The sequence below is a fragment of the Silene latifolia genome, chromosome 5 (genome assembly GCF_048544455.1).
Source record: "Silene latifolia isolate original U9 population chromosome 5, ASM4854445v1, whole genome shotgun sequence".
Taxonomy (NCBI): Eukaryota; Viridiplantae; Streptophyta; class Magnoliopsida; order Caryophyllales; family Caryophyllaceae; genus Silene; species Silene latifolia.
Genome location: NC_133530.1, coordinates 66,447,292 through 66,511,465, shown reverse-complemented (window position 1 = coordinate 66,511,465; position 64,174 = coordinate 66,447,292). Strand labels below are relative to the sequence as shown.

The window sequence follows — 64,174 nt, the reverse complement described above, 5'->3', positions numbered from 1 at the left end:
TATTGATGTTTATGGCCTAGGAAGCTCTATAGACCTCAGAATTTAAGTAGTTTACTAACATAATTGTGTCAAATCTAATTAGCATAAGGCATGGCAATACGGTTAAGACTTGAATTATGAGCTTTGTTTCCATGAATAACGGGTCAAAACAGTATACATGTGTGGACAACGCCCGCGGGAGCTGCGTCCGCGGGATCCACAAGGGCATTATCGACTCGAGGTTCCTTCGAATAGAATTAAGACAAATTAGAGTCGCCACCAAGTTTTATGGGAACTTGGAACCGTTCAAGTTAACTTTACACCTTTCATCGAAAAGCATAAAGCCAATCGACTACGAGTGATTAAAGATAAAGACTTGTACCCTATATCACTTGATTTGAATGACTCTTATAATCCAATGGTATTTAGACGGATCCACAAACCATAGATCTTGAGTAAGGGGTGAGGGTACGTGTTTGGAAGCCCATAAGGACACCTAACCCCGCCCGTCAACGACGACCTCTACTAAGTCAAGTATTGGATTTCAAACAAGGTCGTAGATACTACGATATATGATATGCAAACATCGTTTTAAAACCCTAACATGTGACAACAATTTCTATGTCGTTTAATGCATGAATACTAACTTTGTCAAAGTTGTTTTAGCATGTTGGTTGATTTGAAATAAAAGATGCGCAAACACGACTTAGGAGGAATGGGGGAGCCATTGGGATCTATCCTATTACAACCCAGGCATTTCATGCCGACACAACGAAAAATAAATTATAACTCGATCTAATTACAACAACTATCGGAATTACTTTGACTCATATTGAAATAAAAACTATATACATGATAAAAATTACAATACAAACTAACAAAATACAACTTAACAAATGAAACAAATGTAAACTAAAAGCTAAAGCTAAGTTAGATTGATTAATGATGTTAGCCGAATTATTAGTTAATAAACAAATTAGATTAGAATTAAACTAATTAAATTAAAATGAATAAATACAAAGGCTTGAAATAAATTAGGTACAACTTATTAATTAAATTGAACTCAACTCATTAAAATTATTCAGCAATCCATATTTATTAAAATAGGATTAGTAAACAATTAAAGAAACAAAAGAAGAAAAGAAATCAAAACTGGCAAACCCGTGCAGTGCACGGATCAGAAGTCAGACAGACCCATGCAGTGCACGGTTTTTGTAGAAAAACAAAGTTAATTACGTTTTAATTCGAAATCAGTAAAATAAATTACGAAAAAAAATTCACTAAATTAAAATTACAGATTTTGAACCATAAAAAATAATAAAAACCGTTTTACAATATCAAAAATAAATAAAACAAATTAAAGGTTAATTAATTACAAATTGAATTAAATAATTACGAACTAGGTTAAATGCAATTCTAATTTGTCAACGAGGGCAAATGGAAAGGTGTTAAGCATGCACTTCCATGCTAGCGAGAAAATTAGTTAAAGGGAAGATGAATTCAATTAAAAAATTAGAAGGTTGCAAATTTCATTTACAATAATGTTATTTTAATCCTAAGATGCCTAATGAATTAACGAACTAATTTGAGGCTTTAATTTAGTCGAAAGAATTGTGTAAAACGTGGCCTATTATTACGATGAAATAAAAGTTTGAAGTTAAAACAATGATACAAACGACATACTACGTCAATTAGATCGATTTAATTCTGTCCGATTCCAAATACGAGGATATGTAAATGAGAAGGGGATACGACCGACCATTCTGGCGGATTTCTTTCCCAACTCAAGTCAACGCGGGTATTCGGAATGGCACATTAACTCATACTCATACTATACTAATGTTTCATAGTTAACGATGTTAGACGATGTATAATATATAAAATAAGCGATAAAAAAAACAAATAAAAAACGAAATAAAAAGGGAAAGAAGGAGGATTTGATGCACCCTCAACCTACATGTATCGTTGACACCGTCTTGGTTTGTAATCGATCGTATATTTTATCTCGAGGGGCCGTCGTCGACGAAGACAATTGAAATTGAATTTTGAAATCACGAAATAACACGTTCAAAAGGCAGACTTGAGCAGCGATTTTCAATCACTCACCACGACTTCGTTTCTCAACAATTTTTCAATCCGAAAGACGTTTTGGAAACTAGAAAGACTGAGTTTTGTGAATATGGAAATAAACCAGAAGGTTTAATAGGATTTGAGTACTATAATCAAGGCCAAAGGCCACGACAGAAACTCAAAAACAAGATTTGTGTCCCTGTTTTCAAGCGGCTGTCACGCTTTAGTTTAGGGTTTTTTGGACGATTTATTTCTTTGATATTCTGGGTAGTTGGTCCCTGTTACTAAGGGGTGTTACTAGCTGAGGTAGGAGTGTATTTATAGGGGGTTTCGAAGGGTAGAAGTAGGGTATACCGAGGAGGTGGCAGCTCGGGCTTCAGTGTTTGTGTTGGAGTTTGGTTGTGGTTTCGTAGGGAAAAAGCTAGGGTTTTAAGAGGGTTGGATACTAGGTTACTTGGAGGTTAAGGTAAGGATGAATGTATTCTAGGTTTGAATCTAAAGGGGAAGCAAAGGGAGTGAGCTTGGAGGCGGCACGAACTCGAAATCGTGATCTGTTTTGGGCGCTGCTGTCACGGGTTCTTGGGGCAGGTTTAGTGAGGTTTTAGGGCTCGGTTTGTTAACGGGCAAGGCACTATCAAGTAATATAGTATGCGGGTATGGGTATGGATGTGGGTATGGTAGTAAGCGGGTTTGGATGAGTTTGACAAGGGTTTGGGGCTTGGTAATGCTGAACACGGGAAAGGATATGGACTGGTTGTGTGGGCTATTTATGTCGTGTTTGGGTTTGTTTTTGTGCATGACTTTGGACGTGGTTATGCATGAGACATGGGTCTTGGAAATGGGGCTAGGAAGGGTAAGAGATTGGGTCGAAAGTGCGTCGAAAATCGAGCCCAAATCAAGTAGGAAACAAGCTCAAAATCGTGTATAAAATCGTCGTAAAAAATCAATTCTTCAAATACGAGTTATAAAACGATTTAAATTGATTTTTCAAATCAAGTAACTTAAGAATGATTTTTCAAATCAAATAACTATTTTATTTTCAATAAAATAAATTCGAATTAAAACAATAAAGTGAATTAACTTTAAAAAAAAAACATTAACTTAAATATCATTTAAATTAATAAAATACTTCATCGACGACGCCCATTCTACATCGTAAAACGGGCTCCAAATAATGACAATGACAACTAAATAATACATGTCGTTCTATCATCATCGGGTGTTTGTCGGGTTTTCTATAAATTCCAATATCGACGGATACGGGTATCTACAACATGGACAACCTAATGGGATTCAAATGCAAAAACAATGCAATTTAACATCATTGTTATTAAATTTACCAAGACTCGACCTAAAACAAAGGAAAAACATGTTTCTGTATTTTGAAATTTTTAATTTTTATGGAATTTTGATATAAAAGCACACAACATAAATAAAGCACACAACATAAATAAAGACTCCTCCCCCAAACCTAAATGTCACAGTGTCCTCATTGTGACGCCTACAACATAGCAATCACACAAAAATTTCCAGCAACCTAAAGGACACACCTAACAAGAGGAATTGGAAATAAATAGATAATACAATAAAAGAAGGCACAAGGGAAGAGAATACCGGGTAAGAGCGTTTGAATTCCCCCAAACCAGCTGCAAAAATAGGGGAGAAAGATCAACCATGCTATTCCCATCATCGCCTGGCTATGAATCAAACCCAAAGAGCAAGGTTACTCGATCGAGCCTCCCAGCACTCGATCGAGGAACCATCTGGCGAGCAATTTTTTCTGCATTTAGAACAAATGGGCACACAAATCACAATCAATACAACTTAAAGATCGTAACAGTAAATCAAAAAGTAGCGCATGTGCTACACACAAGCATAAGTAGCACCAATAAATAGTCCAAGAGAAAATAAATGACAAATAAAGTTCGTGCTCATCAAACTCAAAGTCTATTGTAAAATATGAGCAATGTTCATCGTTCTTCAAGTCATCATCACTTAGTAGGAGATAGGGCACTTCATCCGTCATAGGAGCTTCATCAAAAACTTTGACTGGCAACTCTCTGAAAATTTTAGCATCCAACTCGGCTTCTATGACAATACTCTCATCATAGTTGTAAACCATCTCAGGTGGAGGTTTATCTCCATATATCAATTTCTCTATCTCATCAACTTCCTTGTTCCATGGATATGACGCAACAGCAGGGGCGTCAGGTGGATTCCTGTCAAAACATAAAGCAAAGGAATCATGAATTGGATCAAGAGCATTAATCATATGACAAGAAGCTTTTAAATCAGGAGGACGTGATGCTTTGTCAAGACCAAAAGTGATAGTATCATCTCCAATGTTGAACGTAAGACTCCCATGCCTAACATCTATAACCGCCCCTGTTGTATGCAAGAATGGTCGTCCTAGAATAATAGGAACAAGAGAATCTTCAGCTATATCTATCACTACAAAGTCGACTGGAATGAAAATTTTCCCTATCTTAACTGGCACATCCTCTAAGATACTCATAGGGTGCTTAATGGACCTGTCAGCCAATTAAATAGTCATGTTAGTACATTTAAGCTTAGCCATATTTAATTGATTGCAAATTTTATATGGCATGACACTAACGCTCGCTCCTAAATCACATAAAGCATTGTCAATAGTTAAAGTGCCTATAGTACAAGGAATAGAAAAACTCCCTGAATCCTTAAGCTTAGGTGGAGAATTGGCTTGTAATGCGGTGTAGCATTCATGAGTGAATGCGACAGTCTCCACTTCATCAAAAGACCGCTTCTTTGACAAAATTTCTCTCAAAAACTTAGCATAAGCCGACACTTGAGTTACCAATTCAGTAAATGGCACTGTCACTTGAAGATTCTTTACTACCTCCATGAACCTTCCAAACTATTGTTCAAGTTTGGATTTCTGCAATCTTTGAGGAAAAGGAGTTGAATTTTAATCGGTTCGGCTTCTTTAGCTTTAGATGTACATTTGGAAGCATCATCGTCAGTTCCAGAGGTGACTCGATCGAGTCCAGTAGTCACTCAATCGAGGAACCTATTTTTTTCCAATGTCGTAGCTGAAACACACGAAAAATCACCATCAGGGGGGGTCCTCGATCGAGCTCGAGGTGAACTCGATCGAGCATGGTGGTTCCTCGATCGAGCCTCGTCCTACTCGATCGAGGATCTTCTGCAATCCCGTCTTTTTTGCTTTTCTCTCTTTTCTTCAAATCCCGTGTTTCAGTTTCATCAATTTCCTTTTCATCGTCACTTAGCTCCAAATTACCCAATCCCTTAGGATGCATGTAGGGAACTTCATCATCATTAATGGGCATATCCGGACCGTTATAAGAAGTACCGCTCCTCAAGGAAATAGCATTAACTTGTTCATGCGCTTGTTTACCTTGAGGAGGAAGACCGGACTGTTTTGAAGGATTGTGTGCCGCCATTTGAGCAACTAGAGTATCCAACATCTTATTGTGAGCCATGAGTTTGGAAATCTGAGGCGTTTGCTTTTGTTGCATTGACAAAGTTTGTTGTAAGAGAGCTCTCAACTCTGCCATCTCATTATTTGGAGCTTGAGGAGGAGGTTGAATTTGTTGAAAACCTCCTTGATTTTGCCGAACAAAGCTTCCTTGTGGTTGGTTACCACGATTTGGAGGAATAATATAAGTATTTTGCAGCGGGGCTTGAGCATAGGCATTCTGAATCCTTTCAGGGAAGAAGTTAGAATAAGGAGTACCTTGCATAAAATATTGGAAGGCATGGACTTGCTCAATGGTACTCATACACTTGGCCGCAGTGTGGCCATCGATCCCACATCTCTCGCAGGATACTTCTTGTTGAACCATATGAACCGTCTCTTGCTAATTACTCAAAGACTGAGTAGTCTTCAACTTGGCTATTTGAGCCGTTAAAGCCTCCAATTTGTGCGAGAATAGCATTATCCAACCACTTCCTCTCTTACTTCCTCAGGGGTTACCATACTCGGCGGTGTAGCTATCTGATCAATCAACTTCCAAGAATTACCGTCATTAGTATTATCTTGGAATCTTCCATTAGTAGCTGAGTCAAGCAAGGCTCTATGATCGTCATACAACCCGTTGTAAAACTGGTTGCAAAGAAACCAAATCTGAAAACCATGGCGAGGGACGGACCGAACTATTCGTTTGAAACGAACCCAATTAGCTTCATTAAAATCTTCAGTAGGACCTTGTTTAAAACTTGTAATCTGACTTATAAGAGCATTAGTTTTCTGTGGTGGAAAATATCTCTTGTAGAATGCAAGAGCAAATAAAGTCCAGTTAGTAATTGCGTCGGCCTCCATATCTAAGTCTCGTAACCATTATGCTACATCATCTCTCAGAGAGAAAGGAAAGAGAGTATGTTTCACTTGATCTTGAGTCACCGCAGCTGTTAAAGGAATAGAACAGCAATATGTAACAAATTTCTCCATATGCTTTGCGGGGTCCTCTCCAGATTTTCCTCCAAATAAATTCCTCTAAACTAGGCTTATGTAAGAAGGCTTGATCTCAAAAGTCCCTTTATCAGTGGTAGGGAGCTTGAAGCCTATAGGATTAGAATCAACCGTGGGTTCGGAGTGACTGGATAATGTCGGCATCTTTGATGTTGTAGAAACCACAGGTGCAGAAATAAGTGTGTCCTCTTCTAAGGACGAATCTTCTGCAAAAGTATACCGCTCGTAGTCAAGTGTACTCAAGTCTTCCACCTGACTTACTTCTCTTTGAAATTTTCGTCTCTAGCGAAAAGCCTTTTCTCGCTCGGGATCAAAAGGTATAATCTCTAACCTGTTAGACCTGGGCATACTTGAAAACAACAAGAAATGATAAAATTGTCTCAAGGAACTGATGCTCCCTAAGACAAAAGACAAAAATAAACAAAAACAAACAAGAAAATTGTTGCCTCCCCGGCAACGGCGCCAAATTTGATAAGGTTATTTTCAGTCGTTCGGCCTTAATCAAAGTAAACCTAAATTACTACTAACAAATAGCTAACGGTAAGTAGGGTATCGTATCCACAGGGAGGCGGTAATAATCTATTTGCTAATGTCTAAGTCCGTCTTAAAGTAACCAATTTTATGGGGGTTTTGGATGTTTGATTTCTATCAACTAATAACGAGTGAAATAAAGATGGATAACAATAATATTAAAGAGTTTAGGGATTAGGGATTAGGTTTGCTAGGTAGTTATTCGGAGGTGAGTCTTAACTTATTGATAGAGCTAATTATGTTGTTTAAGGTTATATGATTGGTCGATTCAATATTCCTTTAGATCTAATTTAACATGCAATCGCTATCATTAAATTATCTCTATTCAGTTATCGCAACCTATATTGATTCTAACCCAGTCGGTGAAAGTCTCAATTCGCTATACTAGCCAATTAACCCTGGCCAGTAATTAACTAACTAGATGAAGAACAATAAACTGAACAACAACGAATAAGCAATTTTAACTATCAATTCATTAATTAATTCCCCCTTCTAACAACCTAGATCCCCATTCACCCTAGATAAGAGAATTAGCTACGCATATTAAAGGGAAGAACAATAATAAGAATAATATGAAACATGATGAACAATAATAAAAGATGAATAACAATTCAATAATAATAATAACTGAGGAAAGATTAAAGAGTACCGTAATTAAAGGCAACAGATCCGAAGCGAATAATAAATAAACTAAACTAAGAGTATTCTAAGAGAGTTTTTAGAGAAGTTCTACGAAACTACGGAAAATAAAGCGTAAATAAACTAGGGTACGATTTTAGGTATTTATAGAAAAACATAACCGACTTAAGGAAAATTGCGGAAAATATGGAACCAAGTGGTTCCTCGATCGAGCCCCAATGTACTCGATCGAGTCACCAAGTTCCTCGATCGAGCCCAGCTCCAGTTGATCGAGGCACTAACTTATTTCAGCCTTTTTCTTCGTGTTGTCTTCTTAACTTCTCTTCCTTTATTCTTATGGATTCCCGTGCCATGCTTCGTGTATTCCTTCATGCGTACTCCGCGATTCCCATTTCATTCCTTTGCTCCTCAAATGCATCATTCCTGCATTAAACATCAAAAACCGGAAGTATCAACGTTCTAACATAAAAGGCATGTAAATAATATAATTTAGCACGAAAACCGTATCAAAAGCAATTAAGGGGAGGCATAAATATGTATATAATTATGACTCATCACGGTTCAAACCTTGTGTTTGTAGGGGGGATAACGGGTTTTAATTATTGTATAATGGGTATGAGTCGGGATTTGACCCATGTGGTTGGCGAGTAATTGAGATGGGATTTAAATAGCTTAAGACCGGTTTTTATTTAATTAATTGAATTCGTAGTTAATTAGATTAGATTAGTTAGTAATTAATTATATTTAATTATTATATTTAGGTGACGGTTTTTGTGGAAGATTATTATTATTCGGATTGCTTATGGAGATTTGCTAAAAGATAGGTTTATCCTACTCAGTTTCATTATTGTGTCTATTTGTTAAATGAGTCATTTGTCATTAATTGCATTGAGTCAGTAATTGGCATCTTGTGTGAGATATTGTATTTATTGTGTTGTCTTGTATGTCGGAGGACATGGAGGTTTGATTGGTTACTTGTTATATGGAGACGGAAGGCGGTTGAGAGACCATCTTCCGCTTGAGTCGCCTCTTGGAGCTTCCCACTCCAAGAGAGATATGCACATTAATGGCTTAAGTTACGGAGGGACTCGTGTGGTTGAGACACGACGTCTGGCAGGGGATCCGGTTGGCTTCCGAACCCGGTACGTCTGGGCGTGTCCCGGTACCTATTTGTGGTTGTTGGTATGTCTGGGCGTGTCCCGATACCAGTGTGGTTGTCGATATGTCTGGGCGTGTCCCGTACTGTGGTGGTTGTGGGTACGTATGGGCGTGTTGTACCGGTGTGGTGGTTGTTTGATAGCGTCTCATTCATATTATAGTCATGTTGCATACTCACACACTTTATTTATTGAAACTGACTTTTATGTGTCTGTGTAATTGTCACCTATTTTCGGGGTGGCCAGTGTCGATCCATATGATATTTCCGATCATATGGGGAGCAGGTTAAGTAAAGGTTTTGCTTGTTGACGTGATCGGGATTTGGGTCGCGCCTTGAACTCGGAGTCGAGTAGCATATCATAGATGACATAGATGGTAGTCGACTTGTAATTTGTATAATTCACTTTATTCATTAGTTTATGTTTGTAATAACTAAACTTGTTATTTATTTAAAGAGGTTTCTTAATTGTAATTCCGATTTCACTGCCTCAGGAAACCATGATGGTAACATCTCCCAATTACCTTAGCCGGGTAAGAAGGGGGTGTTACACAACTGGTGAAATATAATGTGTTTATACCTTCGGGAGAGTCAGTGTCATGTTCTAAGTTGTATAGGGATGTGTCCATGGTGGTGAGGGAAGTAGACTTACCGGTGAACTTGTTAGAGTTTCCTATGGATGGGTTTGAGGTCATCGTCGGGATGGACTGGTTGGGCAAGTATGATGCTAAGATAGATTGTCGACAAAAGAGGGTGTCTTTAAAGGGACCTAAGGGAGTCAAGGTATCATATAGGGGGTTCGTAGTAAAACCTAAGGTGAAGTTGATCGCGGTAATGACTTTAAAGTCATGTTTGAGAAAAAAAAAATGTCCTTTAATCCTTTGCCATGTGAGGGATATGCGTATGGAGCAAATTTGAGATACCATGGTTGCGGTGTTTGGTGATGTTTTTCTAGATGAGATACCGGGGTTACCTCCTAAGAGAGACATCGACTTGATGTTGAGCTCAAACCGGGACGGACTTATATATAAAGCACCGTATCGGATGGGACCTAAAGAGTTAGAAGAGTTGAAGAAGCAGCTGGATGAGTTGTTAGACAAGGGGTACATTCGACCTAGTGTATCACCTTGGGGTGCACCAATTTTATTTGTGAAAAAGAAAGACGGGAGTATGAGGCTATGCATCGACTATAGAGAGTTGAACCATGTCACCGTGAAGAACAGGTATCCTTTGCCAAGGATTGATAATCTTTTTGACCAGCTGAGTGGCGCAGGAGTGTTTTCTAAGATCGATTTGAGATCGTGATATCATCGGTTGAGGATAGTAGATGAGGATATTCCAAAGACAGCTTTTCGGTCGCGATAGGATCACTATGAGTACATGCCTTTTGGGTTAACTAATGCACCCAGTTTCATGGATCTTATGAATCGGATTTTTAGCCCATTCTTGGACAGGTTTATGGTCGTCTTTATTGATGACATTTTAGTCTACTCTAAGACTAAGGAGGAGCACGATGAGTACTTGAGGTTAGTACTACAGACTTTGCGAGACAATCAGTTGTATGCCAAGTTATCTAAGTGCGAGTTTTGGTTGGAGAAAGTGGCTTTTCTGGGCCATGTGATATCAAAAGAGGGTGTGTCGGTGGATCCTAGTAAGATTGAGGCAGTGACCAAGTGGGAAGCACCGAAGAATGTAGCTGAGATTTGGAGTTTCTTGGGTTTATCTGGCTACTACAGGAGGTTCGTGAAAGACACTTCTAAGATCGCTCGACCTATGACAACTTTGATGAGGAAAGAGACCAGATTTCGTTGGGATGAGAGTTGTGAAACGGCGTTCTAACCCTTGAAGGAGCGTTTGACCACAGCTCTTGTTCTAGCTCTACCTGAGGGATGTGAGAACTTTGAAGTTGTGTGTTGATGCAGAATGGGAAGGTTATCGGGTATGCGTCGAGGCAGCTGAAACTGTATGAGGAGAACTATCCTACTCACGATTTGGAACTGGGCGCAGTTGTTTTTGCTTTAAAGATTTGGAGGCACTATCTTTATGGGGCGACCTTTAAGGTGTTTTCGGATCATAAGAGCTTAAAGTACATCTATACACATAAAGAGCTGAACATGCGACAGAGACGGTGGATGGAGTTGATTGGGGATTATGACATGGAGATCATCTACCACGAGGGTAAAGTTAATGTGGTGGCAGATGCTTTGAGTAGGAAGAGTGTACATTCGTTGTGCACAGCTATGTCTTTGATGAAGCTGAGGGATGAGATGACCAATATGGGGATCCATATGATTCGAAAAGGCGATGCCATCGGGGACTTGACTATCGAACCAGATTTGTATGATGACATAAAGAGGAAATAGGAACTTGATCCCAAGATTCAAGAGTGGAAGTCAAGGGTAGAGGGTGGCACAGTTTCAAGGTTTTCTATCCACACAGATGGCAGTGTTCGTTTTGATAGAAGATGGTGTGTACCTAGTGATGCAAACTTGAAGAAGTTGATCATGACGAAGGCTCATTGCACTCCTTATTAAGTTCATTCGGATGGTGACAAGCTCTACACGGACTTAAAGAAAACATTTTGGTGGCCTAACATGAAGAAATATGTGGCGGAGTTTGTGACTAAGTGTTTAACTTGTCAAAGAGTAAAGGGAGAACAACGAAGACCATAAGGTAAGATTCAGTCACTTGAGGTACCGGAGTGGAAATGGGAGTCAATCTCTATGGACTTCATCGTGGGGTTACCAAGGACTTAGCAGGGTAACAATATGATTTGGGTGATCGTCGACCGTTTAATAAAGTCAGCTCACTTTATCCCGATGAAATATACTTGGACTAAGATGCAGCTAGCTTTGGGATATAGGAAGCGTGTGGTTCGGTTACATAGGGGTACCAAAGGATATAGTATCAGATCGAGATGCAAGGTTCATATCACGGTTTTGGCAAGAGTTGCAGGACTTGATGGGAATTACCTTGAAGATGAGTACGGCCTTCCATCATGCGACAGATGGTCAGACTGAGAGGACTATCAAGACTTTAGAGGATATGTTGAGGGTTTGTGCCTTGGAGTTTGGTGGAAGTTGGAAAGATAGGCTGGACTTGATCGAGTTTTCATACAACAACAGCTACCACACCAGCATAGGGATGGCACCTTTTGAGGCTTTTGTACGGGGAGAAAGTGCACGAGTCCATGTTTGGGATGATAGTCTTTGAGGCTGTGGTTTTGGGGCCACGGATGGTGCAGGATATGATTGAGCAATTTCACATGATTCGCCAAAAGATGAAAGCAGCTCAAGATCGCCAGAAGAGTTACACGGATTTGCACAGCAGGGACATCGAATTCGTGGTAGGTGACAAGGTCCTTTTGAAAGTGTCACCTATGTGAGGGGTGATGAGATTTGGCAAGAAAGGGAAGTTGAGTCAAAAGTTCATCGGTCGTTATGAGATCCTAAACCGCGTAGGTGAAGTTGCTTATAGGCTTGCTTTACCACCATCGCTTGATCGGGTCCACAACGTGTTTCATGTTTCGCAGCTCCGGAAGTATGTGAGTGATTCATCACATGTGCTTGAGGTGGAAAACATAGAGGTAGACGAGTCTCTAACTTATGCCGAAGTTTCTAAGGAAATCTTAGACCGTAAGGTGCGCAAGACAAGGAATGGTGAGACCGTCTTACTTAAGGTACTTTGGTCTAATCAAAATGTGGAAGAGGCCACATGGGAGCCAGAGGAGTGTATGATAAAGCGTTTTCCTCACCTTTTTGATCAGGTATGTTTGGTTACGAAGACGTAACCGTTGTCTTTTAAGGGGGGTAGGAGATGGTCGTATGCTTGTTTTGGTTAGTTTGAGGTCAACATGGTTGTGTTGTTGGTATCTTTGTGCTTGAGACGAGTTGTTTTGTTAAGTATAGTTGGTGTTGTTGGTACCTTTGCGTAGTTGTGGTTGTTGTCGTTTAGTAGTTAGTGTTGTGTTGCGTTGTTTTGTTTTGGGTATGGTATGAACTTCGGGGACGAAGTTCGTTTTGAGGAGGGAAGACTGTATTACCACGGTTTTCTGGGAATAGGGCTAACTCGGCCGAGTAGTGTGTCGTGTGTTTTCTGGTCAAGCTACTGTCTAGGAACACTCGGACTCGGACTCGGACTTTGACTCGGTCTTAGATCCGGACTCGTAATCATCGGCCCATGCTTGAACATTTACTCTTCTAGTAACTGGCTTCGGCATCTGGCTTTGAGCATCCATCCATTTGAGCACCACGTCCTCATCATTGGGAATACTAGAAGAATAACGGTCAAAAAAGGTTTCCTTATAAGTGGCATATCCATGAGGATTGCCTAAGTTGCCTTGTGGGCTAAAGGTTGAGAGGGACAACTTCCCGCTTTCGATCATATCCTGAATGACATGTTTTAATTTGAAACATTTCTCTGTATCATGCCCTTTGCCTCTATGATACTGGCAATGGGCATTACTATCCCATAATCTAGACTTCTTTTCTGGATCTGGTGTAGGACCGATTGGCTTCAACATTCGTCACCCCATGAGCCTCTGAAGGGCATCGTTGTATGTAATACCAATGTTGGTAAATTTCCTAGGAGGCGTATCCTTCTTCTCGGAAGCCTTTGTGAATGACCTTGAAGAGTTTTTAGGTTTCTTTGACGAAGGCTCCATGAGGTTGTCTTTGTTGATTTTGGTTCCCGGATGAGAAGAACTAGGAATAGATTGCTCACTTTTTGCTTTCTCTTTAGGACTGTCAGGTTGAGGGTTTGTCTAGACACTTTTCATTTTGAGAGGTTGGGCATCAAGCTTCTTATCCATTTCAGCAAACTGGTTCTCCATGTTGGAAAGCCGAGAGTTTAGGCTATCAATAACTCCCTCTATTTTGGAAAATTTGCTGTTGAAGGCAATGGAAAGCATGAGCATTCCATTTTAATTTGGATATCGCCGTCTTCAAGCACATTGATATCTCCGTCGTCATAAGGATCGAGTAGATGAGAATAGTCTAGAGACGATTCATGGTCATGTTTAATGATACTAAACCCAAGAGGGTTGATTTTCTCGAATTGCTCAACAGAAAGTGGCACTGGAAGCTTGCCCCCTTCAATCATACTGGAGGCTTCTCTAGGTGGCGTGTTCCTTTCCACCATCCCATTTTCAAGGGTGAGGACGTGAATGCTCAAATTTTCCACTGTAGCTTGAACTCGCAGGACCATGGTATAAATGTCTTGGAGAGACACGATGATTGTGGCTTGAGCTGCTTCGTGGCCTTGCTGATTGACGGAACTTGCTGGATTCATGTTCGACAGAAATGACGTGCATTACAACTCGATTCGACATGGGATTACGCATACTAAGGCAAAATACAAAGGAAGGGACAAGATGACAAATCTAGACTTGACTTGTAAATTCGTGAAATGTCGTGAGCGACTTCTCGTGTTTGAATTCACGGTGCTTGACTGTAATTTTAGACTCGAGTGTTAACTTTGACGGAGTGACCCTCATATGATTAACCTTATTGACGGGATTGATGACACATGTTGATTCTAGACTCGAGGTTTGCTTATAGGTGTTAAGAAGACTGTTGTAGTTTAGACTCAAATATGAGGCCCATTGAGACTCGTGTGTTGAGCCTCGAAACGTGTGACTCGAGTGTTTAGATCCTAACTGAATTGGGGTAGGGGGTCCAAAATGACGGCGTGACGCCTTAGGACTTGACTTGAATTTTGAAAAGACCCAAAATGTAAAGGAAGACGGGTTCATGACTCGACAGAGTTTCGACTAGGACATAGTCGGTTTGAATTTTGACTCTAACTTAACCCAATTGAATTTACATATTTACATTTACATGGTTGGAAAATATTTTGATTAAAACGTTTTTTTTTTGCTTTTTTTTTTTTTTGCTTCTTTTTTTTTACGTTTTTTTTTTTTTTGCTTTTTTTTTTTTTGTTATTTTTTGTACTGGTTTTGAAATGGGTATTAGCCCCGAAGTTTGACTCGACATTTGGACAGAGTTTCGGCTTATTTTGCGCTACTTTGAGAATGTTTACATTTTGAAAAGGATTTTTAATTTTACAGAAATTTCGTCATGGTTTTGTTTACAAAATGGTGATCACATATGATACAAGCATTCATACAGGCATTATAACGGTATGCTGAGTGCATTTAAAAGGGTTTTGGTTTAAAGGGTGGGTTGCCATACCGAGCAATCAAACCCGGGGTCTGTGGAGAGGCTCGTACCAAACAGGAGTAAGGCTGATTCCTAGTCCATTCCCTCGAGTAGTGAAAGCCCTTGATACAAACAGGAGTAAGCATCATGGTATGGTTGACGTCAATCGCTATCCATCCTTAGGCCCAGATAAGAATTTGGACCGTCCAGACGGGACGATTGGTCGAATGGGTTGGGTTGGGCCAAGGAAGGCCGAATAAAACGATCTAGGAAGACCGAGTTATGAAAACCGACAACTGTCTCGTATAAACACCATTCCCTAACCTTGTTCAAGTTTCACCCTTGGCAACACGTAAGTGTATTACTCCCCAGCGGAGTCGCCAAACTGTGGACACGGGGGGCCCACGGGGTCGCTTGGGAAACAAGCGTTTGCATTTGTGGAGTCGCCGCCAATTTATTGTGGAAAATTGGAAACCGTTTGAATACCTCGCGTCATGTCAAGACACAAAGTAGTGACATAGACACCAAGAACTCGTTACCCTTAGCATTCTATGTCTAGAATGACTCTCGTGGATGCCAATGAACACGGATGTTCACAGAGATCTGGAGTAAGGGGTGAGGGTACGTATTAGGAAGCTCTTTTGATCGAACACCTAATCCCGTCCGCCTCGATAGCGGCCTCTACTAATGATTAGGGAAAATCATCTATACTCGATATGTTGTCGATTATATGCATGCAATGCAACATCCAATAAATTAATCCTAGCATGTGAGAATTAACTAAGTCGGTGGGCATGTAATTTAGCATACAATTAGGTCGAAGTAGGGATTTAAGGTTGATTACATGTGAAAACATACAAACAAACGATAATAAAGAATACAATGAAATACAATAATTACATTGGTTTGATTGATCTACGTCGAAAATACATTTAAAACGGATGTTTTGGGAAAAGGAAAGGAAAATAAATTAAGGTTTAGAAAACGGATAGATTAATAGTGATATTACGATTAATAGTCAATTAATATGTAAACTAACGAATTAGGTCAAAGCAATAACGGAAGTTCAGAAACAGAAATCAACTCGGAACAGGCGCAGCAGAGCTGCGTCCCTTGGAAGAGGAGTAGTGGTCACTGCGTCTGTTCCTGAGGTGAGTTCTGGCTGTGAAGCCGGAACTGCATGTTGTTAATATTCATTGATTAATTAAATGCTCGATTATTGATATTTGACTCGGATAGAAGTGGTTTAATAAATTATTTACATGTGAATTGGTCATAAAAAACGATAAAACATGAGATGAAACTAATTGGAACGAATTAATTACAAGATTAATTACAAGGCTAATAATGAAGTAAATTAAATAGGTTAATTAGGTTATTAATGCTAAACTAAATTATTGATTATGACGATGATGATAATTAACAGATGAAAATATACAAAAAATGAATTTCAGATACTTGATATTGATGAATCGAATCTCTAAAACCCGGATTTGATTTAATGACGAAAACCCGCAAATATTAATTACAAGAGATTTAAGTCAGGAATTTAAATATGATAAATTAATAACGAATTATATGTTAAATTATCATGTCAAGGAAATAAGAACAAACAAAGACGAAACAAGGAAGCACAAACGAATTAAACAAAAGACGAAGGAAGAAGAAGGAAAGCAGGAACTGCGGCAGCCTCAGGAAGAGGCGCAGCAGGTGATGCGTCCCTTCGAAGAGGCGCAGCAGTTGCTGTGTTCCTTCTCGACATCTGTCTCCCGTTAATCCTTAAAAAGGGTTTGAATAAAGGTTTTATAAATCGGTTTTGAATATGTTTTCGACGTAAACCTTACAATAATGATTACAAAAATAAAGTACAATAACAAAATATGGGATTTACACCCTCAGACTTACACGTTTGACGAAACGAGATTAACTAATTTAACGTTTAGTGATGCTCGACTCGAATGTACGACGAAAGTGCCCTCTAAGAGGAAGTTAAACAAGATTGATTAAGTTGATTGATGTGGAGTTGGTCAAATTGGTCGGTCATGCAAAACGAGGCTGGTACTCAGAAGGATCCGAGCTTACGTGGTCGAAAGTTCAAGCACGTAGACGCCAAAAAGCAAGAGCGTGGTCTTAGAATGCAAAGGGAGAAGAGAAGGGCGGACACTCACGTGAGAAATATGAGGAACGAAGCTCCCTATTTATACTAATCACGGAATTAATTAGGGTTACGGAAGGAAAGATTCGGAAACAACCGACTTAGATTGAACACGGAAACTTGGACAAAAAGAAAACTCTGAGAAAAGGCACAACAGGTGTTGCGTTCCTTGGAAGAGGCGCAGCCCTCACTGCGTCTTTTCCCGGGTAGGTTCCTTCTGCGCATAGAAAACGCGTTTGACAGCCTGTCGTATTTTAGGTATAACTTTCTCTACAAGACTCGGATAAGGTGATTTCAGTGGCGTTGGAAAGCTAAGAGAAAGATCTAGAACTTTCTGTGAAATAGGCCTGACCCAAAAAAGTCTTTATCACCTTGTAAAATGGGCCTAAAGGTCGGGTTATCATTTTAGCTAAATGAAATGCACATTTTGTAATGTAAACTTTAAGTTTAGCCCAAAGAAGTTATATGAGACTCAAAATGAGAATACTCATGACATTTTATGACATCCTAACCTTAGGTGGACAAGCACATTGCTTTTGACTCGTGATTTGACGGTTTTAAGAAATGAAGACGGTTTTTTACCCGGACTCCAAATGTACTCTAATTAATGCCAAAACGACCGTAATGACACCTAGATGACAACCAATGGGTAGACACAAGGGTATGAATTACCGTTTATTAACCAATTTATGAAACGTCATAAAATCGCGACATATGCTAAACATGCGGCCCAATCATCACTGGGTGTTTGACGGGAGGTGCAGAAACGAGGTATCTACACATGTTTGTGATTAGATTGTTGTGATTATTGTTAGGTGAAGGATTCGTAGAGGAACGTTTCTAGCTTCCGCTGTATACTCGTGAGTCGGATCAGTGATAAGGTAAAGTTTCCCTACTCAGTTGTCTGTTTAATTTATTTAAGATGGTTTATTGTGGTATTGGCATGATTAATATCGTTGTTGGCATTGTCTTTCTTGGTTGTTGGGATTGTTGTTGTTTGTCTATGTTTGCGAGGTGCGTCCTCGGCTGAGTGGAGTCATTTTCGGGAATGGCTTCACGCCCTTGATTCGCCCCATGTGGTACCCGTCACAAAGAGGGATGTGCACATTAATGGACATGGGTTGTTGCTCGTTACGATGAGCGGGGCTTAGGTGGGCATGGCTGTGGTCCCTCACTGACGGTGAGGATTACCTGTCGCGACGGGTAATCTGGCAGGGCTACACACTTAAGTGTGTAGGCGGATATGTGATATGATTGGAGTTGGAGAATGGTTGTTCAGTTGTTTGCTTTGGTTGTTTCTTTGCGATTAGCTTATCTTGATTATTCAGTTGACTGACCCCATAGTGTTTTGTTAAACTGTAGTGATCCATTCGGAGATGGTGAGCAGATGGTGACAGGTGATGATTACATTTAGGTGCGAGGACAAAGATGGGTTGTCATCACTTTGAGTCTAGCTTCCGTTGTCATGAGTTTAGATACTTTGTTTTGGATGTATTGAGACTTATATACTCTTACTTTGGTTTTCAGTTGAGACGATGTAATCACTAAACTTTATACTTTAATAATTATTCTTGAATTGTTATTTTTTATATACTTACCTCGGACAACCGAGATGGTAGCATTTTCACATGTTAGGGTGGTCCTTGGTAAGGCACCTTGGTATGTGGAGGTGTTACAATATCACACAAGATGCTAATTACCGACTCACTCAATGCAATTAATGACAAATGACTCATTTAACAAATAGACACAATAATGAAACTGAGTAGGATAAACCTACCTTTTAGCAATCCCGTCAAATAAGCAAGCAAACGGATACAAATGCGCTCCTCCATAAAATCGGCACCTTACGATTTCGAGGCGGAGGGACAAAATCTACACTTTCTTCTAGTCGCTCTTTCTCTCTAAGATTTGGTGGTGGATTTTGTGAGATATTAAGTGGATAAGGTGAGGGGTATATATAAGGTAATATACGTATATATGTACGTGTAACGTATTACGTATTATTATTATTATCATTATAACTTATTATTATCATTACCATCATATAATAATAATAATAATAATAATAATAATAATAATAATAATAATAATAATAATAATAATAATAATAATAATAATAATAATAATAATATAATTATTATTATTATTATTATTATTATTATTATTTTTTTTTTTTTTTTATTTTTTTTTTTTTTTAAAGGAGGTGCGCAACTTTCATTAAAAGAAAAATAAAAGTTTACATGAAATTTGTGGGGAGCCGAGAGACAATCTGGGCTCCCACACCCTTAGCAACAACAAAGCTAAGTCTAGTACAAATGTAAGCGGCCACCCGAGCCCCCGCATCCTGAGATACCGAGAATTTCTGGATCCGCTTGAGTAAGGCAACAGCATCCGAACCCAGCTCCCCAAGTGAAGAGAAAGAGAAAGGAAGGAAACCATAACCCGCTGCCGCGCACAAATCCCCATACTTAGCACACTTTTGTTGAGCAGCATCAGCGACAACCCGACTAGGCACAAAATCCGTCATCCCAGTCTGAGTCAAAGGAGAAGAACCTGTCAAGTCAACGCACACATCACACCCCCTGTCCCAAGAAAAATAAAAGTTTACAAGAAATTAGTGGGCAACCGAGATACAATCTGGGCCCCCACTCCCTTAGCGATAACAAAGCTAAGTCTAGTAAAAATGTAAACGGCCGCGCGAGCCACTGCATCCTGAGAAACAGAGAATTTCTGGATCCGCTTACTATTATTATTATTATTATTATTATTATTATTATTATTATTATTATTATTATTATTATTATTATTATTATTATTATTATTATTATTATTCCGTCTCATTCATAACTCGTAGAAATATAATATTATATATAATTATAAAATATGGGGTATTACAATCTTCCCCTCCTTAAAATGAACTTCGTCCCCGAAATTCGCCTCACTCTCTCCTTTCCTCAAGTCTCATCACCGATTTTCATGCACACTCTCTCGCCTCACATGCTTGTCTACCGTATACGTTTCTGTATAATTATCACACTTATCCCAAGGTTCTTTGTTCAACTCTCATTATTTTCTCACATTCCGTACTCTCTCTTTCCTTAATTTCTGAATTGTTACAGGTCAATCGTGTTGAGTTGGTTTCGCCAGGTCTACTAACAGTGTCGTGGGTAAAATGGAGATTGTAGCACCCACAAAAGAGCGTAGCGGTGTAGCCGAACGTATGATCCACTAAACGATTTAGCTCGAGTCCTTGAGTGAGTGACACCACTATTGTCTCAAGAGTTGAAGCGGCAATACTTGTTCCTACATCAATCAAAATACTAATAAATCGACAGCTCTGAAACAATCTACAAGGATACAATCAGTAATCAATAACTTGAATTCATCCCAAAGAAACAATCTACAAGGATTGAATAGTATTGATGCAAGTCGTATCTAGTATGATTCGCGGCATACGACTTTAGCCGGTCAAGTGTATGAACAACGTAAGAAAGGGATATTCTCCGTCTACTTGTTCCCAACGTAAGGAATTTCCCTCAAAACCCAATCCCCTTAGCTGCTGCCTTTTTTAATAGATTTGGTACCCATTTGTTGTTTACTTTGTCATTTTCCAGTAAAATTTTAGCTTTAGTGGGCTACCAGTATACTTGACCGACATTATTAAATTCATATACTATATTATGTTCAATTTACAAGTCTTCTCCGCATCAAATTCAAATTCCTGGGTTTGATCTGAAATTTCGAATATCAAGTATGAAGGAAGGAAGAAGAAGGAAAAGGGATGTATTAAGGAGCAAATTATACTCATTTGCAGCCTGTATAAAACCAGATATAAACGAAGATGAACATGCGAATATTGGTCAAAGGGGATATGAAAGAGTTGTGCATTGTAATGATCCAGATAATCCCGAAGCCCTTCAGTTGAATTACAGAGGGAATTATGTTTCTACTACTAAATACACACCTTTTAATTTCATACCTAAATCATTGTTTGAGCAATTTAGGAGAGTTGCCAACTTGTATTTTCTAACTGTAGCTTTTGTATCTTTTACTCCTTTGGCTCCTTATGCTGCTGTTAGTATTGCTTTTCCTTTGGCTTTCGTCATTGCTGCTACCATGGCTAAAGAGGCTGTTGAAGATTGGCGCCGCAAATATCAGGTAATTAGACTAGTCTAATCTTGAGCTGAGCTGTTTTGAGATATTCTCCATGACATTTAGTTTAGTTTTAATTATGCATTCTGCGATCAATTTGATAAGGACGACATCAGAGGATTAAGCTTTGCGTTACTCAATGTTGACAGAGGTGCACATATTTTGCGTAGTGAATTGTTATCTTCTTCCTTCCAATTGGTCAAAGTTTATACTTTATCCATAGGAAGTCTTGCCTATGGTAGCTTTGGCTGCGTTTCTATCAACGTTCTCACTATGTAGACCTGAGCATTCATTGTTGTTTTATGACCTGTCCCTACGCTTGTGATACGGCATACCGTCCCACAGCATCTGGTTAGTATCATCAACTCCTTCATAGCTGGATAGGCGTACAACAATAAACCTGTAACCAGAATGCCTCAACCACAAGAACTGTTAGAGTTGACGCAGTTTATAGAGGGGATAAACAGAGAGTATATTTTCGAGATGAAATGTTTTTGATTGTTATTTTCTGATTCATTGTAATCACCAACTTCTCCAACAGCTTATAAATATATATATACTTCTAAAATAGAGTTTCTAGATGACAGCCATTTAGATAATTAATGTGATAAGCAAAAGGTCTCATGCATCAACAAGAACATGTCTGATGTGATATAGATACGTACCTTGACTTCGGCAGTTAAATCTCATAGCTTTTTTGTAGTTACCAATTTTCTCTTTGTGCCACTATCCATGATTGGTTCTGCTTCTTAGGATCATTTGTGATTTGTGAATGGTGTTATTACTGTTAGTGTTTATCTTTTGTGACTAGGTAAGTCGTGGTACATATAACATAATGGTATAAAAATATGGCAATGGTCACTAGCTTTGACTAATTTTGAGTGTTTTTCTCCTCTTTCTGTAAGTTTTAGATTTAAAGCACAAAACTGGGAAATTTTGTGGGACTCCTATCTTTAATTTTCCTTTTATTTTTTGTTTTTTAATCATGGAAGAACTAATAAGGCAATATTATCATAACATGAAATAATCATCGAATGCTGTTTGGTTAAGCATCTACAATGATGACATGGGTCTGGATACCTAAAACGTGAGAAAGATGATTGTGGACACATTTCATGCAATTTTGGATGCTCCGTTTTGCAATAACCTTCGTTTGCAAGTTTATTCTCTGCAAAAAAATTGATGACTGCATTGTCTGCATATGACGTTAACTGGAAGTTATCATTCACAAACCTAGGATTGAATAATGAAAAACACAGATCAAACCAAAGCCGTGGTTTTCTGTCCTGAGAGTTGGACGAGATTCTCAGTGGCTGATCTTTCTGGGTTTAGTTATCTGCTCATACCTTTTCTAGCCGTGGATTACTGAACATAAAATTTTGGTATCTAAATCTTTTGATTATTTTGCTTATGCTTCTTTACCGCTACGTACAGACCTGGATCCATTAATGCATGCTAGAAGCATGGAGCTATTAAGTGACTATTTTCTTTTGTTAGGCTACTCCAGGAGAATCTTGCTCTCTGTTTCTTGTTGAATGTTCTGACTATTAAATGTCTGGCTTTCCTCAAATGTTTTAATGTTCAGTTTATATTATACACTTATACTTCGTTATTTAGGTGTGAAGCTCTGTATCTTTAATGGTTTCCAGTTGTGTTGCGGCCCGAAAAATCAATGTACTGTTGGTTGCAATGTGATTAGCCTTTTCACAGATAGCTTGTATTTCAATACTTTCCTTTTTTTCTCTGTAAAATTTATGCAGGACATAGAAGCCAATAATCGACTTGCTAAGGCCTACGATAGCATGCATAAAGATTTTGTTGAAACGAAGTGGAAACAGCTCAGAGTTGGCGATATAGTTAAAGTGCAGAAGGATGAATACTTTCCTGCTGATTTGCTATTTCTTTCATCAAGCTATGACGATGGGATCTGTTATGTAGAGACATCAAACCTCGATGGAGAAACTAATCTGAAGCTTAAACATGCTTTGGAAGTGACATCAAGCTTGCAGGATGAAATGTCCTTATCTCATTTTAAAGCAGTGACCAAGTGTGAGGACCCTAACGAAAATCTGTACTCTTTTATTGGGACTCTTTATTATAATGGAAAGCAGTATGCTCTTTCTCCACAACAGCTCCTTCTTCGGGACTCTAAGCTTCGAAATACCGAATTTGTGTATGGTGTGGTGATTTTCACTGGGCATGACACAAAAGTGATGCAAAATGCGGTCGATCCTCCATCAAAGAGAAGTAGAATTGAAACACGATTAGATAAAGTCATTTACGTTCTTTTTGCTATCGTGCTTTTAATGGCCTTCACTGGGTCTGTCTTCTTTGGCATTAAAACTGAGCAGGATATCTCAGTCGGAAAGTTGACGAGGTGGTATCTTCGGCCCGATAATACTCCTATCTTCTATGACCCGAAGCAACCATCTGTAGCTGCCTTTCTACATTTGCTGACTGATCTCATGCTTTATGGTTACTTGATTCCCATCTCACTGTATATATCCATTGAGATTGTCAAGGTTCTACAATGTATTTTTATAAACCAGGATCAGGAAATGTATTATGAGGAATCTGACAGACCAGCTCATGCTCGGACATCTAATTTGAATGAAGACCTTGGTCAAGTTCATACAATATTATCCGACAAAACAGGTACATTGACATGTAACTCTATGGAATTTGTCAAATGTTCCATAGCAGGCACTTCTTATGGCAGAGGGATGACAGAAGTAGAGATCTCTTTGGCAAAAAGACAAGGGCAACCAATCTCGTCTGATAACATGCCTTCCGATGGAGCGGTTAAAGGTTTTAACTTCAAGGATGAACGCATTGTGAATGGAAGATGGGTCAATGAACGCCACCCAGACATAATACAGTTGTTTTTCAGAGTATTAGCAATCTGTCACACAGCCATTCCTGATGTACATGAAGAAACAGGTGAAATTTCATATGAAGTTGAATCGCCCGATGAAGCAGCTTTTGTAATAGCTGCAAGGGAACTTGGCTTTGAATTTTTTAGAAGGACTCAGACGAGCATATCTTTGCATGAGGTAGATCACGACACTGGGCATAAGGTTGACAGGTGTGTTTTAATACATTACTTGTTTACATTTTTCCCCTTTTTTGTGCGTGATTTTTTCTTTAATTTTTAGCTATTTTTGGTCACATAGACACATGTCTATTTGAAATGGATAATATAGTAGCTGCTAGAGCTATGAAGATGAAGAAAACATTTGTTTTTGATGTGTGTGTAATGAGGATTATGGCATGGGTGTAAAGCTACTTAAAACAACTAGCTATCTAATCTAATCTAATCTATTACTATATACTCCCTCCAATTCGCTATAATGTTCCCTATTTCCCAAAACGGATTATTCAAGTAATGTTCCCCTTTCTTTTTTTGGTAACTTTTTCTCTTATTTTATTCATTTCTCTCTCCTATAATCAAACCCCACACAACTCTTTTACTCCTATTTTATTACTTTTCTTAATGTTTTGGCCCCACAACTCCTTATTTAACTCCTATTAATTCATCTCTCTCTCCTACCACCAACCCCACATTTGTCCTTTATTATTTTATAATCATCTTTCTTAAGTATTGTGCCATATTGATATGGGAACATTATGATGAATTGGAGGGAGTATAACTTGGAAACTAAGGGACTTCAATGTAATTACATAAATACTAAAAAAATCATATATTATATAGGTTAGATGTATAGAGATGTTAATTGTCTTGCATACAAATATAATAAAAAGTAGGTTGGGTTTTGGAAACTATAAAGAGAAATAAAAGCAATATTTCCAAAAGATATAATATTCCATAATTCATTAGTTTTGTACTCTAATTAGTGTATAATAATAATGATGCTCTTAAATGACATTCTATTCTAATATTTCATACTTATTTTAATATATAACTCTAATACAATTAGATAACCAACTGATAGAAAAAATTTATTTGACAAATTAAGTAACATAATTATTTAATGCAAATATTTGATATATTTATTTTAATATATAAGCCCGATAAAATTGTGTAAGTAGCAAAGTAACTTTGTTATTAGTGAAAATAATTGTAAGAACATTTGATGTTGTAAATCTGATAGTAATCACTCATTTGAGTGGCAAAAGTATCAATAATAGTAGCGGAAGTAGTGAAAGTAATAGTAGCAACAATGGGAGTAGTGAAATTAACAGTATTAAATGCGGGAATAGTGAAAGAAATAATAATGGAGGGACTAGTGAAAGTAATAGTAGTCACAAGTCACTACAGATGTAATGAAAGTAATAGTAGGAACAACGGAGAAAGTATGAAAAATTAGCTAAAAACAAGGAAATATTTTATTTATTTAAATATATGAGTGATAAAATTATAACGGGAATAGTGTATTTAACCGTAAAAATAACTGGAGTAATAAAAGAAACAACAATAATCGGAGGAGTAGTGAACATAATAGTATTAACAGGGGTTGTAGTGAAATTAATAATATTAACAACGGGGCAGTGAATGCGTCTCATAATTTGTTGATAAATTTTACATCTTATCATAATTTCAAGATATATCATAGAACATTACAGTATATTTTATAAATAGTAAATGTATGTGTTAAGCAAATCTAGCGCAATTCTATTTCATGGAAAATAAATTTAAATAGTAAACCTTATGGTGTTAAATTGTTGGTTCTAGTCCTTTAAATTTCTTCTCAAACCCAAAATCTTGAGATTTACGCTAATACTATGTATTGAATCCTCTTGTATAATACAACAACATCAGAGCCTTAATCCCAAAATGATTTGGGGTTGGCGGACATGACTCATCCTTTAGAAGAGTCACTGAGTGTGCGGCACACAGATATAGAAAGAGAAGAATAGAAGGCGAATGAGAGGTGAAATATAATACAAAAGTCAAGCTAAGCCTATAGGTAATAAAATTAAGAAAAAACAGTTTTCTTTTATAAAAACTTTGATATAAAATACAAAAAAAAAAAAAAAAAAATTCAAAATATAAGTAGAAATTAATGTCTGAAGAAAATCAAACCAAATTTGTAGATCCTTGCTTGCACATCATTCTGATTTGATTAGTAGTGCATTATTATGTGAAAGGGGAAGTGGAGTTCAAACTTACGACATTGAGTAATTGAGTTGCTCTTCTAGGAATAGGGAATATTGACTTTCCCTCCACTGTCAATTTGGTTGCACAAATTCCCTTGTTTGGTTAGTAAATAAGGTTAAAGGGAAACGGAGGGGGAGGGAATGGGAGGGATCCATTTCCCCTCTTAAAAGCCTAAATGATGTTGAAACAAAATCCCTCCAACTTAGGAAAAAAATTGAAGGAAAACCTTTTACTTCACACCTCCCATCGAGGCTACATCCTAAAACCAATTGGTGATAGGAGTAGTTGCCCCTTGGTTTAAAAAGTAGTGAACTCCCTCATTTTACCAATATGGGACACTCACATGTGAGTAAACCACAAATAGGAGCTCTTAACATCCACAATTGGTTGACCTCTGCCAACGGAAATCTATATCACGAAACAACCCACAAAAACGAGTGTTTTTACTTCGACCTAACAACCCAGAAGGTGGCCACAAAAGCATAAAGCTAAAGAACTTTCTTCTCCTTCATTCCTAGCCCAACATAGTAAGTTTATAAATGATCCGTGATTCCAGAAAGACAAACCCAAGTCTCACCTCGAACATGCAAGAATAGCATCATAATATTCATACAGGCTATGTTGCATGAAAATTCAGATGGGAAGACAACGGCTAAAATTTCAGAACAGAGAGATTTGGCGACTATGGTGAGTCAGAGGAAGTAAATTGTATGTAGATATATACTTTTATATGGAGTATATCAAACTAAATGACAAGTGGAGAAGAAGAAAGAGTTCAAAGACATTAGAATCAACATGTTAAGGATTAAGTCTAGCTTGCTTATCTTCAAATTATAATTTTTGTTAGACTGTATAAGACTTATGTTTGATATTTGAAAGTTCATCGTTTATCCGTCAAATGTCCCAAAACTCGCTATCATCTTGACATATTGCATGAATTCTTGAGCGTCCGACTCATTCTCCGTGTGCTTATCTTTTTATTTGACTCAGTGTCAGTTATGGACATGCTGGCTTGCTGGCTGATATATTACTTAGTGCTACATAGTAGTTGTACATGGTCTATATATCATTGTTTTGAAGCGAAGGGATATAGAACCTCTAGTCATCGACATGTTGGTCTTCAAACTCTGTTCACCATTGTCATGGTGTTTTCCACTTTACCAAAAATGCGTCTTGTTGTCCATTTGGAGTCTAGATCGAACATATGGTTATTATCAAAGTTGTAGAATGATGAGCTATTGGCCCATAAATTTGTCTATTTTGCTTATGTTGCTTTAGCTTATGGCTTGATTTGAAGTAATTTGAAGCGTTGGAAATTGGTCTCAACACGATTTATCTCAGCTAAAATGGTCTTTTAGCAAGGGCGGATCCCGGAATTTAGTATACGGTGGGCTAGAAAATATTGCTCATTGATAAAAATAAATGTTCTAAAATGCTATAGTAACTTGAAATTTATAATTATAAACATGCTTTACCTTATACTACTACATTTTAGCGTCATTTTCGTGATATTTGAGTCAACTTTAAATTATGAACTTTGTGATTTTATTGACATTATACTACTGAAGTCTCAAGTATTTGTGCACTAAATAAGCTTATAGCCTTATATGTATATATAACTATTTCGAATTATTTCAGTGATGAACCATTAAAGATATATTGTGCTGAGATTGTATTTTATGTATCAGTTTTTGTGATATTTGAGTCAGGTTCAATATTATCAATCTTTTGGGAAATAACACTATCACTTAAGAGTAATAAGACTCGACAAAATTATTAATTATATTAGGCTCGGAAAAGAGGAGATAATGTAAACAAAGAAAAGTAAAAGAGTCTCGTGAAATAAATGTACACCCAAAATAAATTTATGTAAGGTAAATAAACAGACTATGAAGTATTGGGGTGGCCAGATGTGTATCCCCTAGGCCAAACAGCCAGAAATGCAAGTACTGCAATACATAATGTAAAATTTGATAGTAAAAATAAAATAAAAGTCCCTTATGCTGGGTTTCAAACTCACAAACAAATTATTGGTAGACACATGTTTTACCACCAGACCAAGTGTAGTACCTTGCATTCAGTTTAACACGTTATTATGTATAACTTTTTTCTCCATAAACAGGTTGGGCTCCAGCCCATATAGCCAATGGGCTGGATCCGCCCCTGTCTGTTAGTAGTGGATAGTAGCCCTTGGGTATTAGTCACAACTCGTATTCATTTAGAATTCGATCCCTAGGTTGGATCGGGGGCAAACGCCCTTGAATAGTTTACATTTCAATTCCTTCCCGATGCAATCGGTATTTGATTAAAACATAGAAACCATTTTTTTCTTTCGCAGAACTCTGAATTTTTTGTCCATGCGTTTATGGTTTTAGTGACATTAGATGGTTATATTTAGAATATATTTTTCCATATTAATATATTATCTTTTGTGGACTATCCAGCCCAAGTTAAAAAGACAAAAAAACAGTGCTTTAAGTAGTCTTGTGACTCCACCCCTCTTTATTTACTCTTTCTCTGTTAGCTTTGCTTTGTCTATTGACATTCGTGGAAGTGTGTAATAATCATCGTGGGGCGGGCATCCAAAAAACAGCCTTTGTGTCTCGTTCAACATGTGTAATTTTGTGTACATCTTACCCCCTTACTTACCATTGGCAGGAGCCTTTGAGGCATTGGGTAATTTTGTTATTGTTGCATAAGCCATTATTCATAATTTTATTGAGCTGACTTCACATCTCTTGAGCTGTTCGGTTACGACATGGAGAGGACATATTGCTAGTTTTATTATTTCAATTTCACATTGTTCGTGTTCTTTTTAGGGTATTGTTCATTGCAGTGCGTATTTTACTCATTTAAGTATGCTTATTCCAATTTTACCCCTTTCATTTCCCACCTTACAAAAAAAAACTCTTCATTCTCTCCTCTCTATTCATTGCAGTACACCAACATCATCAATTCTACGTCAATGCAATAACAAGTAACAATACTACGAAAATATGAATATTAGAATACAGAATTTGCATTCGATAATCAATACACAATCAATTAGTATGTCTATTGCAATCAATTGGTATTAACAACGGATAAATATTAAGAAAATTGGGCAATTGTAGGCTAGTAGCACTTGCATTGAAATCACGATGTTGAAACAATGATCAATTCAATGATAAAATTACACATGGTCAATTAATGTACAGCGTAACCGAGTGTCAGCGACACTAATTAATCCATCCATATGCTAATGATGGTAAGCGCTAAACAATCAAGAGCAAATCACTGGCAATTGACTTATAATCCCTCAAACCTTAATTTCTTAGTCAAAAAATCAAACGAAAACCGGGGAAAAAACTTTAAGACGATAATTCAACTATAATAATGTATCGAAATAATTGTTTTCTAATACTATTAATCTATAATTGAATAGAGATGTTGAATTAGAGGAGATTTGTTTAGGGTTTGATATTGGGAAAAATTGAATTTTTTTATGTCAAGGCCTCAAGGGTATGAGATGGAAAATTATGTCAAAAGAGTACTTAATTGAGTAAAAAGCATACTGCGAAAATAAACCTTTTTTTTATTGCTGTCTTATAAACATGTTTCCTGTTTTTACAGGGTTTACGAACTTCTTCATGTGCTAGAATTCAGTAGCTCTCGCAAAAGAATGTCTGTAATTGTTCGCAATGAAGAAAATAAGCTTTTTCTCTTTAGCAAAGGCGCGGACAGGTTAGGGATCACATATCACTCTATTTCTTGGTGTAGAAATGGTAGTAGGTTTTATTTGCTGAGGTATCTTACATATTTCATGCTTTCAGCGTCATGTTTGAAAGACTTTCTGAAAAAGGGCGGACATTTGAAGATGAGACAATGGCTCACGTTAAGAAGTATGCAGAGGCAGGTTTAAGAACCTTGATTCTTGCATTTCGTGAGCTTAACGAGAACGAGTATAGGGAGTGGGAAGAGGAGTTTTTGAAGGCGAAAACTTCGGTGAGTGCAGACCGGGATTCTCTGGTGGAGGCAGCTGCTGAAGAAATTGAAAAGGAGTTGATCCTTCTGGGTGCTACTGCTGTAGAGGATAAACTGCAAAAAGGGGTATATGAGTAAACTGTATCTTTAATTTGATATTACATGCCAAATCGGTGTTGACATGGTTCGGGTTCAATTCGGTTCCAAAATGGATTCAAGTACATAAAACACTACTGGGTTTAATAAATAATGCATTCTGTTGACCTCATTAGCTAAGGAACTTTGGCACCGACCGATCCCCGAACCATGAAACTATGCTTCAAATCCTTACATTGTTGCATTGAGGTATAGAAGTCCGTAATTAAAAGTTGACAAGTCATAAGTAGTTCAGCTTCGTTTGTTGTTCCTAATAAAAAGTGGTTAGAGTTGTATGATGCATATACAACAAAAATTTAGGAACTTAAGGCCTCGTCTCCTGTGAGAAAAGAGCCAAATCCATTCTATGTATCTCCAGAGGTTCATTCCAAAATATACCAAAACTATCATCCCCTGTAAAGTCTGTGTTTTGATCTCCTGCTGCCACCATTCCAACAAAATAGTTGATAAGAAAAATTGCAGGATGTTTCTGCATTGTTTCAATTTCCCTTCTTTTTTTAACTTATGAATCCCATGTAAAGTCTTGTGCCTTACTGGTCACAGGTTCCAGAGTGCATTGACAAGCTTGCTCAGGCAGGTATCAGGCTGTGGGTTCTAACAGGAGATAAGATGGAAACAGCCATTAATATTGGGTAATATGGCAGTATCTCTATTGTGTTTTTTCTATCGGACATCTTTTATATTATCTCAGTCTTTTTAGTAACCGACATGAAATCTTGCAGGTATGCTTGTAGCCTGTTGAGGCAAGGGATGAAGCAGATTGTGATCTCACTAGATGCTTCAGAAATTGTTGCACTGGAAAAACATGGAGACAAGGAGGCCATTGCAAAGGTATGTAGTCTGTGTTTCGATTCTCAAATTATAGGCCAAAACTCCACGATAAAATGTTAACAGAATTGATTTCATCTCAGGCTTCTTTGGAGAGCGTTAGAAAGCAAATAAGTGATGGCAAGACTCAGATTAGTTTAGCCAGAGGAGCGTTGGTTGAATTTGGTTTGATAATTGATGGAAAATCTCTTGCTTTTGCCCTGAACAAGGATTTGGAAAAATCATTTCTGGATCTGGCAACTAGCTGTGACTCTGTTATATGCTGCCGTTCATCACCTAAACAAAAAGCTCTTGTAAGTTCTTTCTCATGAGGAGTACAATAAGCTTCTACAAGGTTCTAGTGAACTGGCGACTGCAGTTTTTACAAATTCAAAGTAATCTGATTAAACTAGATGATGTGCAGGTGACAAGATTGGTGAAAACGGGAACAGGGCAAATAACTCTAGCCATTGGTGATGGGGCAAATGATGTTGGTATGATTCAAGAGGCCAACATTGGAATAGGGATTAGCGGTGTTGAAGGGATGCAGGTGAAGTTTGTTATTTTGTTACTCTTTATTATGCTTGCTCAAGTGTTAAATATCCTCCGTTAAAACAGTTTTGACTTTTTATTTAACAACAGAAAAGAACTGAGTAAAACGGAAACTTCTATCATGGTATTCCTGGTAAAAATGCTTTTTCATCATTGTTATCCACAATATATGATCTGAACTAAACTGAACTTATAGGATCTGAACTGAACTTATAAGATCCGAACTTAAATTAACTTAATTTAATTTAACTTAACTTAATTTAATTTAATTTAATTTTGTTGTTGTTGTTGTTGTTTTTGTTGTTGTTGTTGTTGTTGTTGTTGTTGTTGTTCATACATTATACTACGATTACATTACGATAAAAGATAAATCACATATTACATCTTTTTTTCTAATCATTAATTTCCATATTATCATAATCCTCATCCCTTTCATCTTACTCTCACTCTCGACAACGAATCCATAACCTCGCCAAATGTTTTTGACTATGTTGTTTCGCACCTCATGGTCTTCTTCCGCTTTTTATCAAACATGCCCGAATCTACTGTTCCTTGAATGTTCACGCCATGTTGTATAATAGGTATTCCAAGAGTTTGCATCCTTATAAAATTATAGAGTTGAATGTAGAAACAATGATCGACATTTGATACTTAGATGATATTTGGGGCATATTTTTTAACACCTTCCATCTTTTCTTCAATTGACCAAATGACATTTCAAGTATACATAATTAAGAAATAAAGAATTCCGTTTAATGTAAAAAGAAGCACGAAAATCAGAAATTGGACATTAAATAAGATCAAAACGTACCTTGGTGAAACGAACAATGGTGATGAAGGAGGTGATTAATGGGAGAGGTGATAATTAGGTGAGGGAGAGGAGTGTGGTAAATGTATTGAGTTTATGAGGGGAGTGAATAATTTGTGTTATTAATGAGTGAACTCACGGTGAAATTATTAAGGTTTTTTTTTTTGTTTAAATTATTATGTGTATCGAATAATTAATATGAAATGTTTTTGTATCGGTTTTTAAAAATAATACTCCGTATATAATTTTTCCTCGAATCAACTTATAAGATCTCGAATCGAACTTATAGGATCTAAAGTGAACTTATAGGATCCAAGTGAAATCATGAATAAGTGAGAATCAATCAAGTCAATCATGTGTCAATCTCGAATCGAATCGAATCGAATCAATCGAATCAATCGAATCGAATCAATCAATCGAATCAATCAATCAATCAATCAATCGAATCGAATCGAATCGAATCGAATCGAATCAATCAATCGAATCAATCAATCAATCAAGTCCAAAAGAACAGGGCCTTAGTGTCTTGAAAAGTGAGGAGGATATATATATAGAATCAGTGACCGCCAGATTGAAGAAATCAGCGACTCATATTAAACTCCCTATACTTCAGTCAACACAACATCAGCCACTAGGCCGACCACCCAAACATGCCGGTCTGCCATCGCCGGAGGCTTGACACGGCCTCATTGGCGCCGGCGACTGTTATCCCGCTCCCTTGGCCTAACTTCCTATTTACTGTTATCCCCAATCTCCTCACTTACGGCACCGTCGGTGAGCAACGATTCCCTCAGCAAACCACCGGTGACCACCCCTATGCCTCCTCTCCCCTGACGACCAACTCGACACTAATTGTGTTTCGACCAAATATGTTGGTGATGGAATGGGTCGAATGAGGTGGATCTGGTGAGCTGTACAGCTGTGCGCTATTTTTGAGGTTTTTGTGGTAGTTGGTTGTTGTCGTTTGGTGAGTGGTTGTCTTGGGGAGTGGCGATAATGTGCTTGTTTTAGGATTAGTGGTGGTTGTCGTGGGAATGATGGGCAGGTGGTGGTGTGGTATAGTCGGTGGTGGTGGTAGTGGTAGTGGTAGTGGACTAGTGGTACGTTGTTAGTCAGTGGTGGTGGTGGTTAAAGTGTGGTGGCGGTGAGTATGGACGATTATGGTTTGGGGGTGGTTACACAAAATAGCATCCCAGATACACATAATATTACTCTATATACACAAATTAATTTGTCTATTTTGAGTACTGATTTGTGTATCTAGGGTACTATTATGTGTATATGAGAATTTCGCACTGTTCACCACCGTTATGACACAAAAAGATTTACATTTACAATTAATATTTTCACAAATATACATTTTAGACAAAAATTAGTAATATATAAATGCAAAAAGATATGGTCAAAGTGTGACCTAGGAAACCTTGTAATGTCAAATGGGAAGAGTGTATAATTACGAAGAGAGGAGGAATATAATTATTTGTCACTTAATTTATGCCGTAATTACGTGTTTGATAATATGGATAGTATAATAAGGGAATAGTGATGAATTTGATGCACTAATTTAGATGGAAATATCCAAAACGGGATGAAGTGAATGATTGCCATTGAAAATCGCTCACTTTCCTTAATCGGTTTAGTTACCGCTCATTACCAACCCGTTCATCTATTTTACTATGACTTGGTTACGAATAGAGGGGACAATCGGGTCAAGTCGGGTTGGGTCATATCGGGCCAGACTACAGGTTGGGTCATTTCGGGTCAAATGATGTATCGGGTCGGGTCATTATCGTCTTATGAGATTTAGTCATTTTTATCGCATTACTTCAATTTTAAACAACAACAACAACATCAGAGCCTTAATCCCAAAATGATTTGGGGTCGGCTGACATGAATCATCCTTTCGAACCGTCCATGGGTGAACGCACGCCTCAAAATGCGAATAAAAAAGGGAAGATGAAAAACAAAAAGGGAGAACGAAAATGTAATGGAAGGTCAAGGTGAACTTAGAGGTTTTAAAATCGAATTCCGTCTTTCTTTTATAAAAACTTAAAATTTAAATCGAGAGAAAAGATTAAAGCGATTTTTAAAAACCGAAATAGAGTTAAGGATCCTTGGACCGTAAAAACTATAAGAAAGTGGTTGTTGAAAAAATGTGTAATAAAGGAGAGAAAAATAAATAAATTAATTTCTTTAAATTAAATAAATAAAAAAACACTAAATCTGTCAAAAACATCAAATACTTCAATTTTAAATCATTAAAATTAGTTTTTCGACCATTGTTTGGTTTAGTTACTTCATTATTAAGTCAAACATATTAAACTGAACATTAAATCACTTTCATTTTAATCAATATTAATCTTAATAATTGTCGGGTCGGGTTTGGGCCCAGGCTCGGGTTACTGATTATTGTCTGGTTACGGGTTGCAATATTTTGCTTGGGTTCGGGTCGGTTTCTGGTTGCAATATTCACGGGTTCAGTCGGATCGGGGTTGCTCGGGGTTGCTCGGGGTTGCTGAGGTTCGGGTCGATTCAAGCTTGTCAGCTCTAGTTACGAGTGTTAGGTACATATCCAAAATTATCCAAGAGTCTGACTCGGCGTGACTACAATCTTTTACACAAGACCCTGTCTTAAAATGTCTTAAAAATGAGGATAGAGGTACATGGCAGTATGACACTTTTTCAAAACAAAAATCTTATCTTTATTAATTTAGAAGACAATGCTGAATGGAGAATGCGCCACATCATTTCCACAATTTTTTTTTTTTTGGAAATTCAGGTTATGGTGGGTCCCGTTCGTTGGTGTGCAAAGAATTTATTTCTTCAAATCGTTGCCAATACAACCATGCGACAATTTCCGTCTTAAAAAAAAATTTATGAAATAATTACATACAATCGGAATAAATGAAATTAATTGCATATAATCGGAATGAATTACAAATCGGAATAAATGAAATAAATTACATATAATCGGAATGAATTACATAATTAATAATAAAATTGCATAATTAATAATAAAATTATATATAATTACGGGAATGAATTACATATAATGGGAATATATTACATAAATTAATGAAATTAATTATTACAAACAATGCGAATAAATTAAATAACTTAAATAATTTTTAAAATTAAATAGTACATGTTGTTGAGCCTTAATGAGAGATCTATGTGTCGAATATGGTGAAACTTTTACTGATGTTAATCCGTCTGTAACCGGAAATGAACATTCACCCGGTAGTTGTGGTTTTAACGCATCCTATTTACGTGGAGAATGTTCATTTTCAGCTAGATCACTGATCTACATTAAACATGTAGATCAGTGATATAGAACTATTAGATAATTACAATAGAAATGTAAAAATAAAATATTCATCAAAAAACATTCATATCGTCCTAAATACAAACCCGTGCAATTTTGCACGGGTTTAAAACTAATACACTTCTAAACTTGAATTATTTCACTTTTTATGGATACCATTTCATGCATGCCCTCTTCTTTTGTGGTGGAGCCCCATTAGTTCAGCTTTCCAGGAGAAGTAGCGAAGAGTCGAAGTGTCGGGTACGGAATCCATTACTCATCCTAAAAGTGAAGAGTCGAAGTAACATAGCCGCTCATCATTGGCCTTAATTTCATGAATTGTGACTACTACTCAAACTCCGTTATAGATATTGACATGGGTGTGATCCAAGTGACGGATCTTCATGACTCAAATTTTAGACACGGTGACTCTCTCGTAAAATGAGGATACAACTATACAACTACAGGGGCACATATTCAAAATATGAAGTTAAATTTAAATATGAGATATTTAGTGGTTTTAATGTCAAATTTCGAGATTTTGAGACACAATGCTAAAAACTGTCAAAAATCATATCATATGCTCCGTATATCCGCCCCCTCCTACTTTTGTCATGAAAGACTTTTTTCTCCGCTAAAAGAAATGTCGGATTGGCAAGTACTGAGTAAGGATCCCATACCCATTTGCTTGATTGTCATGCCAAACACGGTTGCCCCAAAACTGAGGAATCACAGTCACATCGATTGTGACTTTAGACTTAATGTTCACTGCAGGCTGCTATGTCAAGTGATTTCAGTATTGCTCAGTTTCGCTTTCTGGAACGTTTGTTGCTTCTGCATGGGCACTGGTGTTATAGGCGTATATCAATGATGGTAAATTAACTCACTTTTTTGTTTTTTTTCCCTTATTTTCTTATCCCGTGTATGAATTTATTTACTGTACTTCATTTATCTTTTTGGTTGTGTTAAGAAAGGTAAAGAAACTCCTGGGTACCTTTTGAGGGGAGAGTTATGATAGGAAGGTTCCTGATTTCAAGATTTCAACAGAGTTGGTGTGGTTTGACATTTTGAAGATTGTTTTTAATGATTTTATACTTTTACATGCAGATATGCTATTTTTTCTACAAGAACATAACATTTGGGTTAACTCTTTTTTGGTTTGAAACACATTCTGCCTTCTCTGCTCAGCCTGCTTATAATGATTGGTACATGTCAACCTACAATGTCTTCTTCACTGCACTTCCAGTTATTGCACTTGGTGTATTCGATCAGGATGTTTCTGTACGACATTGCCTCCAGGTACAGTTTTACAGACAATCTCCTTGAAGCACATGACCATTAACTGTGTCAAACTCGAGGGTGTGTTTGGGTAGGAGAATTTGGAGGGAAAGGGAGGGATGTGATTTCCTTTGTTTGCTTATCTAAATTGATGTGGAGGGATTTGGAGGGGATCTTATTTGGATCCCTCCATTTCCCTCTTACAAGGCAAGTTAAAATCTCTTGAGCAGGGACTTGGAGGGAAAACTCTCCCCCTCCCTTCCCTCCCCCTTCCTTTCCCTCCTTCCCCTTCCATTTTTATATACAAACAAGCCCTTAAACTCTCACCCTATGTTACTCAGTCTAGGGTATGAGCAATGGCGGATCTACATACCTGGTCCACGGGATACCAATAACTAATTTTCGTTTTGTGTATCTTGTCCATTTTGGGTAGAAATAAAATAAATTTTAACTATGTAAAAATAGCTTTTGCATTTTCATTGGTCCCTCGAAAGAAAATAGAAAATTTTCTGGAACCGTCAATGCATACGAGTGTCACTAGTGTCAGGCCCTAGTACAAATTCAAGTGTCGGGACTTGCCCTGCCTCAAATTAGAGACACTACGAACCTTGTGCTAAAACGAGGATATGAGTAAAAAAAATACTCGTATGTTTTTGAGTCTTTAAAATGTAATTGAGAGATGATTGAGATACTTAGTCAAAAATCATGCTATATGGTCTTCCTCTATTTTTGTCACCCAAGCCTCCATTTCTATCTATAGTAAGAGAAGTTTTGGGTCAGTAAGATTGTGTCAGATGGTATTGAGTATTGACCCCAAGACAGTTGAGTCCAAGTAACATTGTTCTCTGATGACTTTGATATTGCAGCACCCTTTCTTGTACAAAGAGGGTCTCCAAAACATCCTTTTTAGTTGGCCCCGGATACTTGGCTGGATGTTTAATGGTTTCATGGCCTCCATTATCATCTTTTTCTTCACCACGACCGCCTTGTGGAACCAAGCTTACCGCCATGATGGCCAAGTGGGCGACTTCTCGGTATTTGCAGCGACTATGTACAGTTGTGTCGTTTGGTCTGTCAACTCTCAAATGGCGCTCGCAATCAACTATTTCACCTGGATACAACATGTCGTCATTTGGGGTAGCATCGCTTTCTGGTACATATTCCTGATGATTTATGGGCATTTTCCTCCGACATTCTCGAAGACTGCTTATCGCGTACTAGAGGAGGCCTGCGCTCCTAGTCCGATATATTGGTTGGTTATTTTCTTGGTTGTGGTGACCACTCTTCTTCCTTATCTCACTTTCAGAGCTTTCCAAATACGGTTTTGGCCAATGCCTCATGATATTATTCAACTCGAAGGCAAACAATATACAAATGGTGATGTTACTAGTTTACTGCTTGCAAGCTCAGGGGATGGATCGGATAGCCGGGATCAGAGATTGAGGCATTAGTATTTAGAATGCTATGAATTTCAACAATTTGGTTTGGAACTAAATAGGGAGTAGAGAGAAAGAGGGAGTATATACTAAAAACTTTTGTTCTTATGGTGTAGAGCGAAGTGAGACAGTAATATACCGGTACCTAACTTGTGTATATAGTCTAATTCATTTGTCTTTTTCACAAACGGTTTTTACTTTTCTTTCATACGTCTCTTTTACGATTATACCCTTGTCATTTTTTCTTTCCTCCCTCCAATTGATTTTTTCCAACTCCCTTTCTTCACCTATCCTCTTCACCTCCCTCTGGAAACCCCTTCCGTTCAACCTTACTCTTACTCTGACGACCCATGCTCCGATAAGCATGCACCAGCCGACCCCGGCGTTCCCTTTCTCCCGACTACATACTCTTGTCCACCACCATTACCATTACCATTATTATTATTATTATTATTATTATTATTATTATTATTATTATTGTTGGTAGAAAAGAGTAAGAGAACCAAAAAATCAACCTCTCCCATTCTCGTTTTCTGGAGTGTGCCCTACCACCACCATTTGAATGCATTTTGTGCCAATCAAGTGTTTGGTACTTTGGGACAAAAATAGTTACACCAAGTCGACAATTTGGAACCAAATTAGTGCCAATTAAGTGTTTTAAACATGCTGTATAATTGTATTTACAATACTTGCAGCAAGTATGGACTGTTACCAATTGATAAACGTAAACCCTAATAATTTGAACAAAATTTATTAATAATTGATAAACAACAAAATTAATTCACTAAATGAAAAATCAAATTCATTACTCAAGTTTTTAGAACAATTAAATTCGACAGGAAAAAGTACATAAAAAACTTAATTTGTTTAGGTTTAGCTAAAAGGATATTATGTGGAAAGTTAATGAAAACGTCTATGTGAAATATTAAAGTTTTTATGTGAAAAAGTAATTCCGTTCTGAAAATTTAATTCTGTTTTAGTGTTGTCGCGGCAAGTTTGAAATTCTGATTAATTCATGCTTATTCCAACTTTTGGTTTTTGAGTTACCCTATTGTTTTCACTTAATACCTTACTAGGTTGAACGTCCGTGCGTTGCAACGGAGTAATTAACTTAAGTTGGAAATCACTATTGTAGAGACAATAATACAAACTCTTAAGAGCTCTCTTTCACAATACTTAAGAGGCTCAAAAGATTTTGGGTTAATACTCAAGTTCTAAAGATAACTTTTATTTATAATCATAGGATCAACCCACCTTATGTTAAATCTTCCGATGTGGGACGATTCAACTATTTATACGTAGTATATTCACCACACCAACATTATTTTTCAATGTGGAACAAATAACATACTAGGAAATGCACCATCTTTTTCGCACCGAGTTCGACATCCAACCTAAATCCCAAAATAAGGACAATTGCTACTCATTATACTCCCTCCATACCACATCAATGGTAACATTAACTTTTTCACACTTGTCGATACACGTTTTGCAACGTGAATATCTTTAGTTATACATTATTAAAAATTATAAAAAAATTGATATTCTTATAGCATTCATGACGATAAATTAAACAAGATCTCACATGACTATATTTTATCTAATAGATTAAGAATAATATCAAAAATTCCCTACGATCATGAATAGTACCAAGATTCTCAATGTTACCATTGGTGTGGTATGGAGGGAGTATCTAATAGATATATTTATATTTATCCTATTTATTAAAGCAACAACCATAAAGCATAGGTGTCGCTCTGTGGTTAAAAGCCAATTATTCAAAGTGGGGCCTCTTCTTTGCTAATTTTAAGGAGCCACGTTCTTTTACGGATTTAATTAAATTTGATTTGTTGCTTGCCAATATAAATTTTTCAGTCAATCGGTTACAATTATCAATGTTGTCAGGATCGAGATCCTACTTTGGATCGAAGAGGGGTGGTAGGATCGGATCGCAGGATCGAATCGTAAGATCCTACAAATAGCTTGGATAAACAAGTTTATGTAAACTATTTGGTATAATTTGTGATGTATAATGTTAAAAAGTTTATTTAATGACATGAAAGTCTTAATAATCATATCAATATATTACATATCAATACTATATATTAAATCCAGAAACCAAGGGACTTCAATGTAATTAAATAAATTTATACAAATTAATTATACTATATAGTTTTAAATCAATAACACTGTGTGATGGACATGAATAAGGGGCTTCAATGTAAATATTATATAGTTTTGGTTGAAGTATAAATTTAGAGAACACCGGAATATGGTAATTTTCCTTAAAATAAACATGTCCTACTTATGGTATTAATTAGTATAAAGATGTTAATTATTTTAACATAAACAAATATAATAAAAGTATATTATATTTTGGAAACTTTTAAAAAGTATATAAATCAAGTTAGACTAGTATTGGTGCCCGGCTTCGTCCGGGCTACCTCTACTTACCATTATTTTTTTTTTCATTAAATAAAATTACTTAAAGTTGCATAACCCATAAATTTATCAATAATATAACTTTTTATGACATATCCTAAAATTACGATGAAATAAATTTTGAGACAAATTCACTACTCCCGCTATTAATATTTTACTCTTATTAATGAAACAATAGTAATAACATTTCACTACTTTCCCGTAATCATTGTTACTTTCACTACTCCCACCGTAATTATTGTTAATGTCACTACTGCCGCATTAATATTGGTAATTTCACTACTTCCGCCGTAATTATTATTACTTTCACTATTGCCGCATTAATATTGATTATTATTACATCTAATAAACTATAAAGTTTAATAAAATTGCATTAATTTTAAATTTAATACTCCATTTATCTCAATCATTTGTTATATATTGTATTTAGCACAAAGACCAAGGAAATGCAAGTGGATGTCTAATAAAGTAATATAATATTATTATTTCATCCACTTGCACACTACCTTTTATATATAAAACTTACTAAAAGTAGAAATAGATAACAATTCACTGATACACCCCAAAATAGAAATAGATAACAAATGACCGGGACGGAGGGAGTATATAATTTTATGATGATAATAATTAATACCATAAGTGTGCATGTTTATACTAATTAATTATTTTATTTTAAGGAAATTGACCATCTTCTAGTCTTCTATAAATATTTAGGAAATTATCAAGTATCTTCTTTCTTTTAGTCTTCTTGAAATTGACCATCTTAATTAATTATTTTATTTTAAGGAAATTGACCATGTTTTATTCTCTTACAAATGTTTAGGAAAATTACCAAATTTCTATATAACTTAATTTTAACCCAAACTATATAATATTTGCATTGAGATCCCTTAATCGGGTCCATCACACGGTGCTATTTATTTAAAACTATATAGTATAATTAATTTGTATAACTTTATTTAATTACATTGAAGTCCTTTGGTTTCTGGATTTAATATATAGTATTGATTGATTGAAGTGTACAAAATACTGTTTATTTTATTTTAAGGAAATTGACCATGTTTTAGTCTCTTACAGATGTTTAGGAAAATTACCAAATTTCTATATAACTTAATTTTAACCCAAACTATATAATATTTGCATTGAGATCCCTTAATCGGGTCCATCACACGGTGCTATTGATTTAAAACTATATAGTATAATTAATTTATATAACTTTCTTTAATTACATTGAAGTCCCTTGGTTTCTGGATTTAATATATAGTATTAATTTCATAAAAATATAATATTCTATAGTTATTTCGACTTAATTAATTTAATGCATATATGTAATATATTTAATGCATATATGTAATATATTTATTTCAAGTAGTGAGATTAATAAAAGTAACCTTGGATATAGTAATCACTCACTGGATATAGTAATTCCCATAATAGTGAAAAGAATTGTAACATTGGATATAGTAATATGATTGTAATCACTCATTTGAATACTCAAAGTAATAATATTAGCAGCGAGCGGGAGTAGTGAAAGTAACAGAAGTAACAATGAGAATATTAAAATTATCAATATTAATGTACAAGTAGTGAAAGTAACAATAATTAGGTAACAATAATTACGGCATGAGTAGTGAAAGTAAAAGTAATAATAACGAATGTAATAAAAGTAACAATTCTAAAAACAAAAGCAAGTATATATGAAAAATTAGCTAAGCAATAAATTTAAGTAAAATATTAATAGCGGGAGTAGTGAATTTGTCTCATAATTTATTTCATTGTAATTTTAAGATATACTCCGTATCATAGAAAAATATATTAATGATAAATTTATGAGTTATGCAACTTTAAAGTCGTTTTAGTTAATTAAAACTATATTTTAATGCTAAATAAAGATAACCCGGGCGAAGCCGGGCACCCATACTAGTACCTTTAATTTAGAGTTGTAAGTATAGAAGAACAACCAACTCACAAATTTGTTGCACAAATAAGCATTTTACGATCCTGAACGATCCTACCATCGATCCTACACGATCTTGTACGCGATCCTACCCGATCCTACCCGATCCTGACCGATCCTACCACCAAAACAATCCTACGACGATTTGAATCGTTTTCCACTTTTTGGATCGCACGATCCTACGATCCGGATCGCGATTTTAACAACAATGACAATTATAATAAAAAATTAAACAACTTGAATAATCAATGTAACTAGTTTTAAACCCGAGAAATTCACGGCCTGTTTTAAAATTTGTTGATATTTACACCATTTTTTATCTTCTCATTTGCTTTTTGAAGGCTAAAGTTTTTGAACTTTAATCGTAAATATGTTGAAAATAAAATATTTACTTATTATCAATATATCTTTTACTAAATATTTTTTCGACAAAAAAAAAAACAAATAGAAGTCGGAAAATATGTTCAAAGTTCTGTCTTGGATACTATAATAAAGCAAATGAGAAGATAACAAATGGAGAAAATATTAAATAATGCGAATAACAGTTTTGCAATTAAAGTTGTACTTTCTATAATAATTAAAAAAAATAGAATTAAAGTTTGATTTTCCTCATTAACAAATTAAACATTATTGGTCTACATAGTATTATGTAGATCTGTCAAATTGACCAAAATTGCAAATATGTCTTAAACTAAACCGTTTTTTCAAGGTCATAAACCCTCAAATCTTGACCCGTTACCCAAGACTAAGTTACAACAAAACAACTTACCAATTTAGGACCAACACCTAGAGGTGATAGATATTGACCGGACCTGAAAACTCGACCCGTTTGATCTGCTTTTTCCAAGGTCAACACCCATAAAATCTCAACCCGAGACCCGTTTAACCCAAACTTGAAATGACCCGTTAATTTAGGATCGAAACCCCACCCGAAATGACCCGTTTAATCCAAACCCGAAAATGACCCGTTAATTTAGGGTCGAAACCCAACCTGAACAGGTAGACCTGTAAGATTAAAGATGATGCAAGAATTTTATTAAAATATTAATATTAATATATTATATTTGAAATAATAATAATAAAACATTAATTTTTGTACTTTTCTCAACCTGGGAGTCCGGGAGCCATTTAACCCAAACTTGAAATGACCCGTTAATTTAGGGTCGAAACTCACCCCCAACGGATCGACCTGTCAAACATTAGTTTTTGTACTTTTAATTACATAAATAATTAAAAAAATAATATTATAAATTTTTGTAACCTTTAATAATAAAATAATAATTAAAATAACTTAATTTCTATAGTTGTCAATATAATTAATACTTTTATAACTATTTAATATGATTAAGATATTAATATTAAATATATTTTATTTTTATTTTAAAAAAATATTTTATCGATTTAAAAATAGTGTAAAAAATCGTTGGACACTATTTTTTCCCCTATTCTGACCACAGTCCAACCCGTAACCTAGGTTGCACGGACACGGCAACTTTTCAACCCATACGTGTCGGACACCGTGTCCGACACGGACACGCCTTGGACACGGCAAAAAACGTGTCGGACACGCCGTAAACCGTGTCTCCGGTTTTATTTTAATCCAACAAGTGTCGGACACGGTCCAATTTGCTTAGACACGGTTCGTTTTACACGGACGCGCCACCCAACACCCCAGTTGATTCACAACGGTGGAAATTGCGGTGACCTCCGCACGGCTCGCACCTGATTGAGGTCGGGTCTGTGACTATCGCGGTCGGTGATGGCATAAACTTGCCGCAACCGTCTACCGCATGTCTGCCGATGGTGGCTGCGTGGTTCTTCAGGCATTCCTTATAGAACATAGTAGCAGCCGAGTGATTGGAAAGATTAGGAGCTCCATTGATGATCGACATCGAGGATGGTGCGAGACAAGGGCATTGAAATATAGGTCGCTACTAATCTTTCCGATCTACTAATGAGGATTGGAAAAATATAGGCTGCTACTAATCTTTCCAATCTACTAATCTTTCCAATCTACAGTGGAAAAGGGAAAGTATGGAAGAGGAGAAGACAGTAGATTAGGCAAGTATTAGATTTTGTTAGATAAGGTTTCTTACTTTTCTATCTTTATTACGGAGTATTATTTTTGTTGTCGATTATTTTTGGTTTGGGCCTCATTTGAGTAGGCTTAAGTAGGTGGGTTTTCTTTAATCCGAAAATTGTAATTTGTACACTTTTTATTTTTTAATTCAATCTTACATTTTACCAAAAAAAAAATACCCAATTGCAGTAGTTGTTCCGGAGAAAGTAATACTATTAGTAGTCTTAGTTGTGAGTGTAATATGCATTTTCCAAACTTTGTTTTTTTATCTCCAAAGTATTTATAAAATTTGTGGAAAATGTTAAGTGAATTTAAAGGGGAAAACAGTTTGGTATGTGTCTAATTTAAGCTATCATGTGAGGATGATGAGGAATTTGGGTTTGTAATTTGGAACCTTTGATGCTTTTTATTTATTTTGTAAGACTTCAATGTTCATTTATATTTGCGTTTGTAATTTGGAATTTTGTAGTTTGTAAGACATGTTTGAGTTTAACGTATAAGACATTAATATTGGTTGTCATTTTACATCTTTGTAGCCTTTAAATGACCAAAGTTTTGATGTTGGTTATAACGTTCTTCAAATTCCCTTTATTTTAATATGTATATTGATTTTTTTTGCCGTGTCCGTGTCCTAAAATTTTCGGATTGCCGTGTCGCGTGTCCGTGTCCCGTGTCCGTGTCCGTTTTCGTGCAACCTAGCCCGTAACCCATATGACCCGACCTTTATTCTGACCCGTCCAGTATGACCTGGCTTACGGCCCAACTCGTCCGATCGGTTTGACAGGTCTACCAACATCCGTACGACATGTGAGCTCAACCTAATATAAAAAGTGTAGTGAAAAGTATTTATTTGATGCACGTAAAATTAATTTAAAGTGATCATATTACCCGTGATTTGTCGGATAAATCATAATTTCAATAAAATAATTAAAAGACATTTCTTTGACAATATTAATTAGGGTTGGTCTTCTCCAAATAACAAAAGTTACTTTAAAAAAAAATATTTTATTACATGTATTTATTCCCAGAAAAAAAAGGTATTTTATTTTACATTAGCTTTCTTGTATACTGGTTTCAAAGAGATCTCAGTTAGGAATAGAATGATTTTTGTTTTTTGTTAGAATAACGTTTTTTCCTTAAATAAAATCTAAATTTATTAAAAATTTGATATCATACAACGTAATTATTATACAAAATCAATGTCTTACATTAGGAAATAATTTTAGCAGTATATCATTTTTTGGGTTTAAGATGCTCTTAATTACCCATAAAATGCAATGTCATATTTGCTGAAATTATATGATGCCATGTCATCATGAAAGTTAGAGGATTAATATATAGATAGATTATACTATAGTATACTAATTGTAATTTAACATCATAATATAAATATAAAATAAAATTTGTTGATATCGAGATAATTTAAAAATGGTATACCATAACAATATTACCACATGTATGTGACATGGAAAAAAATAAGAACACTTATATATATATATATATATATATATATATATATATATATATATATATATATAGAAACTGCATCCGGTGAGTCTAGGTATCTTAGGTGAGTCCGTCCCGCGATTCTCCACCGTTAGATCTAAAACAAATAAAGGGCTGAGATTAATCCTTTGATTGACATATAAAACCCTCATATTTCCAATGTTCTGCCGTCATAACTGAATATCACTTTCTCTCTCTTACCTCTCACTATAATCACATTCTTCCTTAAACCCTAAAATTTATCCCCAATTAAAGCGATTTCCAAATAAATCACCTGCGTTTTACAATTCATCCATTATTTTTTGCAATTTAATATTCAATCATTCAAAACAATTTAACTAGACTCTGATTCCGCATACTTCGATCGCTCATCTTCAATCGATCTCAAGGTTAACTCTATTTGCTTTCGCAATTCCTATTCAATTACAACAAGTCGATTTTATTATTGAATTTTGTTTTTTAAATTGATGTTCAACTTTGAATAGCGATATAATCAGTTCAATAATTTAAACAACTTAATCAATCTCCAATCTTAGATATTTCAATTAAAATCGCATGTTTGATGACATACCTTCAATCGATTTTCAGGTTATTTTTAGACATTCTAGTTGCTTTCAAAATTCTTATTTAATTATATCAATTCGATTTTGTTATTGATTTTCGAATTTTTATAATTGATGTTCAACTAATAATTTCGATGATGCATTGATTTTATGTTCATTACTTGTATGGATAGTAAGAACAACTTGCGTATACATAATTTCATTACACCTTTGTATTTGAGGTTTTTCCTACTATGTTAATTTTTTACGATGATTTTTTTCCTCCTATTTTAATTTTCGAGAATCACTAAGAATCGTGCGACATAGTGTGAAATTATGTTATTTAAACTTGAGGTGAAGTTTTTTGGCTTAATCTCACAAATTTTAGGTATTTTGTTGTTCGTATGCAATTTTCGGATTAAATTGATATAGGTTTACAAATTAATTGCAATCATTATTCATTTCTTATGAGAGCTTTTCTGTTTTGTAATTTGCAGAGATCAGATGAACCTTAGGTCGATCAATTTAGAAGGACTTAGATAATTCTCTGACAAAATTGTGTACTTCGTTTACCTTTGTTACGGTAATAGTGTAATGGTGTTACAGTAACAGCTTAATTTGTTACAGTAACAGTTTAATGTGTTACAGCAATGGGGAAATTGTTGGCCTTGTGTTACAATAATGGAGAATTGGTTGGCGTTAGATTACATTGATTTTTTGTACAATTGTGACTCTCGTGATGGCGTAATATTATATTATTTTCGCTCTCCAAGCATTAATAAACTATAAATAGCTGACGTTATACACTATTATAATATTTTGGCCATTATTTCTTCAAATAAGTCTAGATATTTTCCGAGATTAATAGGAGGACGATACCTTTATCGTTATGCATTTCATTTAAAATGTTGAGTAGTTCGTTTAAAGGCTATTAGCTCAAATGGTAGAGTGATGTGCAGACCTTGTACAAAGGTATGGGTTCAAATCCCATATAGCCTAGTTATTTTACATTCATATTGTAAACTATTTAAGCGGACCATAATTTATTTGAGAACATTGTGCATTCCTCCTAATTTTTTTTTTAGTTGTTGATCATGAGTTGTAACGGTGGTACTGTACATCATTTATTCATTAAAGTAACAATGATACAGTAACAATATCTCATTAAAGTAACAATGATACAGTAACAATATTACCGTAACAATGTTCATTGTTTCATCAAAGTAACACGGGAACAATATAAAAAGTACTGATTGTAATTCATTTCAACAACAAACGACAAGTGAATACAGAAGAGTTCTGGTGCTTCTGATATGCTAAAATGTTTTGCAATGCCACATCACAATAGTCTACAATAAATATACATCATAATCACACATCAAAATCTCACGACAATGTTAAAAGTCGCAACTAGCATTTCAACTTCAATAACGTTGCCTTCTTCATGTCTATATTCATGACTGATTAGCCAGAGTCTTACTCCGTTTTGTATATATCTTCTCCTTGCACGCCTTTTTTGTATTGGTTGATTTCTCAAACCTTCTTCTTCAAATATTCTGACATTCAAAACAAAATATTCAACCATTAATAACTAATACTTGTGCGAATTGAAAGCCTCTGGTCCATCATTATTGATAACTTTATAGTAAAAATATTACAATAACAATATTACAGTAACAATATTACGGTAACATCATTTGTGTGTTTTTGACAATTGTTATACCATCAAATTTAATGAGAAAAACCAATAACATCAGATATACAATGTTGTAACAAAGATTTTTTACTCGGTTTACATCATATAGTAGTAATGTTACAAAGAAACACTATTACAAAGAACAAGAGTTGAGTATTTTGTGAAATCTTTACAGTTCTGTCATTCAGTAGTAATGTTACAGTAACGCTATTACAGTAATTAATACATCGCAAACACAAAAATGTACATTAATGACTCAGTTTCAATAATTTTGGGCAAAATTAAATCAAACCTAACAACAAGCAATGAAACCACGTTGTTTTTCAATTGTTGTTACAATATCTTTTTGTGTTGTAAATGCTTATAGTAACAGTATCACAGTAACAAGAGTCTTTCATTACAGTAACAGTATAGTCCTATATTAGTCATTGTCAATGTTTTTCTGTTTTCTCTTCGTGTTGTTATTCTATATGCATAATATTCATAAGTTTACATTTTCTCCAGACTCCAATTGCGTGAATAATGCCGATTGTAAGTCGATTCTACAACCAACTGATGTTCAACCTGATCGATGCCATTTCGTGTTCACAATTAAGTATATGTGGTCGTTGGTCAATGGTCGATACAAAACACAATTTATACTTCACAAACAACTCTACAATTAGTAAAGAGGCAAGTAAAGGTCGGATCCCAAGGGACGGGTATTGAAATGAGAATTCTATTGTAACTAGTAGTGTCTAGGGGTGTCACAAATTGAGTTGGTGTAGAAGGTCACTAAACTAAAATAGCAATGAAAATAAACTAGCAAGATGAATAAAATAAGGGGTGTAAACAATTGATTAAAAGCACTAGGGTGTCATGGGTTCATAGGGGAATCATGGGATATGATCATACAAACATGTTCTCAAATTATAAGCAAACAATTATTGTTGTGATGGATTGAGTTGGGTTATGTCTTACAATCCTAGGAAAGTTTGGGTCCCGGAGCCGAATCGATTAGATTGTACAACACCTACAAGTCGACTTAATCTTTCCTACTCAACACATGCATGGTCTAACAAGACTCGAGTTGGGTTATGTCTTACAAGTCTTGTTGAAAGGATAGAAGATGATAGTAAATGCAAGGATTCATAGGCTTAGCATTTCATCAAATATAACATGTGCATGTATTAAGATCAAAACAAGCAAGCAAATAAGATATGAAAGCATATTGATTTAAGCATGAATCATTCCCCATGTTGGTTTCCCCTAATCACCCATTAACCCTAGCTAAGAGACTACTCACTCATTATCATGTTGATCATGCTAGCAAGGTTGTCAATCATACCAACAATATGAAACATGATGAATAAATGAAAGTAATTAACAATAATTAAAAAGGGATTAAGAGATTATACCTACTAATAATTCCAATAATAAAGTAAGAATAATAGAAGTACTTGAATCCTAGATTGAGAGGTTGTCAATCTCCCAATAATAACCCAAATAATCTTCAATTACCCAAAATAAAGGAAGAACAAGAGAGAGATTAAAGAACTAAAACTTGGATTAAAACTTGATTAATACTTGATTACAATATTGAAGAGAGATTTGATTGATATTAACTATACTAATTATTGATAAGAAGAACATGCTCCTCTAATTAGACTAATGGGGTATTTATAGTGAAAATTAGGGAGGATGCATTAGGGTTAACTAAGGGCTAAACTAGTAATTACACTTTTTAAGTTGAGCAAGGAGGACCCGGTATTTTCTGAGAGAAGGGCTTCTCTTTTCGTAGCTTGAAGAATGAAATCCGTGTTGTGCAGGAATCCGGGCGGATTAGAGTCGGGACGGCCGGATTTGGGCGGTGCAATCCGAGCGGATTCAGGAGAGGGACGCTCGGATTGTTGAGGGGGAATCCGAGCGGATTCCAAGGAGGGACGCTCGGATTGTCTTTGGCCGGACGGGCGGATTGTCTGCAATCCGTTCGGATTGTTGGTCAGCGTCAATTCTTCTTCTTTTCTTCCCTTTTCTTCATAAATTCCTTGGGGATTTCCATGGGGACGCAAGGATCCTTTCTCAACATTGTTCTTCTACTATGATATGTACAAAGGCCTTCTAGTCTTGTCTCTTCTTGATGCTTGGTCATTGAATACAATCAATTTAGCCTTGATTTGCCATGAAAATGCAAGATTCTTACTCCTTTCCTACCAAGGGATCAAAATCTCAAAGAATATGCAAAACAAAGAACTAAAGATAAGAAATGACCCAAATAAGCACTAAAAAGCATGGAAACAAGGGTAATTCGGGGGCTAAATATGCGCTAATTATGGTCACATCAAATATCCCCAAACCGAACCTTTGCTCGTCCCGAGTAAAGAGGTGACAAAGACTAGGACCAAAACTAACCTATCCTAATAATAATAGCCGATATGAGACAATTAGCGGGTCTCACTCCGCCCCTTCAACTCACAACAAGACAACCATGAGGTAGGATGCCTTCTTGCAAGGCAAGGTGGGTCTTGCCAAAATGGCGACACATCCAAACATTAAAGCACATAAAATCACATAATGGATGCATCTACAAAAAGAATAGCCACTTTCCTCATCTAAGTGGCGGAAATTATCTACAAGGGAAGCAATTCAAGGGTACACAATCCTTCATAGATGCAATTTGTTCAAACTACTAAGCCTAGAAGGATACTAATAAATCACCTCCAAGTTGTGTCAAGCTAGGGTACCTTTGTCCTCAATCGTTAAATGCTTTCGTCAAGAATAGACTCCCTATGGTGTTAGAAACACTGGAGGATTGCGGAATTCCCCCTCTTGCCTAGACAAGAAGAAGGGTCGTCCCCTCTCTACCATGCACAAAAATGGATACGATGGATGAAGGGATCAATAGATATTTGAGTTTCACTTTGGGAGTTTGCTTTTATCTTTGTTTTCCCCCCAATTTCATTGGCATTTGACATTTGAGAACACTTGCTTGCCATTTCTTTTTGATTTTTGGCTTTTCAATACTTGACAACTTTTTGCATTTCTTTTTGAACATTTTCAAAGTCACCCCAATTAGTAACGAGGGTGCCTTGTATTTGAAGCTTTAGGAGTTCTATTTTTGCTCCTCTTTTCATTTGATGCATTTTTGCAAAGTTTCTTTCACTTTTCATTTTATTGAACTCAAATTGATTTCTTTTTGTGCCCATTCCCTTTTGTTGACAAAAATACGGTAGAACATAGATGATGGATGTATGGGTGCATGGTTTCAAGGGTCACCTTGGAATAAACGGTAGCCAAGGAGTTATCACACCACAAGGTACTCTTGACTAGGCCTTAATCCATGGGTCAAAGGATACTAGGATGACACATCCTAGGGTGTTTTACAAGCATTCTAACAAGCAAAGTCTTAAGAATAAAAAGCATCTACTAGGGCCTATATACACTTGTCAAGCTTCCCAAATAGACGGTTTCACAAAATTTTTCTAACATGCAAACTACATGCCATGATGCAACTAACATATACACATCCTAATGCAAATGATTCTACCAACTAATATGCCATATAAACTAAATGCAATCCTAAGTTCACATTGTTTTACCGCATCAATCAAAATAAAGCCACATAGTCATTAACATAAAGAGGAAAAAGGGGATTGGAAAGATCATACCATGCGGTCTTCAATATCCTCATGTCTCGGATGTGGCGTAGTCAATCAAAGTGAACAAGGATAAAACAAACACAATATATACAAGACAATATATACAAAGGAAATGAACTTGTTTTTGGATTTTTCGATTTTTTCAATTTTTATGATTTTTGAATAAGAGTTAAATGTTAGAATTCCCATCCCCACACTAATATGGGCATTGTCCTCAATGGCCAAAATGATGGAAATTATGCAAAGATGATGCATGATTTCTATACTAAATGCAATTCTACACTAAGCTACACTACATGATGCATGGTTTTTGTTATGACGGAGAGGATAATTTAGATTACCTCCCGTTGCGTATGCATTAACTTCCCCAAACCAAATAAGACACTATTGCTAATGTCAAAGCATTGGGGTAGTTCATGCACACACTATGCTATGCATGAAACTAGATTGTCATTTTGGATTTTACAAATGGGAACAATAAAAAGAAGAACACCTCAATGGAACCGAGGTGTGAGTCCTTTGATGTTGCTAGGACTAAACCAACAATGATCAAAATGAAATAAAGTACAAAGAAACAAGATACAAAGTTCTTTTCATGAAAAATAAAGATAAAGAGGAGAGATGAGAAAACTTCACTTGAACTAAGGTGGGTGCCTCTTGCCCGCTCCACCTAGCTATGAAGTAGTCTCCTAGATATCGGCATCATCTCCTTCAATATCGGTATCCCAAATATCCTTAGAAGCATCACTTAAGCTTGGATCCATGAATTCATCTTCTTCACTTTCAAGCTTCACCGTGTCACCTCCACAAGAGTTATCACTCTCCTCCCCTTGCCTACCATGTGCCCCTTCATTAGCCTTCTCCGAGTTAGGAAAGAGCAAGTCTATTTGAGCCCATGAAGGGAAAGCTCCTTCTTCACTAATCCGTCCCTTTTGAACCATCTCGTGGTATTGGGGGTAAAGAGCATAATAATTGTCTACCTTGGTTTCATATTGACGGTAGTGCAAGTATTGCAAGATTCCCGTGACAAAGTCGTCACGGGGGAGGATGAAGGGATTTGGGTGGTTATAAGGTTGGTAGGGAAAGGGGTAGGGAGGCACTTTTATCTTTTCACCTTGGGTTTGTTGTTCTTTTTGTTGCGGTGGTGGATTTTGTGGTGGTGGTGCTTGCCTTTCTTGACTTTGAATGAGGTAGGAGGGCATTGGGGATAAGCTTCCTCTTCTTGGGGAGATCCGAGGTAGGTCGGCCATTGGAAGATAGATAGGATCACTTCCTTTCGTCAACCACTTTATCCGTTTATCCACCCCCTCAAGGGTTATCCAATGGTGTTGGACAACAAGGAGGTCTTCATTAATTCTCGTTCCTCCCGTGAGTGGAGTGTACTCATTGTTCTCATTGAATCGAGGGTTGAAGTGCTTTGCAAGTCGAGTTATGAGTCCTCCATTCACTATATGCTTCTTCCCATCATCATCCCCATTCTTGAACTTTGCCCATTTCTCTAGTAAAACTAGAGGTGCATTGAGGTGGTACCCATCTTTCCCTTGGATGTTAAGGTATGATTCCATGAACATGAGGTCCAATTGGTTCACAATGGCCGGATCTCGGCGGGCAAAGAGAGTACCCGAAAGAAATCGGTATGTGAGCCTCAAGATTGGGTTTTGGATATGAAAAGCAAGACACTCCTTGGTAAGAATGAAATCCCGGCCCGTCATGGCCCTCCACAAAGGTGCAACACTATATCTTTTGGGCCGTGATGTTCGGGTAGGCGAAACATCAAGTCCGAATACATTCGCAAATTCCACAAGGGTCATCATCCTAGAAACATTCTCCAACCGAAACTCTATACAAATCACTTTGTTCAAAGTTGTGATCTTTAAGAAACTCAAGAATTCGAGTACAAGGGACCGATAGGTGGGTTCATACATGCGAAAGAGGGTTGAAAGACCAAAAACCTCAAATAAAGCCTCCACTTGGTGAAAAATTCCTAGCTTTCTCAAGGTAATGACACAAAAATTTAGTAGGAAGGATATTCTTACTCAGGAGCCGGTGAAAAACTATCCTTTGTGCATCATTGAGGAATTCCACATTGGAGAAATCATTGAGCCTTGAGAAGTCTACAATCTCTTCATGTTCCCTTCTAATGGTGTTGAGATGAGAGGTAGAGGAACTCCCCACCATTCTTGGTCTTCTTGCACTTCTAAAGGAGGATCTTCTAGGGGCCATTCTTGAGTCTTTTGTTGAATTCTTTTGATTTGTGGAAGAATAAGGATCTTCCTTGTTGATTGAGTGTTGAAAACCCTAGAAAATTGGGGGTTTTTGATTTTGTGGGTGAAGAGAGTGAATTGGATATGTATGGGAGTCATAAGGAGGTGAGTTTTATAGGGTAAGTGGAAGGAGTAGTGATGTGGCATTATATGGGTGGTGGGGTGTATTTTGATTGGAAAAAGTCGGGTCGAGAAATAGTGGGAGGAGACGAGCGGATTCGGAGGGAAGACGCTAGGATTCCTCCTTCACGAGACGGGCGGATTCTGGGTAATACGCCCGGATTCTGCCACAGAGTGAAATTCCAAAATTTTTGTAGCCACAAGACGGGCGTCCCGAGCGAGAGACGCTCGGATTCTTCAAGGGTTGGACGGGCGTCTTATTGAGAAGACGGGCGGATTCTTCGACAGAGATTTTTCTTGAAATGCACAGGCGGAGAGACGAGCGTCTTTCCACAAATCCGGCCGGATTCAACCAGACGGGCGTCTTCTTCCATAGGACGCTCGGATTTTCAAACAGCCCAGAAACCTTCAATTTTTCGACACAGCTGGACGTGCGGTTTCTCTCCTAGACGTCCGGATTCGGCCAAGACGGCTGGATTCCCTGGAATCCGCTCGGATTCTGGCTGCGAGTTTTGACCTTATTTTTTTTTTCTTCTTTCTTTCAATGCATCCCCACACTTAGGAATTTGCTCCTTCCTTCATTCAAAAACTTGTTAGTAACCCTCCCTCACTTACGCTCATGAAAAGAGTTTATGACATTTATTAAAATAAAAGCAATTAAATAATAAATACAAGTTAGAGGGTTAGTATATTTACAAATGGTGGTTTAGGGAGGACTCCACCAAACTCTCCCTTAGATGGTCCTTTCAAGGGGGAGGAGGCCCGAGGTAGGTAGCCTCGACCTCTCCAACAAATGCTCCTTCATAGTATGGCTTCAACCTTTGACCATTTACCTTGAACTTGCTTCCATCTTCCGCCTTGAGTTCGAAATCTCCATATTTTCCAACTTCGGTTATCACATAGGGACCCATCCATCTAGAGTTCAATTTTCCTAAAAGAGTCGGTAGCGGGAGTTGAATAGAAGGACTTTGTCTCCCTTGTGCAAGACCTTTTGTCGAATTCTCTTATCATGAAGCAATTTTGTTCTTTCTTTGTAAATCTTTGCATTCTCATAGGATTGTAGTCGGAATTCCTCCAACTCTTGGATTTGGATCATCCTCTTTTGACCGCTCAATTTGAGATCAAGATTGAGTGCTCGGATTGCCCAATAAGCTTTGTACTCCAATTCGATTGGCAAATGACATGCTTTTCCATATACAAGCTTGTAGGGGGAGGCACCAATGGGAGTCTTATAGGCCGTCCTATAAGCCCAAAGAGCATCATCAAGCTTTGTGCTCCAATCTTTCCGAGTCTTGTTCACAACTTTTTCAAGAATTTGCTTGATCTCTCTATTTGAAATTTCCACTTGACCGCTTGTTTGAGGATGATATCCCAAGCCGGTTCGATGTTGAACACCATATTTGGTCAAAAGGGACGCAAGCTTCTTCTCATGGAAATGTGTTCCTCCATCACTAATGATAGCTCTAGGAACTCCAAATCGTGGGAAAATTATCTTCTTGAAAAGCTTGGTGACTGTTTTTGCATCATCATTTGGGGTGGCGATTGCCTCCACCCACTTTGAAACATAATCTACGGCCACAAGAATGTACTTATTCCCATTGGATGTCACAAAGGGTCCTTGGTAGTCGATTCCCCAAACATCGAAAATCTCCACCTCTAGAATGCCCCTTTGTGGCATTTCGTTTCTCCAAGATATATTGCCCGTTCTTTGACAAGCATCACAATGAATGATGAATTCTCTTGTATCTTGAAACATTGTGGGCCAATAGAAGCCCGATTGGAGAATTTTTGCAACGGTTCTTCTTGCTCCATGGTGCCCACCGTAGGGTGATGAATGACATCCTTCCAAGATTCCTTGGATTTCCCATTGAGGGATGCATCTCCGGTAGAGCCCATCACTACACTCCTTGTAGAGGTTTGGGTCATCCCAAAAGTACCTCTTCACTTCGAATAGGAATCTCTTCCTTTGGTTGTGGTTCAAGTTAGGAGGGAGCACTTTTCCAACAATATAGTTAGCATAATCGGCAAACCATGGGGTGATGTGCCTTTCAAGTTGAGTTTGAATAGCCATCAAAATATCGTCGGGGAATGAGTCATTGATCGGGGTTTCTCCATTTTCATCATGAAACCGGATTCTTGACAAGTGATCCGCTACTACATTCTCGGCTCCTTTCTTGTCTCTTATCTCCAAGTCAAATTCTTGAAGAAGCAAAATCTATCTCAACAATCTTGGTTTTGCCTCCTTCTTTATCAAGAGATGTCGGAGAGCACGGTGATCCGAGAATACAATCACCTTGGATCCAAGTAAGTAGGAACGGAATTTATCCAAAGCATAAACAATGGCAAGAAGCTCCTTTTCGATTGTATCATAATTCACTTGAGAGGGGTCGAGGGTTTTGCTTATGTAATAGATGGCATGAAGAGCTCTCCCTACCCGTTGGCCAAGAACCGCTCCAACGGCGTAGTTACAAGCGTCACACATAATCTCGAAAGGTAACTCCCAATTTGGGGGTTGGATGATTTGTGCCGAGATCAATGCTTCTTTGATTCTATTAAAAGCTTCAACACACTCGTCAGTAAATTGGAATTGGGCATCTTTAAGCAAAAGTTGAGTGAGGGGTTTTGCTATTTTCGAAAAATCTTTTATGAAACGACGATAAAAACCCGCGTGACCGAGAAAACTTCTCACCCCTCTAACATTCACGGGAGGTGGGAGTTTCTCTATCACCTCAACTTTAGCTTTATCGACCTCGATGCCCTTTTCCGAAATCAAGTGACCCAAAACAATTCCTTCATTGACCATGAAATGACACTTTTCCCAATTTAGAACAAGACTAACATCTTCACATTTTTGCAATACAAGAGAAAGATTATGCAAGCATGAGTCAAAGTCCTTTCCATAAACACTAAAATCATCCATAAAAACTTCCATTATGGTCTCTAGGTAATCGGAGAAGACACTCATCATGCATCTTTGGAAAGTAGCGGGGGCATTACATAATCCAAAAGGCATCCTTCTATATGCAAAAGTGCCATAAGGGCATGTGAAGGTGGTCTTATGTTGGTCATCCGGGTGTATAGGGATTTGGAAGAATCCCGAATACCCGTCAAGGTAACAAAAGAATTTGTTAGAGGCTAACCTCTCAAGCATTTGGTCAATGAATGGTAAGGGGAAGTGATCTTTCCTTGTTGCGGAGTTCAATTTCCGGTAGTCAATGCACATACGCCAACCGGTGATCATCCTTGTGGGTATTAATTCATTCTTTTCATTTGTCACTACCGTAGTACCTCCTTTCTTAGGTACCACTTGGACGGGGCTAACCCACAAAGAATCCGATATGGGATATATGATTCCCGCATCAAGTAATTTCATGACTTCTCCTTTGACAACTTCTTGCATGTGGGGGTTCAATCTTCTTTGGGGTTGAATGGTAGGTCTATGGTCGTCCTCTAGATGAATCCTATGCATGCAAAAGTCGGGACTTATCCCCTTAAGGTCATCTAGACTGTAACCTATAGCCTTCTCATGTTGTTTTAACACATCAAGCAACTTTCCCAATTGGTTATCATAAAGTCTATCATTAACAATCACGGGTTTGGTCTTTGATTCATCAAGATAAGCATATTTCAAATTTGGGGGAAGGGGTTTCAAAGTAGGAGTTTGTACCTTACTTTCTTCCTTTGGAGTTTCATTGAGAATTTGCTCCATCTCCATTAAACATTCCATTCTCATGACATACTCATCTTCACTTTCATCAACCTCATCATATTCGAATTCCATGATGGGTTCCTCTTGCTCTTGAGTTTGTAGAATATCCTCTAGGATGGATTGCTCATCCTCTATGGGTTGACATGCTTCTACTAGAATATTATGCACTAACTCGGATTGTGCATGAGTAAGTTCCTTGTTAGCTAGAGCGGCCTCAAAGAGATCCACCTCCAACTCCCAATACATGCTCTTAGCCTTACTTGCATCTAAGGCCTCTAATGCTTGCATGGGATCCTTGAAGTAAGGGATACTCAAGTGGTCCTCTACAAAACAATCTATGAAATCCATTCTCGCAAAATATCAAACAACTCGAAAACAATTAGAACAAACCTTGAGGATTTTTACTTCCCCAAGGTGAAAAGGACACAACTAATAACAATAAAAGAAATCTTAAATCAATTAAACACCGTCCCCGGCAACGGCGCCATTTTTGATCGATGCCATTTCGTGTTCACAATTAAGTATATGTGGTCGTTGGTCAATGGTCGATACAAAACACAATTTATACTTCACAAACAACTCTACAATTAGTAAAGAGGCAAGTAAAGGTCGGATCCCAAGGGACGGGTATTGAAATGAGAATTCTATTGTAACTAGTAGTGTCTAGGGGTGTCACAAATTGAGTTGGTGTAGAAGGTCACTAAACTAAAATAGCAATGAAAATAAACTAGCAAGATGAATAAAATAAGGGGTGTAAACAATTGATTAAAAGCACTAGGGTGTCATGGGTTCATAGGGGAATCATGGGATATGATCATACAAACATGTTCTCAAATTATAAGCAAGCAATTATTGTTGTGATGGATTGAGTTGGGTTATGTCTTACAATCCTAGGAAAGTTTGGGTCCCGGAGCCGAATCGATTAGATTGTACAACACCTACAAGTCGACTTAATCTTTCCTACTCAACACATGCATGGTCTAACAAGACTCGAGTTGGGTTATGTCTTACAAGTCTTGTTGAAAGGATAGAAGATGATAGTAAATGCAAGGATTCATAGGCTTAGCATTTCATCAAATATAACATGTGCATGTATTAAGATCAAAACAAGCAAGCAAATAAGATATGAAAGCATATTGATTTAAGCATGAATCATCCCCATGATGGTTTCCTCTAATCACCCATTAACCCTAGCTAAGAGACTACTCACTCATTATCATGTTGATCATGCTAGCAAGGTTGTCAATCATACCAACAATATGAAACATGATGAATAAATGAAAGTAATTAACAATAATTAAAAAGGGATTAAGAGATTATACCTACTAATGATTCCAATAATAAAGCAAGAATAATAGAAGTACTTGAATCCTAGATTGAGAGGTTGTCAATCTCCCAATAATAACCCAAATAATCTTCAATTACCCAAAATAAAGGAAGAACAAGAGAGAGATTAAAGAACTAAAACTTGGATTAAAACTTGATTAATACTTGATTACAATATTGAAGAGAGATTTGATTGATATTAACTATACTAATTATTGATAAGAAGAACATGCTCCTCTAATTAGACTAATGGGGTATTTATAGTGAAATTTAGGGAGGATGCATTAGGGTTAACTAAGGGCTAAACTAGTAATTACACTTTTTAAGTTGAGCAAGGAGGACCCAGTATTTTCTGAGAGAAGGGCTTCTCTTTTCGTAGCTTGAAGAATGAAATCCGTCTTTGTCTTTGGAATCCGGGCGGATTAGAGTCGGGACGGCCGGATTTAGGCGGTGCAATCCGAGCGGATTCAGGAGAGGGACGCTCGGATTGTTGAGGGGGAATCCGAGCGGATTCCAAGGAGGGACGCTCGGATTGTCTTTGGCTGGGCCGGACGGGCGGATTGTCCGCAATCCGTTCGGATTGTTGGTCAGCGTCAATTCTTCTTCTTTTCTTCCCTTTTCTTCATAAATTCCTTGGGGATTTCCTTGGGGACGCAAGGATCCTTTCTCAACATTGTTCTTCTACTATGATATGTACAAAGGCCTTCTAGTCTTGTCTCTTCTTGATGCTTGGTCATTGAATACAATCAATTTAGCCTTGATTTGCCATGAAAATGCAAGATTCTTACTCCTTTCCTACCAAGGGATCAAAATCTCAAAGAATATGCAAAACAAAGAACTAAAGATAAGAAATGACCCAAATAAGCACTAAAAAGCATGGAAACAAGGGTAATTCGGGGGCTAAATATGCGCTAATTATGGTCACATCACAACCATATAATCCACTTGTTTTGTCTCACAAACTGCAGGGAAGCGAGGGATTTTTCTTTGCTACAAGTTTCCCAGCTAATCAGTGTACCTAGGATTGACTACAAAGCCTGTATATATCATATTTACATTAAAGGAGCATTTGTAGTATTTGATGTCCACGAGGGTTATAATCATTGGTCGTCCTCTGCTAAGAATCAAGCTTGTAAACCTTTCAAGTGGAATTTGCCGTTTTCATAAGTAACTGGAAGCAATGTTACAGTAATAATTATCTAGTTTGTTTGCTATAAAAAACTGAGTATAAAGTAGTTCTAAAATATAAGGTAAAAATTCATTTTTCTCATATTTAAAGAAACAATGTTACTGTAATATCATTTACTCATTAAAGTAACAATGATACAGTAATTCTATTACTGTAACAATATTTATTAATCAAAATAACACGAAAACAATGTTAAAAGTTGCAACTTCAATCATTTCCGCAACAAAAGGTCCCGATAAGCTAAAATGTTTTGCAAAATCACCATACAATAATATGAAAAGCTTACAAGTATACATAATAACGACACATAATGTTAAAAGTCTTTAATAGCATTTTAACTTCAATAACGCTGCCTTCTTCACGCCTATCTTCACGGCTGAATTGTTAATGTCTTACTCTTTTTTATATATACCTTCTTCTTCAAATTTTCTGACATTCAAAACAAAACATTGGACCATCAATAATAAAAACATATGCGAAAGCCGGTGGTCAATCATTAGTAATCAACATCATTTGCGAGTATATAACAATATTATACCATCAAATTTATTTGGGTTCAATCACATAACATCAAATATATATGTTGTAAAAATATTTCAAGTTCAGTCCAAATAACCGACCATTCCCCAATAACAACTACATTATGTGATGCAGTAATATTGTTACAGTAACAATATTACAGTACAATATTACAGTAACATGTGTCGAAAATTTTACAAAAGCTAATTTAATCGCGACAGTTTACGCTCAATTTCATGAAAATAAATCCAGTTATGAATTTCATAATATCGTAGCCCTAGCTTTTTGACAAATACTATGAATACATAGAATCGACAGCGAAGAATATAAAAATGATATTATAAAACTATTTAACAATCCACAAAATCACACATTAATACATAATTCAACCGTAAATTAAAAACCACAAATTAAAACTACTGCATAATTTCATTAGGTCATAACCCTAAACTTTTGCACAAACACTATGAACAATACAATCAAAGTTAATAGTATGAACAATCGACAACAACAATATGAACACATACAAATTAGGACTAAAAATCAATTAATCACTTTAAGCACAACACTAACCCTAATTTTTTTGTTGAAAACGAAAATCAAAATTGAACAGAAATCAGTTGACAAATTATTCATATCAATCAAGAACAACATTCGATAAGATCAATCACAACAAATATTTTAAAAAAAAAATTGTGGAAAGAGCGCGATTTATACCTCTCCAATTTGTGAGAAACGGATGTAACGGAATCTTGACTATACCTTTTTGAAGATCTTCGATTGATTGTGGTGATAATTTTACTTGATTGTGAAAGATTTTTTGGCAACGAGAGATGGTTGCAGTTACTAGAGAGAGAGAGAGAGAGAAAAACAGAGAAAATATCTGAAGAGAGAGAAAATTTAAGAAAATAATAAGACTGCGATAAACAATGTTTAGGTTTTATAATTTGGCTGAATGTTTAGGGGTGACGTGGTTGAACGAGGACTGTTGGATCTTTAGATCTAATGGTCCTTATTCACGGGACGGACTCACCTAAGAAGCTAGACTCACCGGATGCTCTCTCTCTCTCTCTCTCTCTCTCTCTCTCTCTCTCTCTCTCTGATATATATATATATATATATATATATATATATATATAGCCAAGTTCAAATGAGTCCACCTAAATAATTGAGTCCCTAAGTCCTAATCTAAGCCATTAGATCTTTTAAGATTGATGATTGAGATTTGAAACTTTTAAGCATTTTCTGAATGAAACTTTAGTGTTTTATAAATGAAACTTTAATCTATGAATGTAACGTTAATTCATTACGATTGTAAATTTAATATTTTAAGGTTATTTTGTAAATAAAAATTCAAATTTATGTTATAAAATGTCATTTTAAATATAAAAATTTGATTTTAAGTATAACTTTAATACTTTACGAGTAAAACTTTAATTCTTAAAAGTATAACTTTAGTTTTTTTAGAATATTTCTAATTTAAAATTTTGAATTTAAGAAATAATATATTTTTGACTAATATTTATTTAATTTACCTGATTTTGAAGTGTAACTTTTATATTTTACTAGTGAAACTTTAATACTTAAAACTGTAACTTTAATTTGTTTACTCCATTTTTTATATAAAAATTTGAATTTATGTAATAATGTAATTGTAACTAAATTTTATTTAATTTAACTGATTTATGAATGAAACTTTAATGTTTTACGAATGAAACTTTAATGCTTAAAAGTGTAACTTTAATTATTTTAGGCCGATATTAATATAAAAATTTAAATTATGTAATAATGTACGAGTAATTGTGACTAATATGAATGAAACTTTAATGTTAAACGACTGAAATTTTAATGGTAAAGCGTGAAACTTTAAATATTTTAGGCCATTTTCAATATAAATTTGTAACTATTTAATAATGTAAAATTTTGTAATTTCTCTAATTTACAATTGTAAATTTAATGGTATACGAGTGAAACTTTGACGTTATATGAGTGAAACTTCAATGGTTACGAGTGTTTTTACATATATTGTAATTTTAATAGTCGAAGATGTGGGTTAATAAAGATGACTTGTGTGACTTAAGTTTGATTCAAATATCTTTTTTTTTTTTTTTTTTTTTTTTTGGTAAAGGTAAAAATATATTGATAGAATACCAAATTACATCAACTATATTAGTCTGACCCAAGCATCAGACACAACAAAAACAAAACATAATTACATGAGTTTTTCTATCCACATAAGATCCCTTCTAGCTAGCTTGCCTTTGAGTTGTTGCTTAAATTTGGTCCTGATTTCGTACTGAATCATGGTCACACAACCTTCAGGCCTTAGTATTTTCATCTCATGCCTGCATCCATTCCTTTGCCTCCACACATGATAAGTAACAGCATTCAGAATGTTGTTCGGAATGCCTACCTTCAATCTAGACAATCTAGCATTCCTTCTCCATTCATG

The 64,174-nt window shown here is 36.4% G+C and overlaps 1 protein-coding gene across 2 annotated transcripts; it reads left to right on the top strand.

Moving 5' to 3' along the window:
- The first annotated feature begins 20,359 nt into the window (after positions 1–20,359).
- On the top strand, positions 20,360–38,922 carry LOC141657484 (putative phospholipid-transporting ATPase 8). 2 transcript variants are annotated; one of them, XM_074464734.1, is made up of 12 exons: positions 20,360–20,681; positions 21,239–21,317; positions 23,072–24,396; positions 30,043–30,153; positions 30,243–30,519; positions 31,093–31,181; positions 31,272–31,380; positions 31,461–31,670; positions 31,781–31,906; positions 36,795–36,893; positions 37,128–37,319; positions 38,165–38,922. In XM_074464734.1, the coding sequence occupies exons 2-12, from the start codon at positions 21,276–21,278 to the stop codon at positions 38,747–38,749; spliced, it is 3,165 nt and encodes a 1,054-aa protein (XP_074320835.1). In that variant the 5' UTR covers positions 20,360–20,681; positions 21,239–21,275; the 3' UTR covers positions 38,750–38,922. The 2 variants fall into 2 exon arrangements, with proteins under 2 accessions (XP_074320835.1, XP_074320834.1); XM_074464733.1 differs by lacking the exon at positions 20,360–20,681 and having other exon boundaries at positions 20,794–21,317.
- The last annotated feature ends 25,252 nt before the right edge of the window (positions 38,923–64,174 follow it).

Coding starts and splice junctions, on each gene's coding strand:
- LOC141657484 (XM_074464733.1), top strand. CDS start 20,913: ATGAAGGAAGGAAGAAGAAGGAAAAGGGATGTATTAAGGAGCAAATTA. Junction 30,154..30,242: donor TTTAGCAAAGGCGCGGACAG/GTTAGGGATCAC, acceptor TCATGCTTTCAG/CGTCATGTTTGAAAGACTTT. Junction 31,671..31,780: donor CACCTAAACAAAAAGCTCTT/GTAAGTTCTTTC, acceptor GATGATGTGCAG/GTGACAAGATTGGTGAAAAC.